The sequence below is a fragment of the Rattus norvegicus genome, chromosome 13 (assembly GCF_036323735.1).
Source record: "Rattus norvegicus strain BN/NHsdMcwi chromosome 13, GRCr8, whole genome shotgun sequence".
Taxonomy (NCBI): Eukaryota; Metazoa; Chordata; class Mammalia; order Rodentia; family Muridae; genus Rattus; species Rattus norvegicus.
In genome coordinates this window covers 6,834,808-6,906,896 of record NC_086031.1, presented here as the reverse complement: position 1 = coordinate 6,906,896, position 72,089 = coordinate 6,834,808, and the positions used below count along the sequence as shown (strand labels likewise).

Sequence of the window (72,089 nt, the reverse complement as noted above, 5' to 3'; positions counted from 1 at the left end):
ATTAGAAGAGACAAGAAAAGTGAAAGAATCATCTGCATAAATGTTTTCAAGTAAAGACAAACAACCATTTTGATGTAAGCCTTAGCCCCGAGGAAATCATTTTGCTGACAAGTCTTATTCTAATTTGACAAAAGCAAGAGTCATGAGAGATTGGGAAAATGCCTCCATAAATTAGATTTCAGGCAAATCTATGGTACAATTTTATAACTAGTAAGTCAGATAGATTGGTGTACCCTATTGTTTGTGGGACAATCCCTGGGCTGGAGGCCCTAGATTATATAAGAAAAAGACTATGAAAGCAGTGGTAACAAAACCTATAATCCCAGCACCCAGGAAACAGAGGCAAATGGATTTCTATAACTGGTCTACTTAGTAACTTCCAGGACAGCAAGGACTATATAGAGAAACCTAAAGACAGAAAAAATAAAAACAGGGAGTATGGAGGGAGGGAGGGATCAATTGAGGGAGCGAAGAATGTGGGAAGAGAAGTGGAACAAAGAAAGGAAGAAAGGAAGGAAGGAAGGAAGGAAGGAAGGAAGGAAGGAAGGAAGGAAACTGAGCAAGCCATTAACCAGCATTTCTCCATGGCCTCTGAATCAGGTCCTGCTTCCAGGTTCCTGATCTCTTTGAATTCTTTCCCTAAGTGCCTTTGATAATGAATTATGATAAGGAATGGTAAAATAGAATAATTCTTTTCCTCCCCAAGTTGATTTGTTCATGGTGCTTAATTATGCAATAGAAAACCTAAGGAAGCCATGTTTCTGAGTTAGTACTGATGATCTGAATTATCAATACACTTACATAAGACCATCATTATTCATACCAAACTTCCAGTCAGAGTCCCCAAAGTGAACCATGAGCACTATAATTTTTCTTAATCTATACAAAGCTTTGGGTTGCATTTTTCAAATAGTTTTGCAGTATTTGAATCTTTTACTATGAATTCAAATATCACTTCCAAAAGAAAAATTAACAAATAACTGTGTTTTGTGTGTGAAAGAAAGAGAAAACCAGATACCACAATTCCTGAGTGCTTCTGCTGTGTTATCAATTTGAGACCTGTTTCCATCTACCATAGTATGACGCGGAAAATCTAATTTACTTCTTATTAAGGCTTTCACTGAAAATCAAAGATGTAGTTTCTCCATTGGCAGAGGACTTGGCATCGAGAATCCCCAGAGGTAAAGTGAGTTAAGGTACAGGAAGGGTTGGGGGAAATGGCTTATCTAGTAAAATGCTCATCTAGCATGTATATGAACCTGAATTTAATCTCATAAATCACTTATGTTTAACATGAGCATTATAGTGTATATTTGTTTTGTTTTCATTATTTTTATTTAAAATAGATTTTTTTGTATAAAATATTCTGATTTTTTTTTTGTTCTTCACAATCTCTCTTATCAGGAGTCACATATTTTCTATCTCTCTTGGAAAAAAAATCCATTATAGGAATGATAAAATAATTAAATGAAAACAAGTCAGAATAGGATAAAACAACAGAATAAGAAAAAGAGCAAAGCAAAACAAAGAACAACAAAAACAAACAAACAAAAACACACACAAGATTTGTATATATATATATATATATATATATATATATATATATATATATATGCAGAAACACATAGGAAGCTCTTAAAGCAAAAGCAGAAGTAAATATATATGCAGCAATTCTATACTTTAAAAATGTTCTGACGTTACTTTACATGACAAAGAGCATCCAAAGTTGCCTATAAGTTCATTCTGTGTTAGCTTGCATGGGACCTACCCTTCAGAGTAGCTTGTTCTTTCAATGATACTCACTTGAAGAAAACTAAATTCTCATTTGCAATGACTATTAATTACAAATAGATTCTGGGTTTTGAAGGGAACATTATCCTCTTCTCTTTCTAGCTCTAGGACCCCATCCAGTGTTTGTCATAAAGACTTTATGTTTGCTGCCAGAGTTTCTATGAGGTCATATGTGGGTGAACCCTGTTGTACTCATTTTGGTTCTCCCTCCCCTCCTGCTCTTAGGCTCCTTCTGCCTTTTTTTTCTGTAGGATTCCCTGAACCCTGGGGATTTAACAAAGATATCTCTTTCAGAAACTGAGTATTTTGAAGTTTCTTGCTTTGCATATTGTCTGTCTGGTTTTCTATATTTGTTGCCAACTCATGCAGGAAAACATGTCTTTGATGATAACTGAGCAAGACACTGTTCTATGTGCATAATGGCACTTTGTGCCATTAGCAGTCATTGTATTGCTCTTTCTCTTTAGCAGAATAGTGGTATTTGGTTTTCCTCTAGGGACCTGACCTATCTAAACTCAGGTTCTTGCCCACCCCAATAACGTTGGGGATAGTTGCTCTCTTATAGAGAGGGTCTTAACTCAAATTAGGTATTTCTTGCTTACTAGACAAGTTTTGTATCTCTACTGCATCAGCATAACTTGCATAAAGGTCATTCTTATATATTGATCAGTTTGTAGTTAGGTGTTCACCGCTTTCACATGGAAACATGCCCAGTATCATGACGTGAATACTCAGCCAAAGGAGTGAAGGCTGTGGGTAGGCACCAGCTCAATTTCTCTTGTTCAATGAGTTTGGTAGTTTTTGTATTCAGACATAGATGCTTTTCTATCAGTTTGTGGAGAGCTACAATTAGTTCAGGATATTTGTGGGTTCTCGTGAGATTCCTTAAGCCAACAACATGATTAGATATAACCTATTCCCAGTACGGAAAGCTTCATGTGGTGATTGGAGAGATCTAGCTGAGGCTCGGTCAAAGAAATTATTTGTAAATTTCATTTAAATTGTTATGTGCATTTGTTTTTTTTCTTTTCTTTTCTTTTTTATTGGATTTTTTTATTTACATTTCAAATGTTATTCCCTTTCTTGGTCTCACGGACATAAGCCCAATATCCCATCCCTCTCCGCTTTTTCTATAAGATCATTACCATCCCCATCCATCCCCCCTTTTCACCTCCCCCGCTCCCAATATTCCCTTACACTGGGGGTAAAACCTTGGCAGGACCAAGGGCTTCTTTTTCCATGTACAGTTGGAGCCATGCGTCAGTCCAGGACAATATTTCCTATCTTTCTGGAGCTAGTATAAAGTGAGATGCAAAAATTGTGGCTAGCAGTACAATTTTTTTTTCTTTTTCTATCTTGATGGAAGGAAAGTAACCATTCTTCAGGCAATTTTTGTAGAAGAAAGCAGTATCAATATTAGGTTATGAACTGGAAAAAGTGTTTGCCACACCTGAATTTGAGGTGCAAATATCAGGGGAAAAGCACCTTGGTGGGAGTGTTAAACATTTGTAAACTCACCTCTAGGGGTGCAGTCTTAGGGGGATCATTACTAGAGAAGGAAGAAGGCTTCAAATTAAGAGAGAGACTGTGCCTTAAAGAAAAAAAAAATAGAGACTGAGGAGGACACCTGAGTTGTACCTCTGTCCTCCAGAAACCTTAAACATGCACACATGTACCCACATGTACGTACACTTCCATACACAAGAACACAAAACGACACAAAAGTACTAGAATGTATTTGGTTTTATTTTCAAACAAACACGTGCTGTGGTCTTACCATGAGAAAGTAAAACATATTCATCAGTACTTCCCACGTGCTACACCCAGATTAACAACTGGAATTTGGCTTTTAAAGTCATCTTATCATATCATGACAAAAGAAGAACATCCCGGGAATTCTGGCTAGTGACAAATACTTGGGCAATCATTCTGATAGATAGGTATAGACTCTGGATGCACCAGCAGAGGTTAGCACAAAATACAAAGTGAAGAGAATAAAAAGGAAAGATTCGACAGACAGATGCCTAGAAGAAAACCATCCTTTAAGAAGAGAAAGATTCTTTGTCAATAAAAAGAGTGACATCAAGTAAAAAATTTCAAAACAGCAAGACACAGTCGGTTCAGTTTGCCAAGGAGAGTTTCACAGAAAAAAGAGATCCTCCTGCCCTTGGCCTTTTGCTGACAGTAATTGAGCCATCAAAGCCGAATGGTGGACTGTCCACTGCTACAGGCCAGCTTTCTCTAGAAGGCATAGAGACTCAGAAATCCCTGGCTTAACATTTACAGTATGTAGGGTAAGAACCTAGTTGCTCATTCTTCAGAAAAGGTTTCATTTGAACACCAGAATATTCAAAAGATAGAGCAAGTCACAAGGGATAGGAAGCCTTTGTTCATAAAGTACTGAGAACAGAGTGTATGGTAGATCAGAGCTACAATCCCCCCTGGGAAAACCCCTAATGTCTGGTATGAATATACAGCAAGGTGTGATGGTTCACCAACATAAAGGGAACTGCGACTATGAGAAAGGAATGAATCTACAGGGAAGACTGACCAATAGTTTCCCTAATATAAGACGTAAAGTACAACACATGGAACTTCTCCGATTCCTGAATTAGGGTGAAAAGATTATGCTGTGTGATGGTTGAAATATTCTTGGCCAAGGGAATGGCACTGTTAGGAAATTAAAACTTTTTGGGGGGAAATATCTGGCCTTGTTGGTTGCAGCAGTTCACTGTGATGATGGTCAATGAAAAATTTTACCAGCTGCCTAAAACTCATTCTCCTCCTGGCTTCCTGCATATCAAGGTGCAAAACTCTTAGTTCCTTATTCTGCACCATTTCTTCCTGCCTGCTGCAATGATTCTGGCTACATAGGGATAGTGAACTAAATCTCTGAATCTATAAACCAGCCCCAATTAAAAGTTCATCATTATAAGGGTTGAATAATGGATGCACCATGTTCTCCTACAATCTTAGAAGCCTCAGGCTCTTATGATTCTTTAGAGCACAAAACAGAGTATTTATAAGCTACCTAATTCTTTTCCTTTATCATAACCTATAAAGGCAGCATAACCTATAAAGAAGAAAATCTGAATGTTTTCCTCATCACTTGAAAATATTGTTTTCAACAATTTTGTAAGGGAGTAGTAAAAATGCATCTAAACAAACTACTATTACATTAAGTGCTATATTAAGTGATTACGAGAAATGAACTTGTTATTACTTTTCAGTTCTTTCCTAATATGGAGAATCACCTGTATAGTGCTCAACCAAACATTAGGGAAGCAGTAGCTCAGTAAATCCCTGTTTCATTGAGATGCAGTGTAGATGATGTTCTCTGTTCAGCATCCAGACATGGCAAGCTCAGGGCTTATGTAGAATCCAAAGAGCTCTGCCTCAAGATCTATAAAAATGCAATAGCTGCATTGCAAATATTTTTATAAATTCTTTAAAGATATGTCAACAACCATTTGAAAAGAAATGTTAGGAAAATATTCTACATTATTTAGTTCCCCCTCCAAAGTTCCCTCCAAATTCCTATATTCAGGTAATCCTTTCTATTCTCAGAGAAAAGGCTCAGACAATCGTGGAACTAGATAAACTAAATTTGGAGCTGGTATAAAAGCTCAATCTATAAAGGACAGACCACATAAGCAGAAAGACCAGAGTTTGGATTTCCAGATCAGACATATAAAAGAAACCTGGGTACCGCATCATGTGTGTAACTCCACTACTGAGGAGCAGAACACTGCATAGGATCTCAGTGACTTGCTCATCTCAGGGAATTGCAGAGCTCTGAATTCAGCTAAAGACTTTAACTGTCTCCAGAAAGTTAAAAGATGAAGCAATTGTCAAGGTATCGAGTTAAAGTTACCAAACTCTAATATCTGACTACCAAATACACATATATAGAGGGAGTGATTAGGAGACAGAGAGAGAGAGAGAGAGAGAGAGAGAGAGAGAGAGAGAGAGAGAGAGAGAGAGAGAGAGAGAGGTGAAAGTAGACAGAGAAAGAGGAGAAGGGAGGTATTAGGAAATGATCACAGAAGGCTGAGGGAGTAAAAGGAGGTTGGACAAGGGGAAGAGGAAGGAAAACAGGGAACAGGATAAGATATGGGGTGTGGCAGGAGAGAATCGCAGAAGGCAAGAGAATGAATGGATAAACAGCATCTGAGCATGAGTAGAGGGGACAGAGGGCTCTGGAAAGTACCAGAGAACCAAAAGGTGAGAGACTCAAAAATTCAAGGGGGTTGACGTTAACCAAAATGTCCAACATAGAGGAGAGGGAACTCAGAGTCCTCCTGCAGTAGATAGGGCCTCAAGCAAAGGGCCAAGGTTCTTAACCCACAGTCAAAATTTCTGATCCAGAAGTGTTCCTGACTGGAAGAAAAAAATATGGAGAAGAGACTGAAGGAAAGACAGAACAATGATTGGCTCAGTGACAGATCCATGTCATGTGAATGAACCAATGCCGGACACTATTATTTAGGCAATGGTGTACTTATAGAAAAAGCCTGTCATGGTAATCCTCTTGAGTCCCTACCAGCAGATTACTGAGACAAAAGCAGATACTTACACCCAAACTTTGATCTAAAGTTGGGGACCTCTATGATTGCATTAAGGGGAAGGATTGAAGAAACTAAAGGGAGAGTGATCACTTAGGAGGCCAGAAGTCTCAATTTACCCAGACCCCAGGGAGCTCTCAGAGACTGAACCAACAACCAGGAACATACCTGGGGCCAGACCGGGGCCCCTGGAACAAGTACATTAGAGGTCTGCCTGGATAGGCCTTAGTGGGAGAAGGTACACTTAATCTTAAAGAGATTTGAGGCCCCAGGGAATGGGGAGGTCTGGTTGTGGGAAGCACTCTATTGGAGGCAAGGGGGAGGAGAAATGGGATTAGGAAAGACAGAAAGGGGAAGGACAATGACTAGAATAAAATTTAGAAAAGAATAGGTTCCTCCTGTGTTTAGAAATAAACACAAACACATCAAGGACTTTAAGGACATTTTCATCTCTGTACTTTCAAGACAACCAGTAGATACTAGACAATTTTAAGTGAATGAGTGAATAGACACTGCCCAGGAAACAAGGAAAATCATAATAACTTCAAACTATATGTTGACATCAGAAGCGAGCCTCCAAATCCACCGATGATGCCACCCATAGGCAACAGGGACCAGTGTGTGTATTGCCATTGCACTTGCCATACATTCCCAGTGTCCACTAGTCCTTACCTGTGTGAGGTTACGTTATGCCCCAAAGAAAATCAGAGCCACCTGACCTTCTCTCTTTTCCTTCTTCATTGCCCCCCGGTTCTCATTTTCCACCAATAAACCTCTCCTTTGGAATTATGCTGGCTGGTGTGATCTCTCGGATGTGCTGCCATTATGCTGCACCTACCACTGCTGCCATGCTTGCCTTGTGGTCTTCTGTGACTACAGGTCAGGGAGGTTTCAACCACTGCCACAGCTGCTGCACCTGACACCTGGATTTCTGCCATTGCAGCTGCAGACTGCTGCCACCCATGGCCGGGGAACACAAACATTTCAACCATGTGAGCTGCTGCTGCATAAGACACAATGACTTCCCCATGTTAGCTGTTGCCACAGTGGGGCACATCGACCATCACAACATGGGCTACTTTCTGTCATGTGGGTTAAGCCCCACAGTTCAAACCTCATTTAGACGGGCCCATGACCCACACAGTTCCACTTTTCCTGCTATCAGTCTGCTAAAATTTTGTAATTCACATGTTAAAAACCATTAGTATAAATGGTTGGTAAATATTCCTCAGTTGACTTTTAATTACTCTATCAGAATCTATGTTTTTATAGGTATATCATTTTCTTTATTGGCATAATGTTAAGGTGAAAATATCATTCAAAAATAACTATACATACATCATTCATAATTCAGAAATTCTGAGCCCACATGTTAAGAACATCCAAGTTCTTTCAGTGTTAAACCTTGTTCTTTCCCAAAAATTTCACATATCAGTACTCCAAAAAAAAGGACAACTGGACATATTTATCCTCATGGTCCAAGGAAAATAAGAGTATACTTGGACTTCCACTTTTAATGACAGATGGCCAATCCATATGCTTGCCAATTCCTTTCAGTGCATGTGTCTCTCTCACTCCTTCATTTCATCACTCTTCTGGCTTATGCTGGAACACATGTCATGCACAGGAGAAAACAGATTAGTGTGAGACTTCAGGCAAGAGAGACTTCCACATTTCTATAAACAAAGCAACTCTAGGAATCCTATGGAAAATTGCTCCACTGCACAGGAGATCTTGATTTATAACAGACTCTAAAGAAATCTCTAGAAACTTTCTAAGCCTCAGGAATTTGTTTTAACCAGGACATAAGGCATATGTAAGAAACCCACTGTATTTTTTCTGAGTTTCAAAAATACTATTTCAAATAAGAACAATTATAAGAATTTTGTTCAGTTTAAGATATTTTATTATGTACTGGGTTCCTCTTTCTCAGGGTGACTCTGGTGTCAGTTTTGTTGGCAATGGAGAGCTCCAGGGCATTGTCTCCTGGGCCTATGGCTGTTCCTTGCCAGATAAGCCCCAACCTATCTATAGAAGGGAACTTCTAATATTATCGTCCTTGACTAAGATAAAAGGGGATACTGAGCTCCAGAGTCCATCTTTCTGCTTTCATACTAACTACGGCTGAATAGGGGATCTCTAATTTGTAGCGATTTTGTCCTGAATCCAGTCCACACAGTTGCACACCTCAGTGTACACACCAGGATTATCTGGAAAGGAGCAGCCATAGACCCAGGACACAATGCCCTGGAGCTCTCCCTTGCCAACAACACTGGCACCAGAGTCACCCTGAGAAAGAGGAACCTAGTGCATAAGAAATATCATGTGTAATAGGGCTTCCTATACTAAATCCAATACCTATGTGTTCTTACATTTCCATTTTTTTTTTATCCATGGCCCATCACTTATCCTCACTACTGTGTTGAAATCCAAAGTATACTATACTTTCTTTATACTAGCAGCACAGTCTACTTTATGCATCCTAATATTGATCATTGAAGCCCCATGACCCAAGAAAATAGAGGTTTTCATCAATGGAGGGCAGCAGTCACCTGGCAGGAATTTTTGCCTCCCTCTAGGAAGCCAGCAAAGACCATGTTATCAGTGATCTTTCTAGGATAGGAGGTTTTACAGTCAGCCTGAGGAACAGTGGAGCATCCAGGAACTGGAAAAGATCTGGTTCATTGACTCTGAAGAAAGAAAAAGAATGAAGTCTCCTTTACCTAGACAACAATGCAATGTTGAACCAGCTGGAATGCAATGGACTGTGTCCTATAGTCTTTTTTCATTTGTTTGTTTCTTTCTTTGTTGTATTTTTTATTTCCATTTCTAATGTTATTCCCATTCTGAATTTCCAGTCCATAAACCGCCATCCCATCCCTGCTCTGCCTATTTTGATGAGGGTGTTCCCCCCTCCATCCAGGCACCCTTTCACCTCTCCCCATCCTGATATTTCCCTACTTCTGGAGGGTCCAGCCTTGGCAGGGCAAGGGCTTCTGTTTCCATAGATATGCAACAAGGCCATTTTCTGCAACATATGTAGCTGGAGCCATCAGTCAGTCCATGTGTGCTCTTTGGATGGTAGTTTAGTCCATGAGAGCTCTGGTTGATTGGTATTATTGTACTTAAGAGGTTGCAAACCCCTTCGGTTCCGTCTATCCTTTCTCTACCTCTTCCAATGAGGACCTGTTTCTCAGTTCAATAATTTTCCTAGCATTCGCCTCTGCACTTGACATGTTTTGATTGAGCCTCTCAGAAGACAGCTATATCATCAGGCTTATGTCAACATGCACTTCTTGGCATCATCAATATTTTCTAGATATGGTGGCTGTACGTATATGGGTTGAATTCTCCAGGTAGGGCAGACTCTGAATGGCAATTCTTCAGTCTTTGCTTTAAACTTTGTCTCTATATCTCCTCCTGCAATTATTTTTCTCCCTCCTTTTGAGAAGGACTGATGCATTTGCAATTTGTTCATCTTTCTTGAGCTTCAAGTGGTTAGTGAATTGTATCTTGGGTAATTGGAGCTTTTGGGCTAATATCCACTTATCAGTTAGTGCATACTATGTGTGCTTTTTGTGTGACTGGTTTACCTCACTCAAGAACATACTTTCTATTTCCATTTATTTGGATATGTATTTCATGAAATCGTTGTTATTGATAGCTTCGTAGTATTCCATTGTGTAGATGTACCACATTTTCTGTATCCATTCCTCAGAATGGATTTCTGGGTTGTTTCCACATTCTGGATATTATAAATACGACTGAAAATAACATAGTGGAGCATGTGTCCATGTTTTATGTAGGAGAATCATTAGGGTAAATGTCCAGGAGTGGAATAGCTGGTTCTCTGGTAGTAATATATCCAATTTTCTGAGGAACCTTCAGACTGATTTTCAGAGTTGTTTTAAGACCTTGCAATCCCACCAAAAATGGAGGAGTGATACTCTTTTTCCCTGTCCTAGCCAGCATCGCCCGAGTACATTATCTTAGCCATTCTCACTGGTATGAGGTAGAATCTCAGAGTTGTTTTGATCTGCATTTCCCTGATGACAAATGTTGTTGAACATTTCCTGAGGTATTTCTCAACTGAGATATCTTTGTTAAGCTCAGAAACACATTGTTTAGTAGGGTTATTTGATTCTTTGGAGACTATCTTCTTGAGTTCTTTGTATATATTGGATATTAGCCCTCTATCGGATATACAATCGGTAAAGATCTTTTCCCAATTGTTTGGTTGTCATTTTGTCCTAATGGCAGTGTCCATTATCAAAGCTTTGCAATGTTGTGAAGTCTCATTTGCCCATTCTTGTTCTTACAACATTGGTGTTCTGCTCAGGAATTTTTTCCCAATGTCCATATGTTCATGGCTCTTCCACACTTTTTTTTTCTATTAGTTTGTGTCTATCTGGTTTTATAATTAGGTCCTTGATTCACATGGACCTACCTTTTTACAGGGAAATAATAATGGATGAATTTGCCTTCTTCTACATGCTGAGTTTTACTTGAACCATCACAATTTGTTGAAAATGCTATTTTTTCCACTGGATGGTTTTAGTTCCTTTGTCAAACATCAAGTGACCATAGGTTTGTGGGTTAATTTCTGAGCCTTTAATTCTATTGGGTTAATATAACTACATGTGTATGCACCAAAACCATACAGTTTTTATGACTATTGCTCTGTAATACAGCTTAAAGTCGGGAATAGTATTTCCCCCAGAAATTCTTTTACTGTTGAGGATAGATTTTGCTATCCTAGATTTTTGTTATTCCAAATAAATTTGCAAATTGCTCTTTCTAACTCCATAAAGAATTGAGTTGGAGTTATGATGGGAATTGCATTGAGTCTGTGAAATGCTTATGTCAAAACGGCAATTTTTTCTATATTATTCCTGTCAATCAATAACCACGGAAGATCTTTCCATCTTCTGTGACCTTCAATTTCTTTCTTCAGAGGCTCGTAATTCTTGTCATACAGTTCTTTCACTTCCTTGGCTAGAGTCACACCCAGGCATTTTAAGATATTTGTGAATATCATGAAGGATGTTAATTCCCTAATTTCTTCTCAGCCTCTTTATCCATTGAGTAGAAGAAAGCTACTAATTTGTTTGAGTTAATTTTATACTCAACCTCTTAGCTGAATTTATTTCTCAGGCAATGTACTTCTTAACTGGTTCTTTGGGGGTCACTTAAGTATACTATCATATCATCTGCATAGTAATAATTTGACTAATCATTTATAATTTGTATCACTTTTTCCCCTTCATGCTGTCTGATTCCTCTGGCTAGGACTGTTAATACTATATTGAATAAGAAGGGAGAGAATGGGCAGCCTTATCTACTCCCTGATTTTAGTGGGATTGCTTCAAATTTCTCTCCATTTAGCTGGCTACTGGTTTGCTGTATATTGCTTTTACTATGTTTTAGTATTGGCATTGAATTCCTGATGGTTCCAAGTTTTTTTTTTTTTTACCATGAAGGGCTGTTGAATCAATCAAATGCTTTCTCATCATCTAATGAGATGATCATGTGTTTTTTTTCTTTGAGTTTTTTATATACTGGATCATGTTGATGGATTTCCATATATTGAACCATACCTGCATCCCTGGGATGAAGCCTACTTGGTCATGATGGATGATTCTTTTGATGATTTCTTGGATGAAGTTTACAAAAATTTTATCTAGTATTTTTGCATTTATATTCATAGGGAAAATGGTCTGAAGATCTCTCTCTTTGTTGGGTTTTGGTGGTATAGGTTAAGTGTAATTGTGGCTTCATAGAAGAAAATGAGTAGTGTCCCTTCTGTTTCTATTTTATAGAGTAGTTTGGAGAGTATTGGTATTAGGTCTTCTATGAAGGTCTGATAGAATTCTGCACCAAACCCATCAGATCCTGGACTTATTTTGGTTGGGAGACTTTTCATAATTACTTCTATTTCTTTAGGAGTTATGGGACTTTTTAGATGGTTTATCTGATCCTGTTTTAATTTTGGTACCTGATATCTGTCTAGAAAATTGTCCAATTCATTCAGATTTCCCGGTATTGTTGTATATAGGTTTTGTAAATAGAACCTGAAGATTTTTTTTTATTTCATCAGATTCTGTTGTCTCTCTTTTCATTTTTGATTTTGTTATTATAAATACACTATCTTTGCCCTCTGGTTATTCTAAGAATTTACGTATTGCGTAGATTTTCTCATAGAAATAACTTCTGATTTTGTTGATTGTCAAGTTTTTTTGTTTCTACTTGGATGATTTCAGCCCTGAGTTCGATTATTTCCTTCCATCTATTCGTCTTGGGTGAATTTGTTTCTTCTGTTTCTGTTTTTTTTTTTTTTTTTTTTTTCTTTCTTCCTTGAGTTGCTTTAATTATGTGTTTTTCCCTATGAACAAGGTGATGGTTACTATTGTGCTGATGAATAGTCTGTAGAGGGCCGCAATAACATTCGCCACCACTAGATGGCTTCCACTGCGCACCACGTGGAAGGCCAGGATAGCCTCCATCATTACAAGATGGCGTCAGCTGGCCCCCTTTCAGGAAATTAACTGTGCACATGTGCAAGAGTGCCTTCGTGCCAGGTCTTTGCCCACTCCGGGGCGTGCTTTATGAGATCATGGGTAAACAAACAATCAGCTGTGGGTGCGCCACACTAGGGTGTTTATAAGCACGCCATGTTGACGTGGCAGGCGCTTCCTCTTCTACGATTAATAAAGTTGGTCACAGTAAGGTTTTCTAAATGTCCGCGTGCTTCTTGCCGGTGGAAAGTCTCGCACGGGACATTTGGTGCCGAGAACACGGACAAAATCCACATCATCGCCAACGCTACGGGAAGCCTCCGTTTCACGGAAGAAATCCAGAAGCTGTGGAATGCAGGTAAAACTCTGAGAGACTATGTTTAGCCTTGATCTGTTCCAGCTCAGTCCTCTGCCAGACGCAGCAGGAGCCGCTATGGTTGCTCTGGCAGCCCTTGGGTTGTTTCTATTGACCTTTGAGTTTCTACTTACCGCCAAACGGCGTCAGAGGTCGAGTGGGAACTGCCCAGCTGTAACAGCAAAGCGGAGAGTGTTGGGGCAAGGGAGAAGCATGTCAGAAACAGAGGGTAGTGAAAAGTTGCAACGAGAAAAGGATCCTGACCGATCTCAAGCACCAGGCCCTTCCAATTCGGAAGCGAAAGATTGGGGAAAGAACACCCCGGGTGAGGAGAAGGGAGGAGATAAAAGGAACACAGCATTTTGGGAGAAAAATTTTGTCTTTGTGCCTGTTAGAAGTGTGCTTAAGCTCCGGCGCCGGAACTGGGGACACCACGGCGTCCCTGCGCTGACGCGACAGCTTTACAGAGTCATACTGATCAGATTTGATAGAGGCAGATCATCTGAAAATTTATTCAGGAGTATCAAACAAAAGGACATCTCAGTGCCCGTGCACAGCCTGATGGAGTAATGTAATTGGGTTGTGTGTAAAAATATTCAGGGCTGGGTTTCACTTCCATACCATTGGCGAATGTCGGTCATACTGCTCAGATAATATATCTCAGTATCTTACAGGAATTGGGTTTCAACACGTTGGTGGACTAGTCCAGGAATTGGGACAATCCATCGCCCATATCGACTCCACTCGAGTGGATAGTCCCGGTGAACACCATCTGCTTTTTTCCCTCTTTGTCTATTGTTTGTCTCTGGTGCACCAGGAAGTCCCCATGTCTGTCAGTGTATGTCTGTGGTTTTTATTTCTCGTTGTTTAAATGTTTTATCTTTCATGTTCAAAAGAAAAAAATGGTAAAAACTTTATCTGCCGGTCGTACTCACCTTGACTTGGTTTTAACTCGTTTCAAAAAGGAAAATATGAAGAAAAAACAGTTTCAATCAGGTTTTTAGAGCCCTGTGCCTAGAGCCAGGTGTCTAGATTAGCTGGAGAAGCTGCCCAGAGGCTAAGCGTCTACACGAGCTGATCTTAAAATCGCCAACAGCTTCTCAGCTTCTTCATACAAGAGTTGATAGCTGTTTCTCTTAGAAAAATCCCTGACTTATTACTTGACTCAACAGGTGACAAGGTGCTTCTCTTAAAATCATAGCAAAAAGGTAAAAATGGTGTTTGGGCTAAATATTAAAGATATGTGTAGCCACTTCAATTTTGTTTCTCATTGGTTTTAAATGTATAAATATGCTCTACTTGCCTTGGTTATGGACTATTGACTTTCAAGTTATTAGATATAGTTAAAAAGGTATAATATTGGTAACAGAAAGTTGACATAAGCTGGTAATCTGGATAGAGTCATTCTAGATAGCATGTGACATGGGCCAACCTAGGGAGACAGGTCTAAATTGAGGTAATGTTTTTATGGAATTCTTATTCTAGGAACCAGGCTTCTAAAAGAATTTAGGACATTGTCTCTTTGTTGAGGTATTGGAGACCACACCATCTTGCGTTCATATATAAGAATTGGCAGTCAAACTTTGTATCTGTATTTTAATGCTAATTCCACTGCCCCAAGAACAGTTGCCTAGCGAGTTTTGCTTTCCAAAGTTGTGGTTTACCCTAAAGCTATCAGTATTTTTATGCTAATTTCCGCTGCCCTAAGGACAGCTGCCTAGTCACCTACAAAGAACTCAGGTGACCTTGTGGCTGTGTTCTGGTGTTACAAATAGAACTTAAAGATTGTGATTAAGGATTGCCAGTGTTACATTGACTAACTCAAACTTATTTTTAATTATGGAAAAATCATACAGGTAGAGATTGTTACAAGATTTACGAAGGATTGATGAGGTTTTGGAACTTGTGAGAACATTACAGCCAGTTTACTTACTCCAACTGCCATTTCAGGATAGATTTAGAGGATTGCTAACAGCCTCATATTAGGTAATTTTGTTGCTTCTTCAGTGTAAGAAGTTAGAACTTAAATCTTTCAATGTATATGGAAATTTTTACTACAAACCTTTGCTCTCAAAATGAGCTTTCATATTTGGGGAGTAGCTGTTACACTACTCCAGATAAGAATATTTGAAGCTAATTTTAAGCTTCTTAGGATATGTTAATTGGCTAAATACCTCACCTTACCAGAGGACTTAAGCCTTCCTTTGTTATCCTCATTGGAGATAAAGCTTCAGTTGTGTTAATACAGAATTGTAGACTAGAGTCATGGAAGTATTTTAAAAAAGAAACCTGGTAAAACATATCTTATTCCAAACAGCAATTAAATTGGTTATTACAAAACACTGATATTTGGCCTATTGCATATACAAATTTTTCAGACGAAATTGATAATTTTACTCTTTACATGCTTTTGTACTTCCTGTATATTTGTGCATACAACCCATAGGAAATGTGCTTACTGTATTTATAGGTGGTTCATCTAATGAAAAGGCTACAGGTATGATTGGATCACTTGTTTATTCTCTTGAGTTTCTATTGCTTCAACACAGATTTTTAAATTTCGTAGTTTAGCTACTGTTTTTAAATCAAACTTTCTAGTCACATACTGATAGCCAATGTGTGGCTTGTGGTTTACAATTGATTTCAATTACTTAATGCTTTATTAGAGAAAGGTTTTCTACATAAAATCAGTGAGTGGTGATTTCAGTGTAAATGTCTGACAACTCACTGTCCTTTCAGTGCTCTGGCTCAGACAACTAAACAAAACCATAGACCAGCTCTTTGAAAATGGTAATGGAGTTGATAACACTCCCTCAGGAAAAGAGGAAGACTCCATTTGCTTACTTTCAACTCCCATCCTCACCTTGCTGGCTCAGGGATTTCTAGTAAGACTGAATCTGGAAAATATTTACAAGATTTGACATTTCTAATTAATGCTTATGTTTAGGTAAATAAAGTTTGTGAGGTGCTAGAAAAATGGGTTAGTGGTTAAGAGCACTAAATACTGTTCCTTTATAGGACATTTAAGAACTCAAACTGGACTGCCTGGGCTCCTTAACAAGGGAGGACAAGATACCAGACAGATTATAGGCCTTACATAAGAACAATTAGTGAAAAAATCTCATTCTTTATATATCCAATACAATAATGCTGGAGACAATAATTTGGTATACAGGTCAATTTATAAATACAAATGCTCGGTGTCCTCAATTTAATCCTCGAGGACTTACCTTAATAAATAATATCTTTACTATATCTTAATAAATAAAAAGGGGGAGTTATCCCTGTATGCTAAATAATGCTCCTTTTATTTCAATTTTAAAATTTTGGATGCCAAAGTTTATGGCACCCTACAATTAGGCATACTTCTGCCTAGGTGAAATAGAGAGATCCACTTATTGACATGTTCCTGTCCAGATATTTTATATGGGGAAGAGGGAAGTTTGTGTTTTTTCTACAGGATGCTACAGGAGTGTGCCAGCTGCCTGGGTGGTTGCTGAGACTTGCTGATCCTGGTTGCATAAAGATTCAGCTCTCCTGGTTCGGGTCCCTGGAGTCATTCCTCTGCCCTGAGAGGAAGATAGAAGATTCTCCTTCATCCTTTGTCATCACAGAGATTTTGCCGTTGCTTCAGTCAGTGTTACTGCTGCGTGTGTCCCGTCCCACTATGGCCTGCTCTCTGACCCTCTGTACACTGCTGCTTGCTGGGGAAGACTGGACTCCAGCCGTTGCTGCCCCCTTCATTTTCCCTGGTGACTCTTGCTGCCTTAACTGGTCATTTTACAGACTTTAGCTTTACAGGAATGCTACCTGCTTAAAGCTACAGTAGACTGGGGAACTCTGTCCTGGTTATACAGATCTCAGAAATGGTTCCATTATCTGCTCGTTGTTCCAGAGAAAAATCACTGATCCTGAACTGTCCTGGAAAAGACCTTGACACTTTCGCTGCTATTGTAGCAGCCATTGCTGCTGCAGACATTGTGTCTGCAGTGTCTGGAGTTATCCTCCCCCAATCTATTGTTAGACAAGTACAATGGGTGAACTTTCTGGAGTAGTTACTAACAATTGGGAATTCTAAATTTTATTATAGGAGCGGCTTGACTAAGGCCCTTGGTGGTAACAGGTGAGGAGGACCAAATGAGGTGCCCACTACTTCGGGAGTGGCTCTGTATGGTGCAGCCCTATGCTGTGGATCAGTGTTCATACGTGTTTGGTTTGCAAACTCAGACCTCAACAGAAACGTGACAAGGCCGTTATCACTCAAGCACTTGTGGCCATTGTACTAGGGGCCTCCCCTGGAATTTGGTTATCTTGCTCAGGACCATCTCCATATCTGAGTTCTCTGCTCCTGCACCCCATGGATCTGTGGATCCATTGCAATGGGAGGAGAGGGACTCTTTCTGTATCTGAGTTCTCTGCTCCTACACCCCATGGATCTGTGGATCCATTCCACTGGGATGAGAGAGACTCAGTGATCCTTTGATCAGCCCTTGCACATCGCTGAAGTTTCCTCATTGCTCGCGATAGGGTGATCATGATTTGTTATAAAATAATTGATTTGTTATAAAATAAATAAATAGGGGGAGGTGTAGAGGGCCGCAATAACATTCGCCACCACTAGATGGCGCTGGCTTCCACTGTGCCACACGTGGAAGGCCAGGATAGCCTCCGCCATTACAAGATGGCGCCAGCCTTCGCCCCGCCAGCCGGCCCCCTTTCAGGAAATTAACTGTGTGCATGTGCAAGAGTGCCTTCGTGCCAGGTCTTTGCACACTCCGGGGCGTGCCTTATGAGAGCATGGGTAAACAACTAATCAGGTGTGGGTGCGCCGCACTAGGCTGTTTATAAGCTCGCCATGTTGGTGCGGTGGGCGCTTCCTCTTCTAAAATTAATAAAGTTGGTCACTGTAAGGATTTCTAAATGTCCGCGTGCTTCTTGCCAGCGGAAATTCGCGCGCGGGACAATTTTCCTCACATAAGTCACAATTTTTATGACCAAAGTAGCTCCAGTGGCACAGGGAAGCAGACAGAACACAGATCTTATTTCCAATCTATTTTTCCTTTTAAATGTTTCATAAGCATTTTAAAGAGAGAAGGGAAATGTCATTGCTATTCCTGAGGCTAACAGATCAGATGAGGCACTGTGGTCCCTTCTAAAATATTAACTTGAGTTATTTGATGATTAATACCTAATACAATCATCAGTTATTTCTCATATATGTATCTAATGTCTTCATAATTCCACTTAGAGAGATGTGTTTATTGATGGCATAAGGTAGGGAGATCAATATTGAAGTCATCCACAGCCCCTAATAAGTAAAGCATCCCAGCAAAGGTATCAAAGTGTCTCCTTACAAGAAAACTAAGATGTACTCAGCGCAAAGTGGCTTTTGAATGACCAGTCTCATCAGAATGTAACAACAACAGCAACAGTAACAAAAATATCCACATTTCATTCTCAGATCCTGTTTTTTCCCAATTTGTGCATTAGCTGCTACAAAAAACACGGGGTCACACTGTGAAGTCAATGTGAATTGTACTACTACAACCTATGAACCAGGAAAAATGTCAGATGTGTAGATCTCCAACGAATCCTTGGCAATAATTAATGGCTAGGCTATATAGACGATGTCTTGGGAGAAAGGATGTGGTCCCCTAACTGGTATCAGGAGTCCTAAGAATGAAGGATCACAAATTGAACATAGAACAGGCAGACTTTTATTTCCCAAGTCACTGAACCTATAGAAATGTTGTAGAAAATCTTGTCATAATAATCAAAATGAGAAGACACTATAGTACAGAAGTCAGCCTCTTTGACCTACTGCCTTCAACACCTTTCCAATGGGCTCTGACCAGAATGACCAGAAAATAAATTGAAGTTATGCACCAATTCATAAATATGAACTTCCACTAACTATTACAATTGTCAAATGGCCTTCCTTTCAGAAATGGAAATCATGTCATAACATGATATCTTTCCTCAGAGAAATATCCAGGCACCTAGTGTTTCTATTGGGCACCATCTGATGAAGAAACCTCGATTTATCCTCACTTCTATACAATTTTTCTAGATTGATATTTGTCCTATGCTACCCTAAAGTTTTAATGAATTATTACCTCCAAACTTATTGAATATCTATCTCGAATCCACCAATTTCATAAAACCTGGATTCATAAAACCAAGTCCAGTTTAGTAGAACATAAGGTAGTGTTGCAATAAGTTATTAAGAACCTGAGTACAATGCACAGAAAACACATGAAAAACAGAGTGTTGGCCATGCCCTTGTAATGTTATCTTAGTTCTGGAGGGGCAGATAGAGAGATAGTCAGATATCTTGTTCCACTAACCAGTTAGTCTAGTCTGTTTGATAAATTCTAATTCAAAGAGGAACCAAGAAATATAAAAACAAAAAACAAACAAAAAACACCACTACCACCACCAACAACAAAAACAAAAAAACAAAAATCAAATAGTCAATATCTGAGGAATGACAGCAGACAACATCTGAGGATGACTGGGGCTGTCCTCTAGCTTTCCACATTATGTAGAAACTACCATCCTTCTAGAATATTGCTGGGACCTAATAGTAGCTCAACTGTAACACAGCCTTTGAAAACTGCTATGCAGAATTTAAAATTTATCTTTACAGTGCCTCTTTACCATCTACTAATCAAATACTCTTCCTCTGACATCAAAATAGTCACAGGTGAAAGGTCCCAGCAATGAAATTAAAAATGAACTTTCTTACTATAATTCCAGTTAACAAACTGCCAACTTACTCTTCCTGTCTGTAACCTTTTGTTTGAATCGTTTAAGGACATTTTTCCTGGGGGGCAAGGTTTACCTGAGGGACATAGCAGTGGCTCCATTGACTTATTAATGGAACTGAGCACCTGACCAACCTGTTAGACAAATGTGATGATAGAGATGACTGTATAAAGTTGAATAGAATTTCTTGATTATAAAATAGAGATAGAAAAATTAAAATTATTGCGGAAAGACAAAAAAACAAGAATTTAAAGTATTCCTTTGGATGTCATAATTCCATGCATAGTGGCAAGAGTTACTTGGTACTAAAGACCCAGTTGTCAGATGCAAATTCTTCAAAAGTATATGTTCATGTCATTCCATTTCTTGAATAATGTTCATCCGGTCGAGAGTTAATTGGAGGCAAAGGAAATTTGGGATAAATAATGAAAAATAGTAATAAATTGCAAGTGCCAAATTTGATCTAAACCAATTCTTTCAATAAGAGTGAGATAGCTTTTTAAACTTGTGTTTGCTTATATATTCATATATCAACTATTTTTCTAGTCTTTTATTAAATTTGAATTTACAGAAAATGATTGGTGATTGTTTAGTCATAAACTCATGAGATCCTAAGGAAGAAATTTTACTGATTCATTTGCAGATGATTGATATTACTATTAGAATTATGTTATACTCGTCTCACATACAGAATGAGAACATCTTTTTTTTTTTTTTTTTTTTTTTGTGGGAGAGAGTCCTTAGGTAGAATCATTTTATAATTATTATTTTGTAAAGGTTTAAAATAAGCAGACATGTGTTTATGAATGCTATTAATGCAAAAGAGTGGTCTATTCTAGGTGATGCTGGATATGCTAGATGTCAGCACCATCACGGTCTCCTTAAACTCCATCCTGTAGTCGTAGACTGTGTGTCTGAGAACCACGTTTCCAAATAGTCTTCAATTATGTTTTTTATGACAGTTCTCCAGTGTACTAGAAGCCAAGTAGCAGTTGGAGAATACACATGGACTTTTTTTTTTTTTTTTGAAAATCCGTGTCATTTTCTTCAACTTTTAAGTGATAACAAGCATAGAATAACCTTTCTGTATCTTTGCCCTTTATCAAAACCAGAAAATACCTAATTTGGTAGATGAATAAATAAAAAATACACAAACAAAAAATAAAGATGGAAAGATGGATGTTTCTGCATAGATCATAGACAGATGGTATATTCATCGATACATAGATACGTTAATTGAATCATTTTTGACACATTCTGCATTCATATTTCTACCACCTTTCTCTATTCTTATCCCTTCCAAACCTCCAAACCTGGGAAGCAGGGAATAATATTGATATAGCCTTTCCCTTCCAGCCTTCTTTCCCTTCTAATTATAGACAGTGAGTTCCTTGGTGGCAATTTTGATCTTTGTTATCTGGATATTGCCAACCAGCAGCCAACCATCCACAATAGCAAAAGCAGTAAACAGTAGCAAGAGAAAGAGCAGCAGCAATTGCACCCTTCTTGGCACTCTTGCATTTGTGTCTTCCCAAGAGTCCCCAGAATTCTAAATATGAGTATCTGTATCTGGGAAATCTCTGAGCATTGAAGGTATTCACAGAATAGCTATATGACTGATCTAAAAGTAAAAAAAAAAAAAAAAAAAAATACATTCTGAACTGGAAAGGTTTGACAGACCAAATACTAGGTTGGACAGGTGAAATGCTTAGTTATTTCCAAAGTATATACCCCTGTACTATTTCTCTGGGTCGTTCAATAAGAGAAGCTTGCCAACAAAAGATGCTGCTGGATATGAAAATAGCTAGTAAAGAGCTGTTTCTTGATGAGGCACTTATCTCATTACTCTTTAATTCACAAGACATAAGTACTTGACTACCTTGCATATGCAAGAGTGAATATCATAGAGAAAGTGTATGCTAAATAAATCAGTTTAATTAATAAAGCAACTGCCAAGTGCCTGCTTTGCAATTCTATCTGGTTGTGTTCTCACATGGAACCTAAGTAGTCAGTGATCTCCCTAAGTGGTGTTTTGCTAAGGTAACTTGTATGAGAAAGTTCACACTGTAGCAAATGGAGGAGAATGCCAGAAATTGCAATAAAATCTGAAAGTCAATGGCACTGTCTTTGATCTTGTTTTCTCAAAGACCAGCTCAGCTCTGAATTACCCCTGAGATGAGAGCATAAGGAGAAACAGCTTTGCAGAACACCATGCTAGAAAAAAGCCTTCTATCAGTGGTAGTAGACTCAGATTCAAAGGTGTCTGTGCTAAATGAACTCTCCAAACAAAACCAGAACGGAAATAACTACCAGAAGTACCCTTGCCTTTCACAAGGTACCTGGGCCTCTGGACGGTAGCTATAAAGGAAAAATAAGGGATCATAAAAGTCACCAGTGCTCTAGATTTAGATAGTTTCCTAGCCATCCAATCTAGCCTAGTCACCAAGTTTCAGGTTCCAGTGAGATACTGTGTCTCAAAATTATGACTGAGGAAGACACCAAAAGTTGACTTCTAACTTCCATATTAACACACACACACACACACACACACACACACACACACACGCACACAAAGGTGGTGGGGAGGTGGAATTAATTGGCTAACAATTGAAATTTAAACAAGAATATACCATTCGTTTGATCTCCCTTTTGAAAAATCAGTGCATGCATTGTGCATTCATTAAACTTTTTTGCATTATTTTATGTGATAGGCTAGGAAATATTTAGTGTTACCTTCGACCAAGAAACCAGATCTCAAAAAGAAGGTAAGGGTTGGGGGTGGGGGGTTAGGACAAGCATGCAGCACCAAATCAGAATCTACACTGCTCAAAATGTATAGGATTTGCATCCCCTGTGATGCACCACAGGAGGTGCAAAAGGGCCACCTAGATGTTCAGCATAAAGTCAGGCTGTGGGTTGTTCTGATGCTGTTTGTATTATGATGTTAATTCTGCTTCCTCAACAGTTGCCTCTGAAGTCCAGTCCATCTTATACTCAGATAATCTCATGTGATTTTTCTCATCATTTTAGCTGGTCAATAATGGCTAAAGTCTGTGATTAGACAGTGAAGGGAAAAGGAGGCACTGGAGGATTGAGATTTGGGGCAGTAGAGAGGCATAAGAGGATGAAAGGTGAAAGAGAAGATGGAAGAAGAGGAAGAAACTGTGATGGACTATATCCATGTGTACAGGAGAAACTACAAGTTGCAAAATATGTTATAGCTGTGGAATAAGTTTATAGTGTTAAATCTGCCCAATCTATGCTTATAGCTCATAATTATAATAACTATTTTGTGTGTGTGTGTGTTATATGGTTTATTGTGGTTGAAATTCGATCTTGTGCATGTCTAATGTTTGAAGATATTGTTCATCATTGTGGTGAAGATATGATCATAGAAGCATGAGGCAAGTGTGTCATATTAAATTTACATCCAGAAAGCAGAAAAGGGTGAATGCTGGCTTTCAGCTCACTTCCAAGTTTTGATTCAGTATGATATGCTGGCCCTTGCAAGGTTACTGCCATTCTCAGAGTAGGTTTACTTACTCAGTAAAACCTTTGTGAAAACATGTTCATAAGTTCACTGAGAGATGGATTTTCATGATTATATTAAATTCCAACAAGAGTAAAGTGGATATATACCACTCAACTATAGATATGTGTGGAAGTGTGTCTATGTAGTAGAGACATTTATTTACCTTTCTACTTAGTGTCAAAACAAGTTGACTTTCTACTAGTTGCACCAACATCTGCCTGTTCAGCAAGAGAGCTTTGTCATAAAAGGTCAGATAATGAACTCAAGACACAGCCCACCTTAAAATAGTGCTGAACAGAGGGTCTATCTCATACCCAAACTAACAGGGCAATTTGAAATGATACTCATGTAAATATGGAAGACATAGATAAGAGGCATTTTTTATTATTCAGGGTCCCGAAGAGGCTTTCTACCTGCAGGCCAAGGGGGTGAAGAGAAGAAGGAGACCAAGCAAAGTTCTGTTGTCAAGGTCTCGTTTATTGAGAGAAATATACAGCATTTAAAGCTCTGAGGCAGGAATAGAAGCAGGTACTGAAGCTTAGGGTGGCGGAGTATTGGGAAGTGCCCAAGGATATAGGGTGAATCACTAAACTGCAAGATATCCTCCTTAAACAAAGAGGCAACTGTCTTCCAGGGACATGTTCTTTGATAAGATCGAACCCTTCTCAGGAATCTGCTCAGAGACATCCGAGCATCTGAGTTTTGCTCAGACTGAAACATCCTGTGATTGCTCTCGGGGTCTTTCTGGGAGAGGATTTTGTCCAACAATCTCATAATCTTACTGCAGCCACCTAGGGGTGAGCATCTGTGGCCATAAAGCCCAGAGTCACGTAGCCTACATCACAAAGCGGCCAGGCCCAAATCCAATACGGCTCCCTACATTTCTTAATCTGGTAAATTACATTTTGATCAAATATAACATATCTAGACATATCTAGCTTAGACGATAGATGTGGAAACCCAGCATTGCTATTGTGAGATTGTATAGAGAGGAAAATATGATCTGTAAAGAAGAAAACCAAAACTGTGACCTATAATACAATGAATGATGAAATTTGGGGACAAAAATTCTCTTTTCCTGGCAGGACATCATCAATCTTCATGTCAACTTTTGTACTGGAATTCTGACAAAACTACAAATTTCCTGGAGGGTTTTTCTTCTTTCTTCCTCAAAATAATAGGGATGTGTTGGCATAAATAACCATTTGAATGTATATATCTCATCTCTTCATGTATAATTGAGTACAGACTGTATATATAGACATGCTAATAAGAACTGAAGTTTACAGGAAAAGGCAAAGCAGCATTGCCAGGGAGAACTTTAGCAGAAGTATGGCTCAGTTGTAAAATAGTACTCTTTTACATACCCCTCGTTCTGACTATTCCAATTTGTTTTCTGGAACAGGGTACATTTGGCCCAGGATAAATGAGTTTTGTTCTCATCATCTACATGCTGGACCTGGTAATTTTCAGGAGTTTAAGTTTCCCTTTCTGGTTCCTGGTCACCAGCTGTGTTGGGTAGCATTGAATATTATCTTGACCCCCACCTATGAAGCAACATTTTGTTCAAGTCTGGGAGGGAGCTTTTCAACTGAGTTAATTTAGTGTGAAAATATTATAGGTAATCCATCAGACTTAAAACTGATTGAAAGCCCCAGCTACCTGGTAGTACACTCTGGTATCAGTGGACATCAGCAGCTGTGGAAGGGTACAGGGGTTTCACATATGCAACCAATTTAACAGAAGCTAAAATAAAGTTAGCTGGAGTGTGTCCTGTGCACATAGAGTTGGCAGTTTATACATTAAATTAGCTGGGTCATCTTGACATGAGGAGAGGAAATTCTAAGTAAATGTAAATGGTCTCACCAACAATGCAAGATGGAGGAAACTGGGCTCTGTCTTAACCTGGAACAGCAAGAACTGCCCTAACTATGACCAGGCCGTACTGTAATTGGATATTGGCGTCTACCACTACATAATGACTTCCTATATCATATTTCAGTCACCATTGAACTGTGAGCTAAATGACTTCTCCCTTTCTTACATTGACTTGGTCAGATATTTGTCACATTAGAAAAGTAACTGATATGACACCTATAACAGAAAGATGTTGTTGAACATGGCGAGAACTACCCACTCCAAACAAACAAAGAAACAAACAAACAAACAAACAAACAAACTATATAAAAGACATTTTGAAACCCCAGCCAGAAGCTAAGCATAACATTGAAAATTGCCTTTTGTTAAGGGTCAAACCTGGCATAAGCAGCTGTGTTGTATATTTAACTTATCAAAGTAAGCCCGGCCACTCAATGTTTTTGCTCAAGAGCTCTGTATAACTTGGAAGTGAAAAGTCAGCCAGGTTTCTCCCTTTTTTCTCTGCCACACTGCTCATAGGTGTTGCTAACCTCCTGCCATACTTACACAATATTTGCATTATTGAGACCACATAAAAGTTAAATTTTACTTTATCATCTCAAAGGTTTTTCAATCCATCATGATAGGGAATCATGATGGAGCCATTGAGTTCATGGTGGTGCAAATTTAAACTGTTTATGTCACAATTACCCAGAACATGAAGGGAAAGTATGAACTAGGATTGCCTGACCTACTTACACCTACCTACCTATTTACACAGCTAGACCCTACTTGATATATGTTCTTTAGCCTCTCAGAATGCACTATCTACTGGGTAAAGAAATATCTAAAGCAGAAGGCAGTGAGGACATTTCAGATTGATACCATAAAAATTACCCCATAATGAAATTAGTGTAAAACCCTGGGTACAGTATTTGGCATATGAGTGAGTAATTAATTAATAAGGATTAGCGATTTATTTTCCCTCTTACTTAGTATGTGGCTATCAAATAGATGAACCCAATGGGAAATACTGTTACAGAAACGCATATCCTACCACAAGGGAAAAGTTGTGGGAACAGGCAAGCTACCCTCTGACTGACCGCCTTACTGTTATGCCAAGGTCCTTTCCACACCAATCACTTTATAATTTGTAACCCTACAAATTATCCAAACACATCATAACTGCAAAATATGACTCTGCCAAGCAGGTGCCTGTGCACAGTCTGATAATAGTACATGGGGAGTTCTAGAAATAGGACTGTTTTCCTACTAAGCCAAAGAGAGTTGTCCCGTGTACATGTGGAAGGGGTATCCAGATAACAACCTATGTTATCTCCTTCACACAGGGTATGTGGCAGGCTCCAGGCTGCTTTACTTGCACATTTTTGACAGAAATCTGTTTTTGTAATTTGCAAACACATTCCAAAATAAAACGCCTTACTGGGCTTGGGAGAAGACTTAGTGACTCAGTGAGGCCTTAGATGTGTGTGTGTGCCTGCTTGTGGAATATACACACCCATATGTATGTACATGCAAATGAGGTTCAGAGGTTAACACTGGATATATTTTTGATGCAATTTCCACCTAATATTTTTACATTAAGACACTGTCACACAATAAATCTGGAGCTGCTGTCTCAGCTGGGCAGGATGGGTTGCAAATGTCAGTGATACAACTGACCCTGATTTTTGAGAGTTTAGGGCTATAGGAATGTTTGCATGTTCAGTTTGCTTATTTGGGTGGCAAATCCATGACTGATTCAGGTGTTTCCATCAAAATTTTTAGCAGGAAACTAGTTATTAAATATCAACAGAACTAATTTTCTGGTTGAGGGTTATACAACATGAGGAACTGTATTAAAGAGTTGAAGCATTAGAAAAGTTGAGGACTACTGGTTGAAAAGCTTGCTTTAAATGTTGTATTGAAATCAATTAGAGAAACCTGGTTTGTGTGTCTTCTAAGGAGTTGAGACAGGCTGTTCTTAAATTGAGACTCCTGACATCTGATTCTAGAAACTTACCGCAAAACGTTTTTGTTTTTGTTTTTGTTTTTGTTTTTTTTCTCTGACGGAATTCTAGTGTTTGTGTCATGTACCTCCCTTAGACTTCTATATCTCCAGAGGAAGAGACGGGATGGTTTTAGCAAAAATGAGTTCCTCTCTGGCATGCATGCAAGCTACAAATAAGAAGCCAACTGAAAAAAGCAAGCTCATAACTGAGAAATATCTTGGAGTGATCACCAAAGTCCATTTCTCTTCTCATATGCATGAAGAAAGTGTCATTACAAAGGACCTGGAAGGCATATAGGCTGGGAACTCTACTGTAGCATGCTGCTTCCAGTCTGAGGTGTTTAAATGAAGAAGCACATCTCATCAGCATCCTTTTCCTGTCCTTTTCTAGCTTCTGGCCACTAGGACTGTGTGTCATAGACATACTCTGTGATAGTGGAACTTGCATCTGCCCAGAGACTTGACAGACTGTGGAAAGCAAACCTTTCTATTGAACTATTGCACCTACAGAATGAGAGGAAAATAAATGTTTCCTGTGTTGAACTAAAGTTCATAGAACAGGAAGGTATTGTTATTCCATTGTAACCTTGTTTAGTCTGACTAACATGTTAGTCTGTTTTTTTCTTTCTTCCTTTCTTTCTTTCTTTCTTTCTTTCTTTCTTTCTTTCTTTCTTTCTCTTTCCTTCTTTCCTTCTTTCTTTCCTTCTGTATTCCTTTCTTTTTAATTTAATTTTTCAATTTATTTATTTTACATCCCAATCACTGCCCCTTCTTCAGTCACCCACTCTCACAATCCCACCACCCACTCTCACTTTCATCTCTGAGAGGGAGGAACCCCACAGTATGCCCCTATACTCTGGTAAGTTAAGTCTTTGAAGGGCTAGGCACAGCCTAGCCCACTGGGACCAGATAAGGAATCCTGAGTAGAAGAACATATGCCACAGTCAGGCAAAAGCTTTTGGGATAGCCCCTTCTCTAGTTGTTTTGCACCCACATGAAGATAGATCTCCATTTCTACTACATATGTGCAGGAGGTGGGCTAGATCTAGCAAGGGTATATACTTTGGTTGGTGGATCCATCTCTGAGAGCCTCTAGGGTCCAGGGAAGTTGACTCTGTTGGTCTTTGGTGGAATTTCTATCACTTTCAAGGCCCTCCATTTTCTGCCAATTCTTTGAAAAGAGTCATAATCTCTGGTGAAAGCAATGCTAGACTCCTTACTAAAAGCATAACAGAGCATCAATAATGGTATCAGGGATTGATACTTCTCATTGCAATGGGTCTCTGTTTAGGCCAATTATTGCTTGGCTATTCTCTGAGTCTCTGCTTGTGCTTCACTTCCTATCCATGCTATTCTTGTTTAGAGGCTAAATTATGGGTCAAATTTTTTGTAGACATGTTTGTGTCTTTTACATTCCACTGGAATTATTGCCAGGCTGCAGGTCACCCCTTCAGGTTCCATTTCCCCAATGATGAGAATCATAATTAAGGCCACCCACATTGATTCTTGGGGACATCCCATATCCCAAGATTCTGGAATGTCCTCCTGTTTCGTCCAACGTTCCGATCACTATCAGTTGCATTTATCCTTGTGAATATCTTGCCATGTCTCCTGGCCCTCCCCACCTCTGACCCTGAACCCCCTACTGACTTTCCTATTCCTTATCTCACCAAGTTTACTTCCATCTGCCTCTTACTACTATTTTATTCCTTGTTTTAAATGAGATTCAAGAGTTGTTTCATGGGACTTCCTTTTAGCATTTTTGTGTCTGTGGGTTGTATCATTGGCATGCTGCACTTTATGATTAATATCTAATTGTAAGTGAGTAAACATAGCATATCCTTTTTGGTCTGGGTTGCCTGATTCAAGATGACACTATTAAGTTTCATTAATTTACCTGAAAATTTCATGATGTCTTTGTTTTGAATAGATAAACAGTTTTCCATTGTGTAGATATAACATATTTTCTTTATCCACTCTTCAGTTGAGGAACATGTAGGTTCTTTCCAATTTCTGTCTATTATGAATAAAGCTGCTATGAACATAGTTGAGCTAAAGTCCTTTTGAGATGCTGAACCATCTTTTGTGTATATATCTTTAAAAGACCATATAGCTGGGTCTATTGCCAATTTTATAAGAAACAGCCAAATTGATTTCCAAAGAAGTTGTACAAGTTTGCACTACCAACAGCAATGCAGGAGCCTTCCCCCTTGGTCCCCAAAAATTTCTATCACTTAGCCATTTTTTATCTTAGTGATTCTGACAAGTGTACAATACAAACTCAGAACTGTTTTGATTTGCATTTCTCTAATGACTAAGATTTAATGCACCTCTAAGTGCTTCTCAGGTATTTGAAATTCTACTGTTCAGAATTCTCTTTTTAGTTCTCTACTCCATGTTTATATTTGATTATTTGAGTTGGTGTGGTCTAATTTCTTGAGTTCTTTATAAATTTTAGTTATTACTTGCTCCCATATGGCTAGTTGGTGAAGATTCTTTCCCAATCTGTAGGCTACCACTTTGTCCAATTGACAGTATTTTTTGCCTTACAAAAATTATCCAGTTTCATCAGGCCCAATTTATCCACTTTTGTTCCTAGACACTTGAATTTCTGTTCAGGAAGTTGTCTCTTATTCCAATGAGTTTAAGAATATTCCCTACTTTAGGATAATTAGATTTCAGATATCCAGTTTTATGTTTCAATCTTTATCTACACAGACTTGATTTTTTATCCAGAGTAATAGGTATGGATCTTTTGTTTTCTTCTGCATGCAGATGTTCAGTTAAACCAGCACAATTTGCTGAAGATGCTTTCTGATTTCCATTGCATGGTTTTGTCTTCTTTGTGAAAAATCGAATGTCCATAGGTGTGAAGGATTAATACAGAGGATTCTCTTCAACTACATTGATCAACCTGAAACTTCCTATACCAATAACATGCAGGTTTTATTACTATTGCTATGTAGTTCAGCATGAGCTCAGTGATGTTGATACCTCAGGAAGTTCTTTTATTGTTCAGGATTGTTTTACCTATCCAGGGGTTTTTACTGTATCATCCAAAGGTGATAATAGCTCTGTCAAAATGTGTGAATTGTTGTGTTGCAATTTTGATGGGAATTGCATTGAATCTCTAAATTGCTTTTGATAAGGTGTATATTTTCACTTTGTTATTAATGCCAATCCATGAGTGTAGGAGATCTTTTCAGCTTCTTATATCTTTCTTAAGTTCTTTGTTCAGTAAATGTAAGTTCTTCTCAAGTGAGTATTTCATTTGCTTGGATAGAGTTATACCAAGATACTTTATATTATTTGTGGGTATTTTCAAGGGAATTTTCCTAGTTTATTTCTCATCCATTTTAGGATTTGTATAAAGGTGAGCTACTGATTTTTAGTTAATCTTTTTATCCAGGGACGTTGCTGAAGTTGTTTATCAGCTATTGGAATTGTATAGTAGAATTGTTGGGGTAGGATATATATATACTAGCCTATCGTCCACAAATAGCAATACTTTGAATTCTTCAATTCAAAATTGTATTCCCCTTAATCTATTTCAGTTGTCTTATTGCTCTGATTACAAATTCAAGCACTATATATTTAGTAGTTAGGAAGAGAACATGTAGCCTGTTCATGTCCCTGGTTTTAGTGGAATTACTGTAAGTTTCTATCTATTTAGTTTGATGTTGGCTATGTACTTGCTGCATACTTGATTATGCTTAGTTATATGCCATGTATCCCAGATCTTCCTAAGACTTTTAACAATAACAGTTTTTGGATATTGTGTTTTGATTATTATGTTTCAGGAAGATTTTTTTTTTGGTCTGCCATTAATGGTATTCTAAAAGCTTCTTTTATGTTTACAGGCATATTTTCTTAAGGTTGGGAACATTTTCTATGATTTTGATGTATCAATTTTCTGGCCTTGGAGCTGGTACTGTTTATCTTCTCTAATTAATATTATTCTAAAAGTACATCTTGTAATGGTATCCCAGATGTCCTGGATGTTTTGTGTCATGAATTTTTAGATTTAATATTTTCTTTGACTGGTGTATCAGTTTATTCTATTGCAGCTTCTATGTCTGAGATGGTCTCCTCCATCATTAGTATTTTGTTGGTGATTTTAGTCCTGTCCACTTCCCTAGGTGTTTCCCATTCCTGGAATTCTGTCAGTTTGTGTTTTCTTCCTTACTTCTGTTTCCATTTTCAGTTCTTGAACACCCCCCTGCCCCCCCACACACACTGGCTTAATGGTATTTTCCTGTATTTCTGTAAGGAATTCACTTGTTTTCTCTTTAATGAGCTATAGCTGTTTGTATTTTCTCATATTTCTTTAATAGATATATTCATTTCCTTTTTAAAGACATCTATCATCTTTATAACATTGAATTAAAGATTATTTTCCTATTTTTCATTTGAGTTAGGTTATTCAGAACTTGCTGTATAGGGTAGCTGCTCTCCCTTTCCCATAGTAGCATCATCTACTTCACTCTTTGAAGGCCATACCAACTCCCTATTCCAGGAGAGATGTTGGTGATAACTTCTATTAATCACTGTCCCATGAGGACACTTATGCAGATGGTGAAACATTTGCCTGTAGATAGGAAGCTCTCTGTCCATCCTGAGAAAGAAACCAGCAGAGATGATGGTGTCTATGTGCTATAGAGAAAGAAGCACAGATCCTTTCACAGCCTGAATATGCCACTTAAAAACCATGTATTGAAATTTTTGTGTGACTTTTCCTGGGAAAATGTAGTAAAGGTGTCTATATATTCCAGATGGAGTGCTGACAGCAGAGAAGGGGGACATTTTCAAGGAAGGTTACTTAAGTGAACAAGTGAGTTGAATATGGCAACAAGTGACAGGAAAACACATTCATGAAATCTGTATCCAAACAGATTTCAAACATCATAACTTATTGAAAATCCTCCTCTTCAGACTATTACCAGAGAATGGACATATAATTGTGCACATAATTGTTATGACCTACTAAGGGCCATATGTAAATGTAAGTTCTGTGTTCTTCCTGATATTTATGACGTTGTTTTTTTCTTCTGGAGTCTTATCAGTTTTCTTCACTTCCTAAATCTTGAATAGTCTTTCTCTAAAGGGAAATGTGTATATTAGAAGAAATAACTACACCACAGGAAGTCCTAAAGTGTTATAAGAAGGAAGCTACTGACAGGTTTTTCAGTCATGAATGTCCCACTCCCAGGAAAAAGGTAAAAGAATTTGAGAGTGCTGGTATCATATCCCATATTTTGTCATCTCATGCCTCCTGCTGTGCTATAACACAGTTCATGGAAGCTCACCAAGTTTTCGCATTTACAAGTTCAATTTTCCAACCTTCAAAACTATACAAAATCAATTTCTTTTCTTCATAAATTTCACATCCCATGATATTATATTCTAGAAGCAGAAAATAAATCAATAGACCCTTAAACAGAATCCAAGTGAATACTCCATTTCCAACATGTGATAAAGTTTATGGTGAAGAAAACACAGGATACCATTGTCCCCTATTCTTTGATTACTTATGTGGGAAACATGGCATATGTTCCACATCAGAAATCTGACAGGGAGCAGGGAGTAGCCTAAGTCTCAGGTATGTGCCCATCAAGTCTCACAGGTCTCAATCAACTCTACCCAACAATTTTTCTGGTATGGTTTTATCATTCTGCACTTTCTCCAACAAAGCCTTACTTCCAAAATTTCCTACAACCTTCGCAAACTGGCTCACTATCCAGAGACCAAGTGTTAAGCACACAAACATAATGTGACATTCCAGAGTCAATCTAAAACACCATGATTCTCTGCAGTTATAGCACTTAGAGGGGTTTTCCCATAACAGGAAGATTCGACTGATTTTTTTTTTTTTGGAAAAAAAGAATGGAATGCAGAGAAAAATGAAAGCGAGGAAGGAAAGGAGGGAGGGAGGAAGAGAAGAAAGAAAGGGGGAAGAAAGGGAGGGACAGTGGGAGGGAAGAAGGGAGAGATAATAAAGTAGAAGCTGCCTATAAGCTGGCAAGCAATAAGCTGAAACAAAGCCTCTGTGCTGCAGTCCCACTGCCTTTCAAGGAGAAGGTCAATTCTGTGTCCCTCAAAATGATGAAAAAGACCATTCCCTGACTTTAATGGAGTTCTCTCAGAATATTATATTCACATTAATTGCTTTTAAATTTTTTCCCTGCCTTTGCTTTCACAGCTAAAACTACATAGAAAATGGGTCCCTAGTTCTTGGTCCCAAAGGGTTTCCTGTTCTCTGCTTTGTAAATTCAGTTTCTCATTAAAAAAAAAAAAAGGAAAAATTCCTGCATGTTTGACGATGTTCCATTAGTCAGACTGAGGCAAGAACAAAATTTCTTTTGAGTGCTCATGTTTTGTGTTTTAATTATTCATGCATATTTCCTTCTCATTTCAGTTTGCAATGTATTTATATTTGGTTAATATAAAAATAATGATGTGAAATCTCTTCACAATTAAATTAATTTCTTCATGTCCACAATTTTCAAGAAGATGTGCACTGCATTGCTTCTTGTCATGACACTAAAATGTGGCACTATGTTTAAATATCAGAGATGGAGACAGCTTCACCTACACTTCTTATTCATGGCCTTTTCTTCTCTAATTTTTCCTTTCCACAACTACAGTTCATCCCTCCTACTATTACATTTTGTAATGCAATATCTAGTTCAAGTCTTTCACCCTATATATTTATGTTAAAAGCTTGGTCCCCAAATGTGTCAGTGTGAGAAGTGGTGGATCCATTAGGAGGTGAAGTTTAGTGGGAGGTAATTAGGTCATTGCAGGATTACTATAGAGTTCATACAAAACTATATTCAGCTTCTTTAAAAGAGTAGCACTAGGCCCTTGGTCTCTCTGTTATTCTGTTATAGAGTATTAGTTCTGCCTCTTCTGTATACGTGCACCACCATGATGCTATAAAATCCTGTGCAAAGCCAAAAAGAGACCAGCTCAATTTGCCATGAACATCCAAGACTGTAAAAAAAAGTTTCTTTTATTTTCTTCCTATGTATGCTTGCATAAGGTCATCTTCATGCATATATATATATATATATATATATATATATATATATATATATATTCCTTTTTAAGCATATTTCCCCCTATACCCTACTACCTTGACCTGTGACCTCTCCTCACATTACTTCTTCTTTGCTCCTCTATTCAGTTTTGTTTCTATGTCTCTGTCATCTGTTTAGGTACCCTATAAGGTCTAAAGCTTAAAAATGAGAGAAAAAAAAAGCTCATCATTTGTCTTTTTAAGACTGTAGTTCTCGTAATATAATTATCTCAAGTCACATCCAATGTCCTGCAAATGACATAACTTTCATCTTTGTCATGGCTAAAACAATTTATATATGTACAAGTGCATCACATTAATTTCTTCATCCATCGTTCTGTAGTTGAACACTTTGGTTCGTTTCCATAACTTAGTCACTGTGAATAGTCTATGGATGAATATATGCCTAGATTTGGTTTAAGCATTTCAACTAATGCAAGCTCCTTGTGTCTCCTGAACACAATTCCAGAGACAAATACTCAGAGTACTTCAGGGTGCCACAAACCTAAGCCAAAGGCCTAATGTCACAGAATTCTCAGTACATAGTGGCTTTCTAGTTTGAGCAGTGACTCTGTGGTGCCTGACATCCTCTTTCTATATAAACTGCAGGTGCTCAATAGCTTTTGTGAAGAATGGGAACCCTTCAATCTTGGTTCAATTTAGTCATGATGCTGCTTCTATCAGAACCTGTATTCTCACATAAATATTAGTTAACATTGTCTTCAACCCAGCAGGTCACTAACAACTTTATGTTCCCAGTAAAGATGCCAAATTACATTATCATTGATTTATTTTATCACAATGACACTACATGCTCAGTATAGGACATTTAGAAAATATGAAATATTAGAAAAAGTTCATCAACAGCTCACCACAGTGAAAGTAGAAAAAAAATGGAAACCCAATTTAACTGGTGAGTAGGCTACACCGACTTTAGTCTGAGGGTGACATCATTACTATGAATGGACTTCTGACCTCCCTTCGTCTGTATGTAGACATTGTAATGATTTATATTTTCCCTTGTCTTGCTGGCCTCTCATGTCTTCATGTTTTCCTAACTCTAAAATTCTTGCAAGAACATCAAGCTCATCTATTAGTGGTTAGCCAAATCCTGGCCCATGGGGAATGTTTTCTCCTTTTTTTTCCATTTTTAGCTGATTATACAATTGCTGTAGCTTATGATGAGTCATCTTGACTATTGTGGTTGTTTGAATAGATATTGCTGCCATAGACTCGTGTGTTTGTATGTTTTAGCACATGGAATAGAACCATTAGGAGTTGTGGCTGTTTTGGAGTGAGTATATCCCTGTGGAAGTGGGTTTTAAGGTCATGCATATGTTTAAGCTAATCTGAGTATGGAACAGGCACAATCTTCTAGCTGTGGATCAAGCTGTAGAACTCTTAGTTCCTCCTCCAGTATCATGTTTACCTACATTCCACTATGGTTCCTGCCATGATTACAATAGACAAAACTTCTGAAACTCTAAGGCAGCTCCAAATTAGATGTCTTCCTATATAAGAGTTACCTTATGGTGTCCCTTCCCAGCAATATAACACTGAGATGGCTATCAATTAGATTTGGCATGTAATCAGGTAAAAGATAAGTCTTTGTTTGGATGTGTGAAGGTATTTCTGAGAAAGACTAACTACATGGATGTATCCTCTTAGACTAGGCAGCATCTAGAAAAGAAAAAAGTTACACATATCAAGAAAATCTAGGAAATATCACTGTTCCTTGTTTATTTTGAAAGATCCCCAAAGGGAGACCCTTACTCAAGTTTTGGGAAGTTGCAGACTCCAGAAACAGAGTAACCATTTTGGATGTAATAGCAAAGGCGAGGTTTATTATGAAGACCTATTACAGAGATCTCCGGGTGACACGTATCCCATGCAGGAAACAGAGGTGTCAATCCCCACTGGCTGAGAGAAGTACTTTTTAAAGGAAGAAGTCACAAGCTCCAGGAGATGAGGGGAAGTCAAAAGGAAATACCAAAAACGTCACAAGGGGAAACTCTTAAAGTCACATGATTGTTCTTAAGACTCTAGGGTTTAAACGAGGGGAAAGGTCAAGCTCTCATTCTCCTGAGAACATATCTTGATTGTTGTCCTTTAGGGTAAATGTTTGTCTGAGTTGATGAGGCATCTGCATCTGAAAAACATATGTGTGTGCTTGGCCGGCCAGTTTCCAGAAATACTCTCTGCAGGACACAATGGCTGGAGGGCACAATGGGGGCTTGATCAAACATCACAGGGGCAGAACAAAACCCATTACTCATTTACTCACATTCAGTGATAAGTATAGGGTCAGTGAGTCTGAACCAGTTCTGCATTTTTAACAATCTGTCTTCCTGAGTCAGATCCTGTTGCTGAGTTTTGAGCTAATTAAAAACTCTATCTTTCACTTTAACTTATTGCTAGTAAATGAAACTATTTTGTTTTGGTTGTAGCTGTAGTATCTGACATCCTTTACTGACACCGACACTTGGCTTCAATAATCTGATACCTTCAAGTCCATCAGCTCTGCAGGAATCCTCTAGACCACCAGCACCAGAACGGCCCTGGTAAGACATTAATCCCATAAATTGAACCACTACCACATTCCCAGCCTCTCTCATGTAGAAGGCCATTGTTTTATTTCACAACCCAAATTATATAATTCAATCTAATAAATCACCTTCTGAAGTATAATACACTGTTGTATATTCATTTCTGTTTCTCTAGAAAGCATTAACATTTCATTACATTTTTTTTAAGATGGAGAAGTCAAATTGAGATAGGCTTAGAAGATTGCCAAGAACCAATCTGAACTCATGTACTACGAATGTAATGTTTTTTACCTTTATTTTGTTTTTGAGTTGTTGACTATAGATGTAGCATGAATGGATCATGGTAAAAACATAAAATTTCAAAAAAGGCAGCTATAAAGACTCTTTAATCCCTTTCTGATTGATTAGTACCATGCCTTCTCAGAAGAACACATAGCCCCCTGTCACTAGGGATCTGCCATTCCTGACAACACTTATCAGTGTAAGGAGAAAGCCAGACACAAGTCAGAGCAGCACAGAGAAAGAAACAGCTATTGACTTATGACATAGTCACTTGTTAACTCTTCTCCCACTCTTCAAAAACCTCAGTATGCCCAGTACAGAAACATTATGTACCAAAGTAAAATTCTTGACACTGAGGGGTTCACAGTCTGATGCACTGATCAACAAACATGATTCTGACAAGTCAAAGAGTAGGAAGGAAGTCTGAAAGAATAATGGGAAAAGATTAATGGAGAAAATACCTCCTGCATTCTAAATATGACTGAGAAGGGAGGAATCCAGGAAAGAGTTTTAAAAGTCAGCATAAATTATGGACCATTCTTAGCTAGGACCACACTATTTCATAAAGCTCCTCCATTTTGGTTAAATGTTGACAAATTCACAAAGATTAATACAACTAAAGTAATTTCTTTCATAGTTACTGCTACTTAACCCCAACCCAAAAAAATGACATGATTTTGGATTACCTGACATTCTATAACCCAACACTAAAATCCCCTTTCACACCAACAAACAGCCGTTTTTGGCCCAGAAAAGAATGTTTTTAACACTATCTCACCCTCCTATAACTACTTCTGGACTGAATGACAAACTACCTCTGGTTTCTCAACCTAGAAACCTCCCTTTTTCATGTTTCTCAGATAAAATCCATCAATTGGTAAATTCTCTCACTTTTTAAATGTTTTTTTCTCTAATCTTTCATGTGATAGTTTCCTCTCTGGAGGAATAGAACAAGTAGAATGGATACTTATTACATAAGGAGATTTATTATATTACTTTACCCAACAAAGTCTGAGTAGTCCAGTAGTGACAGTGTATGTACTTAAGTACCTGAGAAACGAGCAGCTGCTAAATCAGGGTCATGTTGGGGAGAGGTACTCATTGTACAGTCCTATTCTGACACTGAAATCCTGAAGGGTCCCTGGGGAATTTCCTCCATATTGAAATGTTCTGATGACAGCAAATGATGGAACACCATGGCAGGGACAAGGGAGACACATTCACAAACAAGGAATAAAAGCAGGCAAGCAAAAAAGGCCTTTTCCTTGAACACTGTATCTGTGAAAGTCTACAAGGTTCCACCCATCTTGGGGGTGAGACATTTGCTCTCAGTTACTCATTCTTAAAAATGCTCTTAAATGTGTGACTCTTATTTGATTCTAGAATTAAACTATCTGACAAATAAGATTAATCATCCCAATATACAAAAGATGCTGGTGCACCCAACGGGCTGGTGGTACCTCAAACTTTTCTGTGTCACTTGGAACAAGAAATAAAAATGAAAAGAAATGCAGCAAAATGTCCTTTCACATGAAGTCTTTTCATTGCAAGCTAAAGAAAATATTGCCAAAATTACATATGACACATGGAAAGGAAAGGTTTGAATAGTTTACAATACTTAGAAACTATGAATTAAAATGAGTGTAGTTACTGCTCTTTCAAGGGACATCATTTGCTATCTTTCTCTTAATATGCAGCTTCTGATAGTGGTTATAATGTGGGTGACCTCTTAAGGGTAGAAATCACAGAAAGAAAAATAATAGCTATCCAATCCTTTGGACGATCAAAATACACATATTAAGTCCACACCCCAACCCTCCATTAGTAACTACCATGTGGGAATTGTAGCTGTTCAGGTCTCATTAAATGTGAATGTAAGAAGTACCTTAGTCCTTAAGAGAATAAACTTCTCTTACAGAAGACCCAACTTAGATTACATCATCCATGTCAAGTAGCTCACAAGGGCTAACTCAACTCCAGAATAAGAACTTCTGCCGTCTATTGATACTTCAATTATAGACATATAGACATATGAACACTCACATACATGTGCATTATTGAAAGTGTGTGTTGGTGTGTTTCTGTGTGTGTGTGTGTGTATGTGTGTATGTGTGAAGTAAATGTTAAGTTAAATTGTGCATGAGAAAGGAGAACTAACATGATTGAGGTTTCTTAAGTTCCAAAGTATTATGTGTATGTTGTTTTCTCAGACTAAAATGCCAGAAATTACTTTTCTCAATACTAACAGAAACTTCCCTACCTATGCCTCCTGCTAAGCGCTCTGAACTGATATAAAAGTTGAACATTCAAACCATGTGAATTGTCTTCATTTTTCCTGATTTCCAAGACACATTGATCACCTTGAAAGTAGCTCTAATTTGCAACTGAGTTAAATATCACACAATTAAGAAAAGTATTCAGGACCAATAATTATGAATCTTTATATAAACTTTCATCTCTAAGTATATTCCTTTCTATGGAAGACATTGTTTGTTACTCATATCCATCCTACTCCTGCAATTGAAATGGAAATCATAGTTGGGCACCAATGCAGCCAATAGAGAATCTGATTCACAGGATGGGCCAGTGAGCTACAAAATTAAACTCCTCTTTTTAGAAACCATTTGTGTGTTAAGGAAGAGAATAAATAAACTAATACCGTGGCCCCTTAAATAATGCACCCAGATTGAGAATTTATTTGACTATTTTAGAAGAATGAATGAAAATGAGATTTATAATTGAAATGTTAATGGAATGAGTTAGGTTTGTGGGAGTCAAAGCATTCTCAGAGGTGGTTTCCTCAAAAAGTTGGCAACTTAGACAGTAGCTTGTGGAAAAGGACAAAGTAAAGAGATCGCTTTCTGGATGAAATGTGATCACTGCATACAGAAGTGATCTGGATTCATGAATGCAGTGGACATTAGGGGACCACAGTGGAATTGCTTTTTAATTAATGACAATATTTGTTACTCCATTGTCACAACTTCCTGTCTTCCTTCTCCATACCAAATTCAGGCCATTCGTCCTACCCTCATGATCCCATTAATATTAAAAGGCGTCTTCCCCAGTTGATGGAGACAGACCATAGTATTAACTCACTGGTTACACATTTGTTGAGAATATCTGTTTCCTGAACTAGTTGACTTATTGATGAAGACAATTACCGTCAGGGAAACATCCCTAACAAAAAATTCAGTAGAGTCTTGTAAGTTCTAAGAGAGAAGCCTCATAATCAACAAGAGAAGGGACAATTTGTGAAGAAGCCACTCAAATGACTCCACAGAGGAACCAGCTCCTTAGACTGGTATGTATCTCTCTTTGTCCTATTTGACTAATTTTTTTTTCCTCTAGGTATCTGTTGTTTTCTCATAGAGGAAACAGATAAGGGGGAAGTGTATCTGGAAAGAAGGCAAGGTGGGAGGAACTCAGAGGAGTGGAAGGGAGAAAAGTGTGCTTGGGATGTATTGAATAAGAATCTATTTTCAATGAAAACAAAAGACTGGAATCTACCTTCTTATCTTCTTAATATGATGAAAGGCTGCCTAGAGAAATGCTTCTATTTTTGGCTTCCCACCATAGTCCTGCCCTTCTTCATGACTGCTCAATTCACTGAATGCCCTTTCTTGGGTAAAATGAAATTAACATGGAAAAGCCCAAGCTTTATGTATCAAAGAGTCAACAATTCAAGTCAAGCAGTGACACCCACATTACTTGATACGGATTACAGATCCTCCCTGGCCTCAGTTTTCTCAAGATAGAGGAGAAATGATGAATGTACTATGGGAGGATGAAATAGCCTAAAATCTGTGAGACTCTCTGTATGGCACTTGCCACATGTCATCTCTGATTCATCATTAAAATCAAGACTCATCTATGGGCTAGGCTGCTGTAGTGACTACTAGTCACCTACTGTTTGTCATTGCAAACTTCATACCTCCATTTTCACATGATTACCCAAGATACCAGCACCACTTTGCAACAACCCCATGTTGTTGCTTGGTACCTAGCAGGCACTGGGGAAATTATGGATGCATTTCTAGATAAAAATGTGTGTGTGTGTGTGTGTGTGTGTGTGTGTGTGTGTGTGTGTGTGTGTGTGTGTGATCATATTGACCCTTGGTGGAAATTTTTATTTAGTACATATATTATCATTTTTATCAAACTGTTACAGTCCAGAGTCATTTTGAAGGGGTTATCAATTGGGAAATTTCCTCTATCTGATTGACCTTAAGGCATTTCTGTGGGTAATTTTCTTTATTATTGATTATTATGAAGTGCCCAATACACTGTGTAATACCAGCCCTACGCAGATGGATCTAGTTCATGAGGGAAATGTATACATACTCTTGCACTGGAAACCAAACAGTGAGGAACATTTTTTCATGGCTTCTGTTTTACCTCCTGTATCGAGATCCTGCTGAGGTTTCCTTCAAAAATATACTAAAACCTGTAATCAGAAATATACTCTTTCCTATCCAAGTTCCTTTTGGTTAAGATATTTATCACAACAACAGAAAAAAATTCTAGGAGATATCTACCAACAAGATGTCAGAAGGAGACAGGCTTCTCTCTGATAGAAACATTGAAACATGCCTGATGCCCTTAAATACCTCATATCATGAAGCTTACACCCCACATATCAGAAATGGTCTTTCTAAGGCTATATGAGAGACAGTTCATTCATTCATTTTCAATCTTTGTCTTAGCTGTTCCTGATATTCTGTCCTAGGAATAAAGGAATGAAGTGGTAGCACTTCATGTGCATGACAAAGATAATCGAAAGCATGACAAGGACAAGCCAGAAAGTTGTGCACCTATTCATGTATAAGCATCAAAGCCAGGTCTTATACAAATGTATCACTTCTCATCTTAAACCATCTTCTTTTACCCTCTTCCAATACTTTTTGCTTCTAACAATTAACACAATGGTAGTATTAAAACAGTTCTTCCTAATGCTTGTTTTATATCATAATACACTCATTGTCTCTTTTAACCTTACTAACAACCAAATAATTAAACATTGTGCTATTTCTTCCTTAAGGGAGAAACTGAGGCTCAGAGAGTCATGTGATTTACCCAGCTAAACAGGGACACCAAGTTAAGAAAAAGAGCACAACTTTGAACGTTAATAGTCTGTTTCTTGAATTTTGTTAATTGCCACATTTTGTTTTTGTTGTTGTTGTGGTGGTGAAAGTTTTGGTTGTAGTTGTAGTTGTTATGTTTTGTTTTTACTAAAAACACCTAATATTCTTCAGCTGGGAGATAGCAGAGTGGTTTCCCTACAAGTATGTAGATACGAGTTCAAGCACCTCAACCTATGTTATAAAAGTCAGTCATACTTTTATAACATACTTTTATAACAGGATACAGCCAGGATACCACAAATACATAGGCGAATGCCAGCAGCAAACCACTTAACTGAGAATGGGACCCCCATTGAAGGAATCGGAGAAAGTACTGAAAGAGCTTGAATGGGCTTGATACCTCACATGAACAACATTGCCAACCAAGAAGAGCTTCCAGAGAACTAAGTCCACCATCATGAACAGAGAGAAATAATTCAGAAGCTCAGCACAAAGCTCTCTGAGATGGAAGTAGAACATCAGCAAAGCCACATTCCTTCTTGGAGACTCTGCAATAAATTCTTATTGAATATAATTCCAAGATTCTAAAAGTCACCTAAGGAATGGGCTTCCTCTTCCAATCCAGCAGCATATCATATCTCTAGATATTTTATCTTCCCTGAAGCTGGAGAAATAAAAGATGAAGTGGAGACATCAGAAGTTAGAAGTGTAAAGGACATCCACATAAAGTTAAGTCAGCCCTCAGATGGTAAGAGTTATTGACGTGAAAGAGAAAACAGAAAAGGAATCAATGGAGTAAAAACAAACATTAAGAAAGAATCACTGAAGGGAGACACACAGGGTCAGGAAGAGGTGAGGAGTAAGACATGCCAATTCCTCGTCTCCTTTGAACACATACCATGCGTCAATGATAGGAGGGAGAAATTGACCATGGTAAAGCACGGTTTGCAAAGACTCAGCAAAATGTACCAGAGCATACACATGGAACCCAGGGACATGATTTCTATATGCTCATCCTGCTTCCAAGAACTGCTGAGTACTCATTTCTAAGGCATTTTTTTTTATTCCTTATGATTTGGATGCCAAATTCTGATTACACAATGCAACCTCCTGGGAGAGCACATGACTTAAAATATTAAAAAGTAACAAAGGGGGAGAAGTGTCCCCCTAGCAAAAGCAAATGACTGCAAGAATTAAAAATTCTGATAATCCGTGAAGATACAGAACAATAGCCAGGGAAATAGACCTGTAAGCTGTTCTCATGGATACCTATCCAGTGCTCATTTACAGTAACTACCCTGCTGGTAGCCAGCTTCTACATAAATGGCTGCCTTGGCTTTTACTATCAGACACTTTGCTTTCTTTAGTAGAAGCAAGGTCCTACTCACTTCAGCTTCCCTTCATGAAAAGTGCTACTCTAATAACTTTCTTTTGCTAGGATTGAAACAATCTGACTAAAAGGAATTTATGAGAGGAAATTGATTATTTCCTTTTCATTGGATCTTTTTATTTGTATTTCAAATATTATCCCCTTTCTCAGTTTTGTATGGATATACATAAACCCTCTATCCCATCCTCCTTCCCATTATTATGTAAGGGTGTACCCCCATGTAACCACGCACTCTTTCCACCTTCCCACCCTACACTGGGCCATCAACCCTTAGTAGGTAGGACCAAGTGCTTCTCCTCCCATTGGTGCCTAGCAAGGGCATTCCCTGATACATAAGCAGCTGGATCCATGGGTCTGTCCATGTGTACTCTGTTGATGGTGTTTTAGTTCCTGGATGCTCTGATTGCTTAGTATTGTTGTTCTTATGGGGTTGCAAGCCCCTTCAGCTCCTTCAATCCTTTCTGTAAGTCACCAGATGGGGACTGCATTCTCAGGTCGATGGTTGGTTGCAAGAATCTACCTCTGTATTTGCCATGCTCTGGGAGAGCCTTTCAGGAGACAGATATATCAGGCTCCTGTCAGCATGTACTTTTTAGCAATGGTAATATTGTCTGTGTTTGTTGGCTGTATGCATATGGGATGGATTCCCAGCTGGGGCAGGCTCTGAATGCCCATTGATTTGGTCTCTGTTCCAAACGTTTTCTCCATATCTCCTCCTATAAATATTTATTGCCACTTTTAAGAAGGACTGAGGCATACATATTTTGGTCATCCTTATTCTCAAGCTTCATTTGTTCTCTCAATTGTATCTTGAGTAATTCAAGCTTTGGGGCTAAAGTACACTTATCAATGAGTGTACCATGTGTGAATTTTTTTTTTGTTATTGGGTTACCTCACTGAGAGTGATATTTTATAGCTCCCTGCACTTGCATATGAATTTAATAAAGTCATTGTTTTTAATAACTGAGTAGTACTCCATTGTGTAAGTGTACCACATTTTCTGTATCCAATATTCTGTTGAAGGGTATCTTGGTTCTTTTCAGTTTCTGGCTCTTAAAAGTAAGGCTGCTATAAAAACAGTGTAGCATATGTCCTTGTTATATGTTTTGGTATGATTTGGGTATATGCCCAGGAGAGGTATAGCTGGGTCCTCAGGTAGAACAATGTCCAGTTTTCAGAGGAACCTCCAGACTGATTTCCAGGGTGATTGTTCCACCTTGCAATCCCACCAAAAATGGAGGAATGGTCTTCTTTTCCACATCCCCACCATCATCCATTGTTACCTGAGATTTTGATCTTAGCCATTCTGACTAGTGTGAGGAGAAATATCAGAGTTCTTTTGATTTGCATTTCCCTTATGACTAAGGATGTTGAACAGTTCTTTAGGTACTTCTCATTCCTTCTATATTTTTTAGCTTATAATTCTTTGTTTCGCTCTGTACCCCATTCTTATATTTTTGGTTGTGAGCCTAGCCTTTAACGGCTGAGCCATCTCTCCAGCCCCTCTGTACCCCATTCTTATCGTGGTATTTGACTCTCTGGAGTCTGTATTATATATATATATATATATATATATATATATATATATATATATATATATATATATATATAATGTGTGTATGTGTATATATATGTGTGTATATATATAACTAGTCCTCTATTGTATGTAAGATTGGTTAGGATATTTCCCCAAACTTTTGATTGCTATTTTGTCCTAATGACAGTGTTCTTTGCCTTATAGAAGCTTTGCCGTTTTGTGAGGTCCCATTTGCAGGTTGTTGATCTTAGAATATATGCCAGTGAGGTTCTGTTCAGGAAATGTTCCCCAGTGCCCAAGTGTTTGAGGGTCTTCCCCAATATTTCTTCTATTAATTTGAGTGTATTTGGGTTTATATGGATGTCTTTGATCCACTTGGACATGAGCTATGTACAGGACCATAAGAATGGATCAATTTGCATTCTTCTACATGCTGACCTCCAGTTCAACCAGGAACATTTGTTGAAAATGCTATCTTTTTCCACTGGGTTGTTTTAGCTAATTTGTCAAAGATCAAATGACCATAGATGTGTGATTTCATTTTTGGTGCTTCAATTCTATTCCCTTGACTTACCTGCCAAATACCTGTACAAATACCATACATTTTTTTCACTATTGCTCTGTAATACATGTTGTGTATTCAGTGTTGGGGATTCCCCCAGAGGTCCTGTTATTGTTGAGGATAGTTTTCACTTATACTGGGTTTTTTTTGTTATTTCAAATGAATTTGCATCTTTTTCTGTCTAACTGTATGAAGAATTGAGTTGGAATTTTTATGGGAATTGATTGAATTTGTAAATTGCTTATGACAGGATGACCATTTTTACTATACTAAACCTGCCAATCCATGATCATGGGAGATCTTTCCAACTTCTGAGATCTTCTTCAATTTCTTTCCTCAGAGACTTGAAGTTCTTATCATACAGATCATTCACTTCCTTGGTTAGAGTCACACTGAGGTATTTTACTTTATTTGTGACAATTGCAATGGCTGTCATTTCCATAATTTCTTTCTCAGCCTGTTTATCCTTTGAGTAGAAGAAGGCTACTTTGTTTGAGGTAATTTTATACCCAGTTACTTTGATAAAGTTGATTATCAGGTTTAGTAGTTCTCTGGTGGAACTTTTGGTGTCACAGAAGTATAATATCATACCATCTGAGAATAGGGACATTTTGACTACTTCCTTTGCAATTTATATCCCTTTGACCTCTCTTTGTAGTCTGATTGTACAAGCTAGGAAATCACATACTATACTGTATAAGTAGTCAGCATTTTTTAGTCCATGATTTTAGAGGGATTGCTTCAAATTTCTCTGCATTTTGTTCGATGTTGGCTACTGGTTTCCTGCATATTGCATTTACCATGTTTAGGTATGGACCTTGACTTCCTGAATTTTCCAAAAATTTTAATATGAAGAGAAGCTAAATTTTGTTAAATGCTTTGTCCGCATGTAATGAGACTAATCATGTGGTTTCTTTCTTTGAATTTGTTTGTATAGTGGTTTATGTTGATGGGGACCCATTAGATATTTTATCTGATCCTGATTTAACTATGGTACCTAGTATGGTAGTCTTGAAAATTGTCCATTTCATTCAGATTTTCCAGTTTTGGTGAATATAGTAGGATCTGAAGATATTTTGAATTTCCTCAGATTCTGTTGTTATGTCTTCCTTTACATTTCTGATTTTGTTAATTTGGATACTCTCTCTGTGCCTTCTGGTTAGTCTGAATAAAGATTGGTCTACCTTGATGATTTTCCCCAAGAACCAGGTCCCAGATTTGTTGAATCTTTGTATAGGTATTTTTTTTTCTACTTGGTTCATTTCAGCCCTGCATTTGATTATTTCCTGGCATCTACTTCTCTTTGATGTATTTACTTCTTTTTTTTTTAATATTGCTTTTAGGTGGGCTGTCAGGTTGTTATTGTATGTTTTTTCCAGTTTCTTTTTAGAGGCACTCAGAGCTATGAGTTTTCCTTTTAGCAATGCTTTCACCGTGTCCCTTAAGTTTGCATATATCACATCTTCATTTTTATTAAATTCTAAAAAGTTTTTAAGTACTTTCCTTATTTCTTCCTTGATTCTGTTATCTTTGAGTAGAACACTGATCAACTTCTATGTGGGCTTTCTGACATTTCTTTTGTTATTGAAGACCAGCCTTAGTGATCTGAAAGGATGCATGGGGTTATTTCGATCTTTTTGTATCTGTTGAGGCCTGTTTTATGACTGATTATATGATTGATTTTGGAGAAGTTACAATGAGGTGCTGAGAGGAAGGTATTTTCTCTTGTTTTAGGATGAAATATTCTATAAATATCGGTTAAATCCGTTTAGTTCATAACTTCTGTTAGTTTCTCTATGTATTTATTTAGTTTCTCTTTCCATGATATGCCCATTGATGAGAGTGGAATTTTGAAATCTCTCACTATTATTGTGAGAGATGCAATGCATGATTTCTGTTCTAGTAAGGTTTCCTTTATGAATGTAGGTGCACTTGTATTTGGAGCATAGATATTCAGGATTGAGAGTTCATCTTGGTGGATTTTTCTTTTGGTGCATATGAAGTGTCCTTTTTTATCTTTTTTGATAACTTTTGGTTTAAAGTCAATTTTATTCGATATAAAAATAAACTTCTAGCTTGTTTCTTGTGAACATTTGCTTTGAAAATTGTTTCGAGCTTTATACTCTGAGGTAGTGTCTGTCTTTGTCAATGAGATATGCTTACAGTGTACAGCAATATGCTGCATCCTCTTCCTGTATCCAGTCTGCTGGTCTATTTCCTTTTTTTTTTTTTTTTTTTTTTTTGGTTCTTTTTTTCGGAGCTGGGGACCGGTCTATTTCTTTTCATTGGGGAATGAGTCCATTAATGTTAAGGGATATTACGGAACAGTGATTGTTGTTTCCTGTTATTTTTGTTGCTAGATATGGAATTATGTTTGTGTATCTCTCATCTTCTAGATTTGTTGTAAGAAAATTTCCTTTTTGCTTTTACCATGTTGTAGCTCTCCTCTTTGTGTTGGAGTTTTCCATCTATTATCCTTTGTGCGGCTGCATTTGGGGAAATATATTGTATAAATTTGGTTTCTCATGGAATATTTTGTTTTCTTTCATCTATGTTAATTGAGAGTTTTGCTGAATATAGTAGCCTTCCCTGGCATTTGTCTTCTTTTAGCATTTGTATGTCATCTGCCTAGGATCTGCTGGCGGTCATAGTCTGGTGAGAAGTCTTGCATATTTCTCATAGTTCTGCTTTTAGATGTTACTTCACCTTTTTCCCTTACTGCATTCAATATTCTGTTTTCCTTTGTGCATTTGGTGTTTTGACTATTATGTTGTAGGAGGAATTTCTTTTCTGGTCCAATCTATTTCAAGTTTTATAGGCTTCTTGCATGTTTTATGGTCATTTCTTTCTTTAGGTTAGGGAAGTTTTCTTCTAAATTTTGTTGAAGATATTTACTGGCCGTATAAGATGAGAATCTTTGCTCTCTTCTATACCTATTATCATTACATTTTATCTTCTCGTTGTTTCCTGGATTTCCTTGATGTTTTGGGTTAGGAGCTTTTTGTGTTTAACATTGTCTTTGATGGTTGTGTCACTGTTTTCTGTGGTAATTTCTGCCCCTGAGATTCTCACTTCTATGTCTTGTATTCTGTCTGTGATGCTTGCATCTATGTCTCCTGATCCTTTTCCTAGGTTTCCTATCTTCAGGGTTGTCTCCCTTTGTAACTTCTTTATTGTTTCTATTTCCATTTTTCAATCCTAGGATGCTTTCCTTTAATTCTTTAAGAAATTTTTGTTTGTTTGTTTTCTCCTTAAGACCTTCTACTTGTTTCCTGGTTTTTCCCTTTATTTCTTTAACGGAGTTATTTATGTCCTCTCTTAAAGTCCTCTATTATCATCATGAGATGTGATTTTTAAATCCAAATCTTACTTTTCCAGTGTATTTGGATATCCAGTATTTGCTTTGTTGGAAGAACTGGTCTCTGATGATGGCAAGTTGCTTAGGTTCCTGAACTTGCCTCTCACCATCAGGTTTTCTCTGGTGTTTGCTTGTCTTGCTGTCTTTGACAATGGTTTGACCCTCCTGTAAACTTGTGAGTCAGCATTCCTGTAGACCTGTTCACTCCCAGAGCGATCTTGGTACAGAGAGCTGTGTGATCAAGTCAGCTCTGGGCCCAGACAGAAACTGGAAGGGTCCTGTCCCAGATTATTCCCGAGTTTGTGTGTCCCGAGGGCTCCAGGCAGGATGCTCACAGCAGAACAGTTGGTCTTCCTTCTGCTCTCAAGAGTGCCAGTGCTCCTGGAAACTGACTTTCAGATAGGTACAGGCAGAGATTGCCAAGATCATCTCCCTTGCTGCTCCTAGGTCCCTGTTTTCAGAGGATACTAGTCAGGTTACTCTTGGGCCAGAAATGTGAGCAGAAATAGTGGTCTCCCCTAAGCTCTCAGGATTTTCTATACTTCTGAGAGTGCAGCTTTCTCCCCTACAGGATTTGTGAAAGGAGAGGTTTGGTACTTGGTCAGCTCTTGGCATAGGCAGAAACAGGAAGTATCCTGTCATAGACTTCTTCCAGGTTTGTGTGTCCTGAAGGCTCCAGGTGGGTTGATCGAAGCAGAAGAGTTGGTCTCACCTCTACTCACTGGTGTTTCAGCACTCCTGGTGACTGGCCTCCAGCCTCCAGCGCAGGCAGAGACTGGCAGAAATGGTTTATTTCATTGTAAATTTCAATCCATCATTGATGCATACCAAGGCAGAAAAAAAAGGCAGTAACTTGGATTAAAAATTTTAGAAGAGGGGTTGGGGATTTAGCTCAGTGGTAGAGCGCTTGTCTAGCAAGCACAAGGCCCTGGGTTAGGTCCCCTGCTCAAAAAAAAAAATATTATACAAGAGATAAGTTCTTCCTTTTCCTGTGGGAGCAGCCGAGTAGAAAGGAGTGTGGCCTTCTCTTCTTCCCGCCATGGCTTGTGCCCGTCCCCTCATGTCGGTGTACTCTGAAAAGGGGGAGTCATTTGTCAAGAATGTCACTTTGCCAGCTGTGTTCAAAGATCCCATTCAACTGGATGCTGTGAACTTTGTTCACACCAACTTGAGGAAAAACAACAGACTGCCCTATGCTGTCAGTGAATTAGCAGGTTATCAGACCTGTGCTGAGTCTTGGGGTACTGGCAGAGCTGTGGCTCTAATTCCAAGAGTTCGAGCTGCTGGCACCCACCATTCTGGGCAGGGTGCATTTGCAAACATGTGTCGTGCGGACCGCATGTTTGCACCAACCAAAACCTGGCGTCGTTGGCATCGCAGAGTGAACACAACTCAGAAACGATATACCATCTGTTCTGCCCTGGCTGCCTCGGCCTTAGCAGCTTTGGTGATGTCTAAAGGTCATCATGTTGAGGAAGTTCCTGAACTGCCTTTGTTGGTTGAAGATAAGAAGACCAAGGAGGCTGTTCAGCTGCTTAAGATATTTAAAGGTTGGAATGACATGAAAGAGGTCTATGTCTCCCAGAGAATGAGAGCTGGCAAGGGCAAAATGAGAAATCGATGGCGGATCCAGCACAGGGGACCCTGCGTTATCTGTAATGAAGATAATGGAATCATCAAGGCCTTCAAAAACTTCCCTGGTATTACTCTGTTTAATGTAAGCAAGCTGAACATTTTGAAGCTTCCTCCTGGTGGGCATGTGGGGCATTTCTGCATTTGGACTGAAAGTGCTTTCCGGAAGTTGGATGAGTTGTATGGCACTTGGCATAAGGCTGTTTCCCTGAAGAGTAACTACAACCTCCCTATGCACAAGATGATGAACACAGACCTTAGCAGAATCTTGAAAAGCCCAGAGATCCAAAGAGCCCTCTGAGCACCATGCAAGAATATCCAGCGCAGGGTCTTGAAGAAGAATCCACTGAAGAATCTGAGGATCATGTTGAAACTGAACCCTTAAATTCCAAAGAGCAAAAAGATACAGCCTATTTGAACAAATCAAAGATGGAGTGAGAAAACAATATAGAAGAATGCTGCTTACAGGCCCAAACACTGACTCATGCTCAGCTGCTTTTATTATATAGTCAGGGCCTTCTGTCTGGCAATGGTGATTCCACAGTGGGTGGGGCTTTCTCACATGATACATTAATCAAAACAATATTGCACAGCCATGGCCACAGGCCAATTTGATCAAGGCAAATCCAGTTGAGTTTCTTTTTCAATCTAGGTTGTGTCAAATTGAAAATAGAAAGTAGCCAGTACCTAAACCAAACAAAAAATCACAATGTCATATCCTGTAAAGGTGCTTCATATTCCTGCGTAAAGTTGAGGTTTTTGATCTTAAGTTACAGTCATGTGAATCCCATGTTTGCCTAAAAATCACTATATAACTGAAAGTGATTTGAGCTTCTTATATTCCAATCTCCACCACCATCATACTGGGATTACAAGTGTACAAAGGTATACCAGGCTTATCCAGGTTTATGAATCCCAAGGCTTGATGTATGCTATTGAAGCCATCTCCCACCTGAGCAACATCCCCAAAATGATGAAGAATTCCTGTTACTCTGCACTATCTATTTTTACTGGGAAATCTGAATCTTTCCAGAAAATTTGAGTGGGGCACCTGAATATTTCAGGACACCACACAGGAACATGACACATCCAATCATAAATGGAAGTATATATCTCTTTCTACTGAGTTCATTGTAAAATTGCCCCACTGGTACATATCTACAAAAGTCTAATGGCCGAATTTAGAATAGAAATTATGTATCTGCAAAACACCTACCTTAAGTACAAAATACTTAAAGTATTCCCAGCAGTCTGCCATCCTTACAAGAAGATACAGGTTTCCCAACAGACCAAGTACAACAAAATTAATGGATTTGAAAGCAAGAATCTAATATACAAGCTCTCTAAATTACACAGGCTGGCAGACACACATAGCTCATTTCTTAAATCAGGGATGGGGTCTGAGGGATATGATACAGATGGGGGCATTGAAAAGGGACCAAGTGAGAGCAGATGACCAACAGCCAAAACAAGACCCAACTGGCCAACCCTCAAAACCTTCTCCAAGGAGATACAGTTCCATCTTCAATGTGAAGGTTCTTTGTATTTCAATGTAACAAATTGTATTTACAGAAACAGAATTCACAAAAAAAAAATCCATTATGAGAAAGCAAAACAAAAGAATTGTATCCACATTACCTGCTTCATTTAATATTGAATTCAGGTTTCATGACCTGAAGTCTGGAGGGAGAATTATCAGAACAATTCTGGACTAATGAGTATTTTGTAAATTGTTTTTCTAACAGTTTTTTTTTATCTCCTGTGAGTGATAAAAACATTAGTTTATTGAATTTGGGCCTAAACTTCAGGAAGAATAAGCAACTATTTTAACTGAACCTAGTGTATTTTTTATTAGTAGAAATTGTTGTTTTGTGTCTTTGGAATGCATTTTCTCACTAATAAGCAAATGGTGCAATGGGTTAAATGATTACAGACTCCCACACACGTCTCTACACATCTTTTAAATACTTTCGACAAATGTTCCCTATCCTCTCCCATAAAGATTTAGGTTTCATTTGTGGATCCAACAGCTGAAGGGAAACAGAACTGACAGAACTGACTATGTCATATACAAACTCGCTTTTCCAGAGATACCTCTAGAAAAAAGAACCTAGTATTCCAGCAAAAGAAGCAATCTTGCTTACCAATGGCACAGATAATCAAACTTTTCATTGACATAGATGCCAAATTCTTTCTGGTAATTTGCCCTACAGCCATCAGAAATGAATGCGACTCAGTTATTTATAAATTCGTTTAGAAAAATCACATTAAAAGTTGTTTAGGAAAACACACCTCATTTCTTGTGAAGGGTTTGTCTTAGCTACAGAGGCACATACTTCATTTATAAACATACAGTTATAGGAGGTATATTAGTTACTGTTTTACTTGCGCTGGCAAAATAACCGGACAAAAATAACTTCAGAAAGAAAGGTCATATATTGAATAAAAATTTTAAACTGCAGTTTGTCATTGCATGGAAGTCACAAAGGAAAGATCTTAAGACCCCTAATCACATTGAATCTGTAGTCAGTAGATTAAAAATAACTAATGCTGATACATAGGTCATTTTTCCTCTTCATTCAGTCTGAGGTCCCAGCTTAATTGGTTGGATGACACTGTCTACATTTGTGTTGAGTCTTCCATGCTCAGTTAAATGTCTTTTAAAAATTGCATAGGAAGATATGTGTTGCCAAACTGATTATAAATCACCTACATTGACAGTGAAGGATAGCCATCACAGGCACCCACAATTTGTCTGATTTTTCCATCAGGCAGAGGTGTTTTCCCCTTCAGTGAAAGAGTCCAATATTCCTATTTCTCAAAACCAAAATTTTAAAATTATTGATTGAGTTTGTTTCTTATATTGAATGTTGCTTTAAGTCCCAGGGCCATAGCAGAATCAAAGCTGCTCTCGTTTCTAATCATATTACCTTGTCATATGTAGAGACAAAGAAATTATTGAAAAAACATACATTGGTAAGAGACAGGAAGTGTCCTGAAAACTTTAACCATCAGAGCGAAGATGTCGGCAGGCAGGCTGAAGCTACAGTTCTTTACTAATTCACAATTTCTAGGTAGTAAAAAGAAGTATATTAATGCCCAGAACAAAAAAAAAAATGCAGTATAACAAGGAAGTGGAAAAGAAGAGATGATAAAGAAAGAAAATGGAATGAAAATGGGAGGAGAGAGGAAAAAGGAGAAAGGGAAGGTAAAGGTACTTGGATCCATTTCCTCCTAATTAAAGCATTCCATCTAAGAGGGAGCTTCATTAAAACATTGCATAAAGCTTAAAAAGTTTCTAAAATTTATAAAATTAATGATGCCCCCATCAATGCTACATAAAGTGGGAATTACTGGGAACACAAAATACCTGTTTGTCTTCCTGTAAGTTGTACAGGAAGCTCTAGGGATGCAGTGTTTGTGAACTGTCACTGAAACTGGTGTGGTCTTTTCATTGTTGTGACTTCCTTTCACTCATAGTACTGTAAAAAATCCCAATAAACTCATGAGTTTGTCAAGTTGGATTTCAGTAGAATTGTCCCTTTGACTTACATATACAGCCACCCAATTAGACAAGATGGATGAAGCAAAGAAGTGCAGACCGACAGGAGCCGGATGTAGATCGCTCCTGAGAGACACAGCCAGAATACAGCAAATACAGAGGCGAATGCCAGCAGCAAACCACTGAACTGAGAATAGGACCCCCGTTGAAGGAATCAGAGAAAGAACTGGAAGAGCTTGAAGGGGCTCCAGACCCCATATGTACAACAATGCCAAGCAACCAGAGCTTCCAGGGACTAAGCCACTACCCAAAGACTATACATGGACTGACCCTGGACTCTGACCTCATAGGTAGCAATGAATATCCTAGTAAGAGCACCAGTGGAAGGGGAAGCCCTGGGTCCTGCTAAGACTGAACCCCCAGTGAACTAGACTGGTGGGGGGAGGGCGGCAATGGGGGGAGGGTTGGGAGGGGAACACCCATAAGGAAGGGGAGGGGGATGTTTGCCCGGATACCGGGAAAGGGAAAAACACTCGAAATGTATATAAGAAATACTCAAGTTAATAAAAAAAAATAAAATTAAATTAAAAAAGAATTATTTCATAAATCTAAAAAAAAAAGAAAGGAGAGTAAAAGAGGGAGAGAGGGAAAAGGAGAGAGAGAGAGAGAGAGAGAGAGAGAGAGAGAGAGAGAGAGAGAGAAAGGAAGGAGGAGGAGGAAGAAGAGGAGGAGGAGGAAAGGAAAGAAGGAGGGAGAGAAAGCACAAAACCTTGATAATTAGTACTCAGTCTTCAAAACAATAAGAAGCCATTGGCTTTGCTTAAAATGTGATAAATAAGGTCGCTGTGACATTTGACTAAAGGAATTTTTTAGCTGACCAAGAGTACGAGGGGCAAAAAAATGGAGCAATTTCTGTGGTCATCCCTGCTAATGATAGGAGATATGTGTTCCCATTAGGCTACCTGGAAAACCTTCCAAAAGGAATGAAGATTTACTCAATGCAAAGTAGAGGGAGGTAAGTAAGGAGGCAAGTCACATCCTCCACCAAGCAACAAATTGAAAGTCGGAGAGAGATTCTCCTTGAGAAAAAAATCAAAACAAGAATGAGACTGATATGTTAAGTTCCCCACAAATCTGACTCTTATAAACTTTCGACTCCTTTTACATTGATGATTCTCTGATTAGGGGAGAGATTTACACTCTCTGTAGTTTTTAAAGAAAGACAAAATCAGTCCCCAAATATGTGTGTTTTTTAATGGTAATTTTGAATCAACTACTTTTCCCCAAACTACTACATTTAACTTAATTCTGTTATAACAGCATCGATAAAACTAGCACAACTACCTGACTAAAACTTCCCGGCACCTACCTCATCTTATCTTCTCACATGGCTTAGTGCCCTATTCTTCAATAATGCCAGGCTCATCCTGTGCATCTCACTTGTCACTAAACCTAATTGGTCAAGATTTTAATGAGATTAAGGAAAAAACAAGGATATGACCATTAGGAGGAAAGAAGCCAAGTTTAGGTATAAAGTCTTTGAGCCTGGCATACTTTTGTTTTCCTTCTCCTGTTATCCCTTCTCTTGTGTCTCCTCTAAGGTGAGAGCACATATAAAAGAAAGGGATGCTTTTGGAGGAAGTCCCAATATTCAGCTTAAAATTCACTCTAAGTAAAAGAAACTAAGTGAAAAAAGCAGGAATATGCACAAGGATTTGTCCCTCATAGTTACAATAAAACCGTATTCTCAACTTTTCTAGTAGTAGACATGTCCTCCACTGACATGAAGGTTGAAAAGGATGGAAAAGAGGGCCCACACACCCTTATTCTCAATTTTTTTGAGAGAAGTCAGAGATATGTGACATTTGTTTTGGGAGACAAGTCTTGGCTAGAATCAAGCTTTCAGATATTTCTTCCTCAAATTCCTAGAGAAAATCCTAATGCTTATTTCAGTAATCTGATATCCAAAGGGAAGAATAGAGGAATATTTTCATTCCTGACTATGTAATATCATTCCTTAGTTTCTTCTGGAAAAAAAACAAAAAACAAAAAAACTAACAAACAAACAAAAAAAAACAAAAAACAAAAAAACAAACAAACAAACAAACAAATAAAAAACGTTGTGTAAATGAGAAAAGAGAAGGGCCAGGAATCTTCTGCTCCTGGATTCTAGGGCCACAGACACACCTAACCACGTGCCTCCCTTGCACTTAAACAAGTAGCTTTGTTGGCTTTTTAGGTTAAGTTATTCCTGATGTAAAGATATTTAGTGAAATGTTTCCTGACATCACAAAACATAAGGGGCTCTGAGCATGCATATCTGAAAATAGTTTTTGCAAATAGGTTTTACACTTCAGTTAATATATTGGGTGTCCCCCTCAAGGGAAAGCAATATATCTGTATTAGCACATAGCAGTGTGAAAATTTACCAAGTGAAAGAGTGGTGCAGACTGTAAGCAGAAGTTCTCGCTATTAATACCAAGAAGAAAAGGCAGGGCTGTAACTCAGTTGGCAGTCCCATTAAGCATGTATAAAGCTCCTGGTCCTCTGCACATTAACTTGGCCTGCTGGTGCATATTTGTCATTCCAGCATGTGGGAGGTAGAAGGAATATCAGAAGTTCCAAGTCATTCTCTTCTTCATAATAACTTCACAGGACTGGCTGAGAATGCATGGAACTGTCTGCAAAATATGTATGTTGGGAGTGAGTGCTTTCTTCTTTGAGAACAGCAAAATTTTTTTGAATAATAAGATATAAATGCTTCCGCTCGTGATTGTTGGGGGGAGGGTGGTAATGGGGGGAAGATGGGGAGAGAAACATCCATATAGAAGGGGTGGGGGAAGGGCTAGGGGGATGTTGGCCTGGAAACCAGGAAAGGGAATAACAATCAAAATGTAAATAAGAAATACCCAGGTTAATAAAGAAGAAAAAAAAAAAAGAAAAAAGAAATGCTTCTATGACTTTGCTATTATTCCTGTCCATCCTATCCTTAACTGAAGGGAAAAATAAGGCTGAACTTCCCACATTTTTTGACCATTGAATAATTAATTGTTTTCCAGCTAATAATGAAAAGAATAATGGAGGGTGAGAAGAACAGGGCTAGTTGGTGGATCAAGCTTAAAGTTGTCTGAGGGAGCATAAGTGACTAATGACTACATGGAAGATTTGTTAGAAAACTTCAAGTAGCTGTGCACATCAGGCCTATTCTCAGATGAAATAAGACAGGTCCTGAGAAGAAATAAGGTCCCGAGAATAAATAAATAGGCAATATAACAAACAGCACACTACTAATACATATATAGACTGAATAGGTGTGTGAGTGTTTGTTTCAGTGTGTGGGTATTACATGTTATATATTAAAAATATCTCTATTTGTGTGGAATATATTCTAAAGATAAACACGATCAAACCCACTCACCTATCAACTACTCAGACAATAACTTCTCAGGACTCAGTTTTCCCCAAGAATCTACTGCTGGGAGAAATAAAAAATGATGAAGTCTAGCCACAGCTCTTTTGGCTGAGCATCATTGAGCTTTTAACCTTTCCCAGCTCTCTGCCCCACTTCTATTCTCAAGAGGGTACCTTCATCCTTCATAATGTATGGTGTCAGATCTATCACTATCTATGAGCCCTTCAAGCAATTCTTTGCCCCTGGTTGCTATAACTAGAAATTCTTAGCAAGTGCTCTCTGGATTCAGATCCACACCTTAAATGATACTGTGATTATCTCTTGTTCTTCATGTATGGAAGGCAATTGCCAAGTTGGATAACCTCTGTCCTATATATAAAAATACCTGAAAAGCTTTCTAATATATCTACCCATGATGATGAAACTCAGTTTATAAACCAGGCAAAATAAGAGCTTAACAATAACTAACAATTACGAAGGATGAAGGTACACTCTTGAAAATAGAAGTGGGGCAGAGAGCAGGGAAAGGTTAAAGGCTCAATGACGCTCAGCCAAGAGAGTAATTATTGTTTATGGTCATTTCTTTCACTGGTGTTTGGAGAGTGTGAATTTTTCTGTGAATACTCTATTCTTAGTAGCTCATAATCAGTGTTTTCTGGCCTTTCTTTTATGTGTTAATCATGATACCTTGCCACAATCATAGTCTTTTGTCACAGTACAACATAGAAAATGTTATATTTCTTTTTAATGTATATATAGGACTAGTGCTATTCATAGTTTCTCTCCAGGCACATCTTTCTCAGAAAGAGTTCATGAGGATGGCTCAGAGTGAATCTGAGTTTTAGCAGAACTGGAGGTTTTAAATAATAGGGACAGAATACAATGCACTTTTGGTGGAGAGCCCTTGTCTGGGACATTGGGTCAAGAATTAATTGCAATAATGGCAGCTAGGATCTGCTGTTATTTTATACAAGAATAGAATTCTCAGCTCTCACACCCTAGATCCCTAGTAAAAAAATATGACTTCCCGAAGTATATATTATTTCTTACCTAGTTGGTGCCATCATTCTACTAATAAACATAGCTGTAGTCACTTTTGTTATATTTATGTATAAAATTTTATAATTTAGCTATTATATACTGATTCTCCAAAACAGTACCACCTTAGCTTTTCATCCAACCCAGCTTTCTCTAAGAAAGACAAATAGACCGATGTAGCTGTGTGTGTGTGTGTGTGTGTGTGTGTGTGTGTGTGTGTGTGTGTTTATGCTGAACACATAGGCATTCAAGGATAAATAGTATGCTTGAGTATTCTGCAATAACAGAACCTAAATTATGGAACAAAGTAAATCAATCAATATGTGTTCATCAGCAGGAAATCATGATTCCAATGCCTGAGGTTTCAGTCTAATGTATCACTGCACATAACACAATGTCCAGAGCACAAAACTCCAGCTGTCAGATCCAGAAATCTGTTTTGAAATCTGAGTTTCTTCTGTTGTAGAAGCAGAACTATATCCATAAATGTAGATAGTGGTAGGCATTACTTCTGGCACACAGCCTTTAAAAAGGTATTCCTCAGACATTAAGGTGACTCATAATGTAAGGACAATTGATGTCAAGCCTAGTGAGTTAAATTTCATCCCTGATTCAAACATAGTTATAGGAAAGAGATTATTATTATAGATTGTTCTTCTGATATTCATATACATACCATGATATGTACACATACACTAAGCAATGTTCTCTCTCTCTCCCTCTCTCTCTCTCTCTCTCTCTCTCTCTCTCTCTCTCTCTTCTAATAACACACATTATCTATACATACAATCCTATAACTCAAATCTGAGCTACTTAATTCAAGGATATTTTTTAGAAACAAATGGTAAAGCAATGGCATGCTGTTTTTTGTTTTGTTTGTTTTAAGGCAGAATTTCATGGATCCTTGGTTGGCTTAAAATTCTCTGTAACTTGAGAGGACTTTGAACTAATGCTTTTCCTCTCTCTACTTTTGGTTTGCAAAATTGAGTCACTTGCCCGCATGCCCTGTTCACACAGTTTTGGACGAAATCCTTGGCTTTTTGATTGCTAAACAAGTGTTCCATCGAAATTACAACATTTGGAATTCTTAGTAGTAGAGCCTCTAAGTTCTCAATGGGAATAAGAACAAACCAGGGATTTTGGAGAAAAAAAAAAAACAGACAATTTAGGGCATATTCTAGCACTGTGCTTGAATAGTTATGAAGGGCCAGTGCATGCATATTCACATGAACCCGCACACACAGAGAGCATTGTGACTGTAAGTACAGAAGACAGGGGAAGTATCATTCTTACTGCTGGAAAAAAAAGTCAGGAGGATAAGTCAAGAATATACCTGAATAGTGAGGCCACATCTGTACAACATGCTATTCAAGTTAAGTGTCCACTTTGAGAAGGCAATATTTAGGCTATTTAAAGCCACTTCATACTCCTCAGCCCAGAGATCGCTTCTTATATAGAAAAGCATTGTGTAGACTCAAATCAGCAATTGTAGTTTCCAAGACAAAACCTGCTAACATGCTGGGAAAGTCAGAGCTACCCAGGCATCATGTGAAAGCATGTGAATACAGTGTGCTTCCAAGAGTTTCTTTCTACGGCAGTTCCTGTTCTAAATGATGTATTTGATTAACAGTAAGTTTGTCTAACATTTGTCTTATCCTGGCTAAACTATAAGCTTTATTATAGTAACAGTTAGGGTTCTTTCATATAAAAATACTATACATGCAGTGGCAAACATAGAGTAAGGCCTACATACATTGCTAAGTTACATAAATAGATAAATAAATAAATTAATTAATTAATAAGCAAACTAGCAGGTAGAACATCATGGAGCTTATTGTTATGGTCTCAGGTCTGAAGTTTGGCTAACTGGAGAGATAGCTTGTTCAATAAATGTTTGCTGCACAGTAATGAGGTAATGAGCTTGATATTTTTCACCATATACTATAAACCTAGGATTGGTGGCATGTACTTGTTATCCCATTGCTGGGGAGGCAGATACAGAGAACCCTTTGAACTCTCTAGACATCTAATGATTTAATTACAAATGAGAGGAATTCTCTTAAAAAAGCAAAAAAAACAAGCTTGCTAGTCCCCAAGGAAAGACCTATCTGTACTACAAAAACATGCATTGACACCCAGAACCCTATGTCTACCTGTAGGTAGTCACACATGCTCACACACACAGGCACACAGGCACACAGGCACACAGGCACACACACACACACACACACACACACACACACACACAGACACACAGACACACACACACGAGTTTTAGATATATGCAGAGAAGTTCAAATCTGAAAAACATGAATTATTCACCCTCATTTTGGTAACTCTTCACCATGTTCTACAAGATCTGTAACTTTTGAATCTAAGGCTCATCCTGACAGCAGTGCCCAAAGAAGTCTGCAGTATGCCCCTCCTCTGGTCCAAATTATAAAGAAATTCCTAAGTACATCCAGAATCTAAAATCATATCTGGTCAGCTCAGTTCCTACACGTAAATAGATTTCTGTGTGATCAGAATTACATGTGTCAGATATGTTAAATGGCTGAATAATTTCTCAACCAATATTGCTTTCTGGGAAGCAGGATCAGGAGCACATTGTTCAGCAGCTTATGATTTATTTGACACAGAAAGTGAAGTGAAAGATGAAAAGATACGAAGAGATAGACGAGCTGGAGGAGATGTTTGGACTTTGATCTGCAACCCAGGCAGGACTATTCATTAGGCCAGTGGATGACATCATGACAAGATAATGTATAGTTCACATGACTGCAGTTGAAAGGAATCCGACTTGCCCAAGAATAAGAAATATGGCTCTAGTTGGCCACCCACTTCCTCCATGTCCCCTTTCAGGATCAAATCAATTATATTATATTCCTAAAGCTAGCTACCAAAGTTTATTCCCTTTTTTGGCTAATTCTTCCTCCTAAAGCTGACAAGCAATGTCCTGCTATAAAAGTACCAACATCCTGTATTCAAAAGCCCCCTTATAGCTGTCCTTATTACTCACGTTTGTCTGCCCGTATTAATGTGTACAATCAAAATAAGTCAACTTATCCTAACATTTGTTTCTCCTTTTACCTCTATAACTTACCAATGTACCTATGGGCCACATCTATCTTTCTGTAGCCAGAAGTCGTCCATTGTTCCTCCAGGACAAATATTCTGATCCCCATTCTTGACCCTCCCTTACTCCTTTCATACTCTATCTTCTGTCTTTGCCTTTTGTTCACTTCCCTTTGTCATTCTGGGACAATTGATTCTCCTTTGTTCTGAGAAGTTGGTACTGGGATGACTTTTGAAAAATACAAGTTCTTTCAATAGTTTTCACAGTGTGGCTCTAGTTGTCCCCTAGACTATAGGTTAAAGAATGTCTCTGAATCTTTTTGTTTAGTTGAAAGCAAGACACACTGAATCCCTCCCACATCCTATGTCGCTTGCTCTCTTCAATTTAGTTTACTTATCATTTGTCCCCCATATTCTTATATATTTGTTCTAACATAACACAGCGTTGAATCTCCTGGCCTCACATTTACCACTAAAATCCAGCACTTTAACTGTCTTTCGGCTCTTTTGACTTTTCACAGTCCAACTTCCTGAATGTTCCTGAGAACCCATTTTTTTTTCTATATCCACAGCTTGATACTTGTCTCTTCTACCTGTAAATTTTGGTTCAATATATTTACAGTAAGGCCTTTTATTACTATGTATTAATTATAAAAAGTGATACTGCTTCATTATGGTATTTTTCTATATGTATATAATGAATTCTGTCCTGGTGAGTCAATGACCTTCTTTTGTTCCCTTTCATGCTTGCCTCCTTCCTCTTCCTCCATAAAAACCCTTTGTATAACTGATGTCTTTTGACATGACATGTAGAAAGATTTGACATGTAAAAGAAACATACTTGTCTCTCTGAATATAAAATATTTCACAACATATCAATATGCTTTTGTATACATTTTTTTCTGCAAACAGCACATTCTTCCTTATCATGGTTAAATAAAGTATATGTGCATATGGGTTTCTTTATTCATTCTTTAATAGACAAGAAACTAACCTGATTTCAAAACTTGAAAATTATGTACAATGCTGAAGTATATGTGGATGCCCAAATATTACTATTGATTGATGATTTACAAGTCCTCTTTCAGTATGAAAATGCTTACGTTAATCTATTCCCATGAAATTCTTCATGTATTATCCATTTGATGCTCTCAGGTATTTTTAAAAATTCTGAGAATGAAATTGGGGAAACAAAACCCTAATGAGTCATTATAGAGGGTCTCCTGAATGTCTCACCTAAAACATAGGCAACTTATGGATGTCAATCATAGCAACCCATTCTTCTCTTATTAGTCTTCTCACTCATAAGTTTGTGTGCATATTTTCATTATCAGACTTCAAACTTGATCATTCACTACTCAACACTGGTGCCTGTTATTTTTCCCATGTCACATTTTACATCATTCTAGTGACATAGTTACCTGTGTGGATGGCCACATAATAAGATTTTCAGCTATTCCTTATCCTGTGTTGAGGAGACTATCCACAGCCCTGTGGATATTTGGATAAATGTTTCACCACTGAATTATAGTCTCATGTCTTTTCTTTATTTAAGTGCAGTGTCTCTCTATTTTAGACTGGTATCATGTACAAGATAATCTGCCTCAGGCTTCCAAGAAGCTGAGAGTACAGGCCAAACCCATCATGCCAAGATTCAGGTTCATTTTTTCTTATTAGTATTCATGCATACACACACATAGACATACACATACACAGACTCACATACACACACACACACACACACACACACAGACACACACACACACAGGGAGAGATGAACAGCTTTAACGTTGTCATTTAGTTTCTAGCACTTGTTATAGGGGATATATACAGGGGAAATTGGACAATTCGCATTGAAGCCAAATTTTTATATTGATAACTAATTTCAGTGACAGTTATTAGAACTTATTGGTGATCACAAGGTACATTTTTGCAGGGTTTCATGGTGACCAATGTAGACACTCTCATGCATCTTTGGTTTTCATGTTGATGACGAAGAGTGTGCATACATATCTTGGAAAAACTAGACGTGAAGAATAAGACAAAATAAGTGTGAAGAGGGAAGTCCTGCCTATATTCTTGACCTTCTCATTTTCTTGGTCAATACTAGGTGAGATTAAGAGGATTCCTACCACTGAAGTCCAGAAAGTAACTTTCTTTCCTCATAAGAAATTTTTCTTGAGACATGACTGTGAAGCCAGGGGAGACTACTCTCTGCCCACATTTCTGACTCAAGAGGAAAATGCCTAGCACCATCTGGGTCCCCTGTGCACAGGGTCCAAAGAGAAGGCGGGGCATGCCCTTCTGATAGTTGCCCTCATGGAGAGCTTAAACCTTGCTCTTAAGAGTGACTTCAGGTCTAGTAGCAGAGGTAAGACCAATTCATCTGCTCCAAGTGACCTGCCTGGTGGACAAAGGACACATGCCCACAGGAACACCTGAAGACCTGCAGACAGGAATGACTATAGGACTGAAAACAGAACACTCTGTTCCCATAACTGGCTGAAAGAAAAGAGGAAAACAGGTCTACAGGACTCTTGACACACAGGCCTATAGGACGGTCTAACCACTCTAAGGAATAGTAGAACAAAGTAACACCAGAGACAACATAACGGCAAGAGGAAAGCTCAGGAAGTCAAGCAACAGAAACCAAGACTACATGAAATCTTCAGAGCCCAATTCCTCCATCAAAGCAAACACTGAATATCCAAACATACCAGAAAAGCATAATCTAGATTTAAAATCACATTTGATCATGATGATGGAAGACTTCAAGAAAGACATAAAGAACTCCCTTAGTGAAAAGAATGAAAACACAAATAAACTAGCAGAAGCCTATAAAGTGGAAACACAAAAATCCATGAAAGAATTGCAGGTAAACACACACAAACAGGTGAAGGAATTAAAAATGGAAATAGAAGCAATAAAGAAAGCACAAAGAGAGACAACCCTGGATATAGGAAACCAAATGAAGGGACAAGGAGCCGAAGATACAAGCATCACCAACAGAATACAAGAGATAGAATAGAAAATCTTAGGAGCAGAAGATTGCATAGAAATCATTGACACAACTGTCAAAGATAATGTAAAATTGAAATAGCTACTGACCCAAAACATACAGTAAATTCAGGACACAATGAGCAGATCAAACCAAGTGATAATAGGTATATAAGAGAGTGAAGACTCCCACCTCAGAAGACCACTAAATATCTTCAACAAAATCATTGAAGAAAACTTCCCTAACCTAAAGAAAGAGATGCCCTTAAACATACAAGAAGACTACAGAATTCCAAGTAGGTTGAACCAGAAAGGAAACTCCTCCTGTCACATAATAGTCAAAACACAGAATGCACAAAACAAAGAGAGAATATTAAAAGTAGTAAGTGAAAAAGGTAAAGTAACACATAAAGGCAGACCTATCAGAATTACATAAGATTTCTCACCAGACACTATGAAAGCCTGGACAGATGTCATACAGACCCTAAGAGAACACAAATGCCAGCCCAGATTATTGCATTCAGCAAAACTCTCAATTAACATAGATGGAGGAACCAAGATATTCTATGACAAAACCAAATTTACACGATATTTTCAACAAATCCAGCTGTACAAATGATAATAAATGGTAAAGCCCAACACAAGGAGACAAGCTATACCCTAGCAAAATCAAGAAACTAATAATTTTGAAACAAAACAAAGAGAAGACAAGCACACAAACATAATCTCACATCTAAACATGAATATGACACGAAGCAACAATCACTATTCCTTAATATATCTCAGGATCAATGGATTCAATTCTCCAATAAAAAGACACAGATTAACAAACTGGATACACAATGAGGATCCAACATTTTGATGTCAACAGAAACATACCTCAGAGACATAGACAGACATTACGTCAGAGTAAAAGGCCGGAAAACAACTTTCTAAGCAGATGGTCTGAAGAAGCAAGCTGGAATAGCCATTCTAATATAGAAAAAAAATGGATTGTCAACCAAGTCATCAAAAAAGATGAGAAAGGACACTTCATATTCATCAAAGGAAGAAACCACCAAGATGAACTCCCAATTCTAAATATCTATGCTCCAAATGCAAGGGCATGTCTATATATAAAAGAAACCTTAATAAAGCTCAAAGCACACATTCCACATCACATAAAAATAGTAGGAAATTTCAACATCCCACTCTCATCAAAGGACAGATCATGGAAACAGCAATTAAACAGAGACATAGACAGACCAAAGAAATCATGAACCAAATGGATTTAATAGATATTTATAGAACATTCTACCCTAAAACAAAGGGATATATGTTCTTCTCACTACCTCATGGTACTTTCTCCAAAATTGACCATATAATCGGTCATAAAACAGGACTCAACAGATACAGAAAGATAGAAATAATCACATGCGTGCTATCAGACCATCGTGGGCTAAAGCTGGTCTTTAATTACAATAAGGAAACATTGCTCACATACACATGAAAGTTGAAAAATGCTCTAATGAATGATAACCTGGTCAAGGAAGAAATAAGGAAAGAAGTTAAAGACTTCTTAGAATTTAATGAAATGAAGGTACTACATACCAAAATTTATGAGACACAATGAAAGCTGTGCTAAGACGAAAACTCATAGCTCTGAGTGCCTGCAGAAAGAAATAGGAGAGAGCATATATCAGCAGCTTGAGAGCACACCTAAAAGCTCCAGAACAAACACACCAAGAAAGAGTAAAATGCAGGAAATAATCAAACTCAGAGCTGAAGTCAACCAAGTAGAAACAAAAAGGACTGTACAAAAAAATCAACAGATCCAAAAGCTCTCTCTTTTTGAAAATCAACAAGATAGATAAACCCTTAGCCAGACTAACCAGAGGACACAGAGCGTGTCCTAATTAACACAATCAGAAATGAAAAGGGAGACATAATGACAGAATCAGAGGAAATTCAAAAAATCAACAGATCCTACCTTAAAAGCCTATACTTTAAAAAAAAATTGAAAATACAGAGGAAATGTATAATTTCCTAGACAGATACAAGGTACCGAAGTTAAATCAGAAACAGATAAACCATTTAAACAACCCCATAACTCCTGAAGAAATAGAAGGAGTCATTAAAATTTTCCAACTAAAAAGAACCCAGGTCCAGATGTGTTCAGTGAAGAATTCTATCAGACCTTCATAGAAGAACTCATACCAATCCTATCCAAATTAATCCACAAAATTGAAACTGATCGAGCACTATCAAATTCCTTCTATGAAGCCACAATTATTCTTATACCTAAAACACACAAAGACCCCAAAATGAAAGAGAACTTCAGACCAATTTCCCTTATGAATATCGATGCAAAAATACTCAATAAAATTCTGACAAACCGAATCCAATAACATAACAAAACAATCATCCATCATTATCAAGTAAGCTTCATCCCACATATGCAGGGATGGTTTAATATATGGAAAACCATCAACCAAGTCCACTATATAAACAAACAAAAAAATAAAAGCTAATGGTCATTTCATTAGATGCTGAGATAGCATTGGAACAAATTCAACACCCCTTCATGGTAAACATCCTGGAAAGAACAGGAACTCAATGTCCATACCTAAACATAGTAAAAGCCATATACAGCAAACCAGTAGCTAACATTAAACTTAATGGAGAGAAACTTTGAGCAATCCCACTGAAATCAGGGACTAGACAAGGCTTCCCACTCTCCACTCTCTCCCTAATCAATATAGTTCTTGAAGTTCTAGACAGAACAATCAGACAACAAAAGGAGATCAAGGGGATACCGATTGGAAAGGAAGAAGTAAAAATATTATTTGTAGAAGATACTATAGTATATTTTAGTGAACCCAAATGTTCCACCAGAGAACTGCTAAACCTGATGAAAACCTTCAGAAAATTGGCTGGGTATAAAATTAACTCAAATAAATTAGTAGCCTTCCTCTACACAAAAGAGAAACAAGTTGAGAAAGAAATTAGGGACACAACACCCTTCATAATAGTCCCAAATAATATAAAATACCTTCGTGTGACTTGAACCAAACAAGTCAAAGATCGGTATGACAAGTACTTATTTATAATAGCCAGAAGCTGCAAAGAACCCAGATTCCTTTCAACAGAGGAATAGATACAGAAAATATGGTACATCTACAAAATGGAATATTATTCAGCTATCAAAAACAATGACTTTATGAAATTTATAGGCAAATGGAACGAACAGGAAAATTTCATCCTGAGTGAGGTAACCCAATCACAGAAAAACGCACATGGTATGCAATCATTATTAAGTGGCTATTAGCCCAAATGCTTGAATTACACTAGATGCACAGAACACATGAAACTCAACAAGGATGACCAAATGTGAATTCTTCACTCCTTCTTTAAAAGGGCAACAAGAATACCTTTGGGAGGGAATAGGGAGGCTAAGTTTAGAACAGAGGCAGAATAAACACCCATTGAGAACTTGCCTCACATATGGCCCATACATATATAGCCACCAAACTAGATAAGATGGATGAAGCAAAGAAGTGAGGGTGACAGGAACCGGATGTAGATCTCTCCCGATAGACCCAGCAAGAATACAGAAAATACATTGGCGAATGCCATCATTAAGCCACAGAACTGAGGATGGGTCCCCCGTTGAAGGAATCAGAGAAAGGACTGAAAGAGCTTGAAGGGGCTTAAGACCGCATATGAACAACAATGCCAACCAACCAGAGCTTTCAGTGACTAAGCCACTATCCAAAGACAGTACATGGACTGACCCTAGGCTCCAACCTCATAAGTAGCAATGAATAGCCTAGTAAGAGAACCAGTTGAAGGGGGAGCCCTTGGTCCTGCCAAGACTGAAACCCCATTGAAAGTGATTCTTGGGGTGAGAGCGGTAATAGGGGGAGGATGGGTTGGGGAACTCCCATATAGAAGGGGAGGGGAAAGTGTTAGGGGGATGTTTGCCTGGAAACTGTGAAAGGGAATAACAATAGAAATTTAAATAAGAAGTACCCAATTTAATAAACATGGAGAAAAATAAAAACTAAGATGCATTTGTTCTAGACAACAGATAAATAGATAAAAACAACAACAACAACAACAAATAAACATCGACAACAAAATATAAACTATTCAGTAAGCCTAGGCTTTTTAATGGAGAGTTGACACCATTTAAAATTACTATTAAAATATGTAAGCTGTGGTCGTCAAAAAAAAAAAAAAGAATTTTTTTCATTCTTGACAGCCTAGCCCCTTTAGACAAGTGCTCCTTACAACCAGAAATCCTTCCTAATGCAGACACCCAGGAAGAAGAAGCTGAAAAACCTCTGCTTCCTGTGATTTTCCAGACCTTGGTATTATAAAATATGACTTCGTCCCTGAATGAATCTATAATCAGAAATGAAAAATAGAGAATTGGGTAAGGTTGGATTTAGTCAGTGTAGTATTTGTCTTTCAATCTTGATGACCTGAGTTCAGTCTCCTAAAATCTATATTTAAAGACTATCTATGTAATATCTGCTTATAATCCCAGAATCTGGAAGGTAGACACAGGTGGATCCTAGTGCTCAGTGTACAGCCAACTTTGTATAGTAATAGTTTAATTCTATATACTGATTATGTCTTTGAAAAATAAAAAAAAGTAAGTGTCCCTGGGAAATAACAGCTGATGATATCCTCTGGCCTACATGCATGATGTATGCATGAATATATTTAAGGACACATGCACCTGCACACATGCACAGAGAGAGTGGGAGAGGGAAAGGGAGAAACAAAGACAGAATCAGAGACAGAGAGACAAAGAGTAAAACTAATTACTTTTTGCAAAAATTCTAGCTCCCAGCATGACTTTGGCATGGGCATATACTTCTTCCTTTATTGTAAATTGCTTTGTTCCTGAAAGAGTTTGTTTGGGTCTTTGGGGAAAATGACATGAAAAGTTAAAGTATTGTTTAGTTCATGAGGCAAGCGGCTTCCTCAAATCTGTGTCAGAATCACATATTTTAATAATTGAGTCCCATTTCCCTACTGGATATGGCTCTGCGGTCATAGACACTTTCTTTCCCTCTATAATGTAACTCCAATTAGCAGCAGGAATTTATGACCCTAGCTCCACAATTCTATGCTTCCCAAGAGGCTCATCAAACAATCATCAGCATTTCTATCAGAGCCTATTATGTGTAAGACATTGTTGATGATCAGTAAAGAAAATAGGCAGTACACCAAAGGCACGAGGGAAAGCTGCTATCTGAATGCTCCACAAAACCATGGGAATACCCACACTTGTATTTATATATTTTGTAAATTCAGAATTCCTCTATCAGGTTTTTCTCTGAGAGGTATCCATGTGTTCTGAGCAGATAGTCTAGGTTGCCATAGAAATGGAAAGTCATGAAAGGATATTGAGAATTTTAAGGACATCTATGAATCCTTTAAAACACCTGTGATTTTGAGGAGCAATAACTGAGACTATTCAGGGTATATTCTGAGTTGTAGAAAGTTCAAATAACACATCTATCTCTAGCTCTGGATAAAAAAGAACACACTAAGTGAAAGCCAATAATATCCTATAACATACTGTTTAAAAGGACATCATTTTCTTTTGTGACACAATATGGCTTTATACTACTGAAGGACCTCCAAATTAACCTGCAATATTGCTATGTTCAGAACTTCTTACAGCTCTGTTTTAATATTTTTGGTGGCATTAATTTGGCATTGTGAACTATCTCAACAGCAGCTAACCAGCTTCCTAAAACATTATTTCAGATTAGCTAGCTGTGCATCATTATCTGGAAAACCAGAGATTCTGAGCATTTCAGAGAGGAATAAGAAGTACCAACAGCTAAATATTAGAAACAGTAAGGATAACATATTGGAAATTTGTTATGTGTTTGAAATCCTGGGATAAAGAATTGTGTTTTGTTTTGAAAACTATTTAAGATGTTACTATGTAGAGTTCATGAGCAAAGGAAAAAAGTCCAAAGAAGGTTAGAGGCACTAGGGTGGTTTTCTTTTCTTCTGGAACCAGAAGACATACCAGATATTTAGCTGCCATTTTCATGGTGCATCTATACCTCTGTCCTTCCTCAAAAGTCTGACCTTCTTGCTGACCAATACGTGGAGACAAACAATCTCAAAAATTTTTTTTGAAAGAATGCTGTTTACTGGTTCGCATTCCTAGATACAGAGTTCTGTCATTTCAGAAACAACATCACACACTATATTACAATTACAATAAGATATAGTCCTTAAATACTAGCAGATAGGTTTAAATTCATAATTACTTTTCCAGGATGTAATGTGTTCAATTCTGTAGTGTTAGACATGTTGCTCCTCTCACTGCCTTATCCCAGTAATGAATGGTATTTCCGTCACTCTAGATTAGGTTTCATGGTCATTTAAACAGAACCATACAGGCTTCTTTTTAATGGAGTCTTTTCCTGCTTTTTAGTCTCTGCTTCTGGGGATGGGGATGGGGATGGGGTGGGCAGGCTCTCCTTTGTGGTAGGCATACATAGTAGCACTAGGCTACACCTCTAGGCCCAGATCTAGCTTTTAAAACTCACCTTTAAATTTCTATATTTTAGATATTTTATGTATGATACATTTGTATATATCTTCCTATTAAGCGTGTGGAAAAATTTAGTATCTATATTATATTCTCTGGTTGTTTTTAATTGGGGTCATTCATGCACATAGAAGATATAAAGACTATCTGCAAATATACCTTTTATGACAATATGATTGAGTATTATAAAAGGAAGATTAGTATTGTGAGAAACTATCAAGCACTCCAAGCCCCCTTTTCCCATTGTTTCATTGTTTCACCATATTGCCAGTATTTACTATATTCTTTCTTTTAATGTGTGTCACTGTTCTAATAGAACCTTATTGATCATAGTTTTATTACTCTTTTCTAATGGTTGATGATGTTAAACACCCTTTTCTGTGATTGCTTGATAGTTTTCTATTTTTCTTTTTTTTTTTTGACAGTTCCATTTTTTTTTTTATTAACTTGAGTATTTCTTATATACATTTCGAGTGTTATTCCCTTTCCCGGTTTCCGGGCAAACATCCCCCTCCCCCCTCCCCTTCCTTATGGATGTTCCCCTCCCAACCCTCCCCCCATTGCCGCCCTCCCCCCATAGACTAGTTCACTGGGGGTTCAGTCTTAGCAGGACACAGGGCTTCCCCTTCCACTG

General features: G+C 38.0%; 1 pseudogene; it reads left to right on the top strand.

The window, feature by feature from the left end:
• On the top strand, positions 50,215-51,301 carry Rpl4-ps8 (ribosomal protein L4, pseudogene 8; annotated as a pseudogene).